This window comes from Brachyhypopomus gauderio, chromosome 2 (assembly GCF_052324685.1).
Source record: "Brachyhypopomus gauderio isolate BG-103 chromosome 2, BGAUD_0.2, whole genome shotgun sequence".
Lineage (NCBI taxonomy): Eukaryota > Metazoa > Chordata > Actinopteri > Gymnotiformes > Hypopomidae > Brachyhypopomus > Brachyhypopomus gauderio.
Window position 1 is genome coordinate 10184 of NC_135212.1, and position 72089 is coordinate 82272.

General features: G+C 38.3%; 5 long non-coding RNA genes across 5 annotated transcripts; all 5 read right to left on the reverse strand.

The window, feature by feature from the left end:
- Window positions 1–742: 742 nt before the first annotated feature.
- LOC143508703 (uncharacterized) lies at window positions 743–2802 on the reverse strand. Its single transcript, XR_013129420.1, has 3 exons — window positions 2308–2802; window positions 1592–1695; window positions 743–1213 (listed from the first exon to the last, which is right to left on the reverse strand). It is a non-coding gene; the product is annotated as an uncharacterized LOC143508703 (long non-coding RNA).
- A 17033-nt stretch (window positions 2803–19835) lies between these two features.
- Window positions 19836–20682, reverse strand: LOC143508704 (uncharacterized). The gene is made up of 3 exons (XR_013129421.1): window positions 20357–20682; window positions 20156–20281; window positions 19836–20046 (listed from the first exon to the last, which is right to left on the reverse strand). It is a non-coding gene; the product is annotated as an uncharacterized LOC143508704 (long non-coding RNA).
- Window positions 20683–34813: 14131 nt separating this feature from the next.
- LOC143508705 (uncharacterized) lies at window positions 34814–45620 on the reverse strand. Its single transcript, XR_013129422.1, has 4 exons — window positions 45464–45620; window positions 43131–43181; window positions 41937–42000; window positions 34814–35207 (listed from the first exon to the last, which is right to left on the reverse strand). It is a non-coding gene; the product is annotated as an uncharacterized LOC143508705 (long non-coding RNA).
- A 7017-nt stretch (window positions 45621–52637) lies between these two features.
- Window positions 52638–54697, reverse strand: LOC143508706 (uncharacterized). Its single transcript, XR_013129423.1, has 3 exons — window positions 54203–54697; window positions 53487–53590; window positions 52638–53108 (listed from the first exon to the last, which is right to left on the reverse strand). It is a non-coding gene; the product is annotated as an uncharacterized LOC143508706 (long non-coding RNA).
- Window positions 54698–58511: 3814 nt separating this feature from the next.
- LOC143508707 (uncharacterized) lies at window positions 58512–59358 on the reverse strand. The gene is made up of 3 exons (XR_013129424.1): window positions 59033–59358; window positions 58832–58957; window positions 58512–58722 (listed from the first exon to the last, which is right to left on the reverse strand). It is a non-coding gene; the product is annotated as an uncharacterized LOC143508707 (long non-coding RNA).
- Between the last annotated feature and the right edge of the window lie 12731 nt (window positions 59359–72089).

Sequence of the window (72089 nt, forward strand, 5' to 3'; positions counted from 1 at the left end):
TATCTTACTTTCCTTTTTATAAAACTACCTTATGACAAAGTTGGAACAAAGATTTTTATTTAAATCACATAACTTTCAATTTAACAGAAAACTTTACAAAACTACAGTATTGTTTCCATTGCCTCCCTCCAGGGCTCATCACAATGGCAAACTATATCTGAAGCACTTAAAGCCACCACCCCATACAGCAGGCCACCAGCTGCAAAAGTAGTGTCTGCTCAAAAAAAAAAAAATGTAGACCATGCTACAAGTTTTAGTTTCAATGCGGACAAGGTCACTGTAGCCTCATCCAACCATTACATGCATTTTGGCATTACTGATGGCCAACATGCAATTAAAAGTTGTCATCAATTTGGAGTACCAGTCCAGTCACATCAACATGGAGGGGGGGGGGGGGGGGGGGGGGGGTTACATTATTAAGGGGTTATGCCATTATCAAAGAAAAAAAAAAAAAAAAAGGCAGGACTTTTTTTAATTACGAAAGACACCAAAATCTTCAGGACCGCCTCAAAGTGTGACAGCAGAGATTGGAGAAAAGACCCCGGAAAACCATCTTGCCATCCTGCAGGGAACAGTGGATGCTGTAAGTTATACTCCATTGTGTTCACTTAAGGTGTGCACACACGTGTGTACTTGTTGCCAGTCACCAGTGGTGGAACAGATTATATTTCAAAATCTCTGAATAATTAGGAACATATTCAAGTTTTGGTTAATTAATGATATCTAGACTAAATAGGGAGGAAAATGCATAAGGCTGGGTAGTTTCTGGAATAATAGATCATTACATTTTACTCTATGAAGGATACATGACACATTTGCACTGCCACAAATGCTACTTAGAATAAGTACTTACATTTAAATCCATTTGTTGTTCAATTGAAATTGTTTTTTATTTTTTAATATAAACATCCAATTTTCTTGCTGCCCATCAAGACTTTTGTACAGTGTAAACTTTTGCAGACATGTACAATGCAATTACAGTGCAAATATTTGTCTTGATTTATTTTGAGGTGAGTGCACCTCGACAGGTCAAGCTTCACGAGGGGGACGTGCCCATTGTGGACCCCTCACTTGCGGATGGATACAAGAGAGTCCAAGTATCCCTTTGGCGGGAGACTGCCCTGAACGCCATCCATGTAGGCCAGCAGATAACCCTCACCGACCTCTGCTGGACAACTGATAGAACTGTGGGCTTCAAATGGAATTCCACATCCTACACAACCATAAAGGTGAAAGTTATGCAATTAATGTTTTCAAACATTTAAGCTTCAGTAAACACAAAGTATCATGCATGTATGTGACAATATACTAAAAATGGAATAAAGCCTTTAAAGAAACCAAGTGAAAGTTGGGGATTGTATACACTGCTGTTTCTTTGTAGCCAATTTAAGCAGCAACATGGTATGTTGGCCTTAATATTGTTATCCATCAATATGACTGCAAGATGTTTAGCTATAGCCTATGGTTATCAAATCATTTCAACTTACATTTTTAGTTATTCATATACTTACCAAACTAAAAAATGCTGAAAAAGTAGGCGTTATATTAATTATGCAGTAAATTACACGTTATTTCTAGCGCAACATTTTACCTGCTGTCTGTCTGAATCCAAGTCTGAAGTCGCGATACCCTTAGCTGGCTCCGTGAGCAGTTATTCTTTCGCAGTTTCCTCATTTGGGAAAGCACTGCCATTGCCTGATGTAATCACGAAAATGAACAGAACATTTAAAAAAAGCATAATATTTGAACTAATGTGAATGACGCAAGCTAGCAACCAAGTAGCTAATGCCAATATTTTTTATTTCATATTGCTTTAAAAAAAAAGCAAATCTGGCCATGACTTTAAACAAAACAGCAGGCAGCTGCTGTAGACAACTACGTTAACGCCTACGTGTTTAGCTACCTGCGATTTACTAGCTATCTAGCTTTAATTTAACATACTCTTAATAAATCTGCATGTTGTAAAGATGTGCACACCGACTAACACAATGCAACATCAAGCTTTTACACAAATGTTTGTAAAACTACATCTTTCACCGTAACTTAGCGTTCCCTTACTTGATGTTGAAGTAGCCACAAAGCTAGCTAGCTATAGCCATAACTTACCCGTTATATAGTAGTCTGCTGTGAATGAGCTCAGTTATAAACACATTAGGAGTCTGGATCAAAGGCTTCGAACCTTTTCATAATAGCAACGCTTTTGACGACGAGGTTGCACAGTAGGGCAACACACATGAGCATAAGCAGCTATCAATAATGCACCTTACAGACCAACGATATACAAAATGGGGAAAAGCGTTAACTCACCATTAATATGTGCTTCCTGTCCGTAGTTACCAGTTACTTCGTTCCCTCCACGTCACGATCAGTTTCCCAGTCAATATATACACGCACGAAGCATACACGTGACAGAGTAATGCAATTACAATGATAATATATTCATTAACATCAGAATTATTAATGAAGGCTTTTCTCTTCTCCGTACATGAATAACTGCACTCCCATCAGCAGCTCAGTTCAATTACTTTAGTTTGCAGATGACACCACCTTATAGGTGTAATTACAGTGGTGAAAAAGTTCTGAGTGGAATGAACAGTGGTCCTCAAACAGCATGTATGTCTATATATATATTCCTTGAGACAGCTCAAGAAACTGTATTGCACAATTTTACAGTTCTACAAAGCAATAATTGAAAACGAATACCTTTTTGTTTGGTTTGGCTCTTCTGTGAAAACACATGGCATCTTATGATTAGAGGTGTCAATTCCAGGTTCATAGATTAAAAGTCCTCACCGTAGCGAGGGGAGGTGTACAAGCTGAATGCGCAGCACTGTACGGCGCTACCTGTGGGGATTTAAAGTGCCCGAGTCCAATTAGTGCCAGGTGCTAATACTCGGGTGATTGGGAGTGAGGGAGTGTCCGGGAGTGAGAGGGCGTGCGCATAGTCGGAGTGGGCGTGTGTGAGTGGGAAGGAGTGTGTCTGCGCGCCCTCTGGTTGCGTCTGGGCTGACCCACCGTGACACTGATATGATCTAAAACAGCTTTTTATTATCTTCTATTCATTCTTTTTTCATCCTTTCATCCTCCCATTGGAAACCACCGATTTAACTCCATCAGATGTATAGATAGAACAACTAAATCTGCTGTAATGATTCAACTGTAAATATGATAAATATGATGTTATATGGTCTTATTGTGACGCGGGGACAGAGGCATCAGGAGGCAGATGCTGTGAGCAAAAGGCTTTATTATCCAGTTTAAACTGAAATACTCAGGCCACCAGGCAGACCAAACACAACAGTATACTCCAGGAAATGCATGTAAGTAAAGCAGCCACAGAAGCCATATGGTTTAAAACAGCCTTTTATTTTCAACTATTCATTTTTTTTCATCCCTTCATCCCTCCATTCTCCCATTGGAAACCACTGATATAACACAGATGTATAGATAGAACAACTAAATCTGCTGTACCAATTCAATTGTATATATATGCTAAACATGTTGTCATATGGTCTTATATGGTCTAAAACAGCTTTTTATTTTATTCTATTCTTTCTTTTTTCATCCCTCCATCTGATATAACTTAATCAAACTCCATCATTCCATAAGAATCCACTGATTTAAAAAAATCCCTTAATTTTCAAGATATAGAGATCAAACTTGGTGACCTGACTCAGTAGCTGGTCCCTAGCACTGCACTGAATATCATATTGAAGCCATTTGTCTATCCTCCCATTCTATCACTTCATTCATCCCTCCATCCTCTCATAGATAAACATTGATTTAATCAAATCCTTAATTTTCAAGATACAGTGATCAAACTTGGTGACATGACTCACTACCTCATCCCTAGCACTACACTGAATATCATATTGATGCCATTTGTCTATCCTCCGATTATATCATTTCAATCATCCCTCCATCCTCCCATAAGAATCAATTTATGTTAAAAATCCCTTAATTTTAAAGATACAGTGATCAAACTTGGTGAAATGACTCAATAGCTGATTCCTACCACTGCGCTGCATTTCATATCGATGCCATTTCTATCATTTCATTCATCCCTCCATCCTCCCACATGGTTCATTTGGTTTTATAACTCCAGATGTATAAATAGAACAACTAAAACTGCTGTACTCACTCAACTGTAAATATACTAAATATGGTCTTACATGGTTTTAAACAGTTTTTTCTTCTATTCATTCGTTTTCATCCCTCCATCCTCCCATAGGAAACCATTGATTTTTTAATCTGTTTCAGCTGTTAAGATAAAACAAACTATATTTGCTGTCCTTATTGAACTACTATGCTTTTCTGGGACCAACTATTATCATTTAACATACTTAACATTGCTGTTACAACAGGCTTTGTCAAGCCAACTTAAAGTTTGTTCACAAACTTTACTTTCTAGTTATTATTATTATTATTATTCCGACTCGTAAAAATTTGACACGCTATTTCGTCCACAGCTTTTAAGATAGAACCACCAAACTTTGTAGGAACCTCCGCCCTATATCAGAATAGTGTGCTTGTGCTTTATAGAAAGATACACCACCTGCCTCCACCCTTTTTATGCCTCCAACCGAGCCATTTTTCCCATAGACTTGCATGGGGCCAATTTTCAAACTGCTCTCATTTTGTCAGATTTCAAGATAAATCCACCAAACTCGATATACATGGTCCAGTGATGGAAAGAACGAAAACAACAACTTTTCACAACTCTATCACTCTTTTATCCCTTCTTTTTCATCCCTTCTTTTTCACCCATTCACTTCCATTCATTTTTCACTGCCTTGTAGCTCGTATGTTTTACATGCTATTACCACCAAAATCACTAGATATAGTACATCTGGTCTGATATCAGTAAAGATACAACTATTTTTTACCACTCATTTTGTATTCATCCTTTTTTCATCCCTCCATTCTCCCATAGAAATACATTGATTTTATAACTACATCAGCTGTATAGATAGTACAACTATATCTGCTGTACTGACTAAGCTGTATATATGCTACACATGGTGGTATATGGTCTTATATGGTCTAAAACAGCTTTTTATTTTCTTCTATTCATTCTTTTTTCATTCCTTCATCCCTCCATCCTCCCATTGGAAACAACTAATATAACTCAATCAGCTGTTTAGATAGATCAACTAAACATGCTATTCCAATTCAATCTTATATATGATAAACATAGTGTTATATGGTCTAAAACAGCTTTTTATTTTCTTCTATTCATTCTTTTTTCATTCCTTCATCCCTCCATCCTCCCATTGAAAACCACTGATAAAACTGAATCAGATGTATAGATAGAACAACTAAATCTGCTGTACTGATTCAACTGTTAATATGATAAATATGCTGTTATATGGTCTAAAACAGCTTTTTATTTTCTTCTATTCATTCTTTTTTCATTCCTTCATCCCTCCATCCTCCCATTGGAAACAACTAATATAACTCAATCAGCTGTTTAGATAGAACAACTAAAAATGCTATTCCAATTCAATTGTATATATGCTAAACATGGTGTTATATGGTCTTATATGGTCTAAAACAGTTTTTTCTTTTCTTCTATTCATTCTTTTTCATCCTTTCATCCCTCCATCCTCCCATTGGAAACCATTGATTTAATCAAATCCTTAATTTTCAAGATACAGTGATCAAACCTTGTGACATGACTCAGTCACTGATCCCTAGCACCGCACTGAATAGCATATTGATACCATTTGTCTATCCTCCCATTCTATCATTTCATTCATCCCTCCATCCTCCCATTGGAAACCATTGATTTAATCAAATCCCTAATTTTCAAGATACAGTGATCAAACCTTGTGACATGACTCAGTCACTGATCCCTAGCACCGCACTGAATAGCATATTGATACCATTTGTCTATCCTCCCATTCTATCATTTCATTCATCCCTCCATCCTCCCATTGGAAACCATTGATTTATTCAAATCCCTAATTTTCAAGATACAGTGATCAAACTTGGTGACATGACTCAGTAGCTGATCCCTAGCACCGCACTGAATAGCATATTGATGCCATTTGTCTATCCTCCCATTCTATCATTTCATTCATCCCTCCATCCTCCCATTGGAAACCATTGATTTAATCAAATCCTTAATTTTCAAGATACAGTGATCAAATTTGGTGAAATGACTCAGTAGCTGATCCCTAACACTGCCCTGAATATCATATTGATGCCATTTGTTTATCCTCCCATTCTATCATTTCATTCATCCCTCCATCCTCCCATTGGAAACCTATGATTTAATCAAATCCTTCATTTTCAAGATACAGTGATCAAATTTGGTGAAATGACTCAGTAGCTGATCCCTAACACTGCCCTGAATATCATATTGATGCCATTTGTCTATCCTCCCATTCTATCATTTCATTCATCCCTCCATCCTCCCATTGGAAACCATTGATTTATTCAAATCCTTAATTTTCAAGATACAGTGATCAAACTTGGTGACATGACTCAGTAGCTGATCCCTAACACTGCCCTGAATATCATATTGATGCCATTTGTTTATCCTCCCATTCTATCATTTCATTCATCCCTCCATCCTCCCATTGGAAACCATTGATTTATTCAATCCCTTAATTTTCAAGATACAGTGATCAAACTTGGTGAAATGACTCAGTAGCTGATCCCTAACACTGCCCTGAATATCATATTGATGCCATTTGTCTATCCTCCCATTCTATCATTTCATTCATCCCTCCATCCTCCCATTGGAAACCATTGATTTAATCAAATCCTTAATTTTCAAGATACAGTGATCAAACTTGGTGACATGACTCAGTAGCTGATCCCTAGCACCACACTGAATATCATATTGATGCCATTTGTCAATCCTCCCATTCTATCATTTCATTCATCCCTCCATCCACCCATTGGAAACCATTGATTTAATCAAATCCTTAATTTTCAAGCTACAGTGATCAAACTTGGTGAAATGACTCAGTAGCTGATCCCTAGCACCGCACTGAATAGCATATTGATGCCATTTGTCTATCCTCCCATTCTATCATTTCATTCATCCCTCCATCCTCCCATTGAAAACCATTGATTTAATCAAATCCTTAATTTTCAAGATACAGTGATCAAACCTTGTGACATGACTCAGTAGCTGATCCCTAGCACCGCACTGAATAGCATATTGATGCCATTTGTCTATCCTCCCATTCTATCATTTCATTCATCCCTCCATCCTCCCATTGGAAACCTATGATTTAATCAAATCCTTAATTTTCAAGATACAGTGATCAAATTTGGTGAAATGACTCAGTAGCTGATCCCTAACACTGCCCTGAATATCATATTGATGCCATTTGTCTATCCTCCCATTCTATCATTTCATTCATCCCTCCATCCTCCCATTGGAAACCATTGATTTATTCAAATCCTTAATTTTCAAGATACAGTGATCAAACTTGGTGACATGACTCAGTAGCTGATCCCTAGCACTACACTGAATATCATATTGATGCAATTTGTCTATCCTCCCTTTCTATCATTTCATTCATCCCTCCATACTCTCATAGTAACCCATTGATTTACTAACTGCCTTAATTTTCAAGATACAGTGATCAAACTTGGTAAAATTACTCAATAGCTGATACCAACCATTGAGCTGCATTTCATATCGATGCCATTTGTCCATCTGCCATTTCTATCATTTCATTCATCCCTCCATCCTCCCATATGATTCAATTGGTTTTATAACTCCACCAGATGTATGGATAGAACAACTAAAACTGCTGTACTTACTCAACTGTAAATATACTAAATATGGTCTTACATGGTTTTAAACAGTTTTTTCTTCTATTCATTCGTTTTCATCCCTCCATCCTCCCATAAGAAACCATTGAATTTTTAACTGTTTCAGCTGGTAAGATAAAACAACTATATTTGCTGTCCTTATTGAACTACTATGCTTTTCTGGGACCAACTATTATCATTTAACATACTTAACATTGTCTTCATGCTGTTACAACAAGCTTTGTCAAGCCAACTTAAAGTTTGTTCACAAACTTTACTTTCTAGTTATTATTATTATTATTATTATTCCGACTCGTAAAAATTTGACACGCTATTTCGTCCACAGCTTTTAAGATAGAACCACCAAACTTTGTAGGAACCTCCGCCCTATATCAGATATAGTGTGCTTGTGCTTTATAGAAAGATACACCACCTGCCTCCACCCTTTTTATGCCTCCAACCGAGCCATTTTTCCCATAGACTTGCATGGGGCCAATTTTCAAACTGCTCTCATTTTGTCAGATTTCAAGATAAATCCACCAAACTCGATATACATGGTCCAGTGATGGAAAGAACGAAAACAACAACTTTTCACAACTCTATCACTCTTTTATCCCTTCTTTTTCATCCCTTCTTTTTCACCCATTCACTTCCATTCATTTTTCACTGCCTTGTAGCTCGTATGTTTTACATGCTATTACCACCAAAATCACTAGATATAGTACATCTGGTCTGATATCAGTAAAGATACAACTATTTTTTACCACTCATTTTGTATTCATCCTTTTTTCATCCCTCCATTCTCCCATAGAAATACATTGATTTTATAACTACATCAGCTGTATAGATAGTACAACTATATCTGCTGTACTGACTAAGCTGTATATATGCTACACATGGTAGTATATGGTCTTATATGGTCTAAAACAGCTTTTTATTTTCTTCTATTCATTCTTTTTTCATTCCTTCATCCCTCCATCCTCCCATTGGAAACAACTAATATAACTCAATCAGCTGTTTAGATAGATCACCTAAACATGCTATTCCAATTCAATCTTATATATGATAAACATAGTGTTATATGGTCTTATATGGTCTAAAACAGCTTTTTATTTTCTTCTATTCATTCTTTTTTCATTCCTTCATCCCTCCATCCTCCCATTGAAAACCACTGATAAAACTGAATCAGATGTATAGATAGAACAACTAAATCTGCTGTACTGATTCAACTGTTAATATGATAAATATGCTGTTATATGGTCTAAAGCAGCTTTTTATTTTCTTCTATTCATTCTTTTTTCATTCCTTCATCCCTCCATCCTCCCATTGAAAACCACTGATAAAACTGAATCAGATGTATAGATAGAACAACTAAATCTGCTGTACTGATTCAACTGTTAATATGATAAATATGCTGTTATATGGTCTAAAACAGCTTTTTATTTTCTTCTATTCATTCTTTTTCATCCTTTCATCCCTCCATCCTCCCATTGGAAACCATTGATTTATTCAAATCCTTAATTTTCAAGATACAGTGATCAAACTTGGTGACATGACTCAGTAGCTGATCCCTAGCACCGCACTGAATATCATATTGATGCCATTTGTCTATCCTCCCATTCTATCATTTCATTCATCCCTCCATCCTCCCATTGGAAACCATTGATTTAATCAAATCCTTAATTTTCAAGATACAGTGATCAAACCTTGTGACATGACTCAGTAGCTGATCCCTAGCACCGCACTGAATAGCATATTGATGCCATTTGCCTATCCTCCCATTCTATCATTTCATTCATCCCTCCATCCACCCATTGGAAACCATTGATTTAACCAAATCCTTAATTTTCAAGATACAGTGATCAAATTTGGTGAAATGACTCAGTAGCTGATCCCTAACACTGCCCTGAATATCATATTGATGCCATTTGTCTATCCTCCCATTCTATCATTTCATTCATCCCTCCATCCTCCCATTGGAAACCATTGATTTATTCAAATCCTTAATTTTCAAGATACAGTGATCAAACTTGGTGACATGACTCAGTAGCTGATCCCTAGCACCGCACTGAATATCATATTGATGTCATTTGTCTATCCTCCCATTCTATCATTTCATTCATCCCTCCATCCTCCCATTGGAAACCATTGATTTAATCAAATCCTTAATTTTCAAGATACAGTGATCAAATTTGGTGAAATGACTCAGTAGCTGATCCCTAACACTGCCCTGAATATCATATTGATGCCATTTGTTTATCCTCCCATTCTATCATTTCATTCATCCCTCCATCCTCCCATTGGAAACCATTGATTTATTCAATCCCTTAATTTTCAAGATACAGTGATCAAACTTGGTGAAATGACTCAGTAGCTGATCCCTAACACTGCCCTGAATATCATATTGATGCCATTTGTCTATCCTCCCATTCTATCATTTCATTCATCCCTCCATCCTCCCATTGGAAACCATTGATTTAATCAAATCCTTCATTTTCAAGATACAGTGATCAAACCTTGTGACATGACTCAGTAGCTGATCCCTAGCACCGCACTGAATATCATATTGATGCCATTTGTCTATCCTCCCATTCTATCATTTCATTCATCCCTCCATCCTCCCATTGGAAACCATTGATTTAATCAAATCCTTAATTTTCAAGATACAGTGATCAAACCTTGTGACATGACTCAGTAGCTGATCCCTAGCACCGCACTGAATATCATATTGATGCTATTTGTTTATCCTCCCATTCTATCATTTCATTCATCCCTCCATCCTCCCATTGGAAACCATGGATTTAATCAAATCCTTAATTTTCAAGATACAGTGATCAAACCTTGTGACATGACTCAGTAGCTGATCCTCAGCACCGCACTGAATATCATATTGATGACATTTGTCTATCCTCCCATTCTATCATTTCATTCATCCCTCCATCCTCCCATAAGAATCCATTGATTTTATAACTCCATCAGATGTATAGATTTAACAACTAAATCTGATATAGTGACTCAACTGTAAATATACTAAATATGGTCTTACATGGTGTTAAAGTTTTTTCGTCTATTCATTCGTTTTCATCCCTCCATCCTCCCATAGGAAACCATTGATTTTTAAACTGTTTCAGCTGTTAAGATAAAACAAACTATATTTGCTGTCCTTATTGAACTACTATGCTTTTCTGGGACCAACTATTATTATTTAACATACTTAACATTGTCTTCATGCTGTTACAACAAGCTTTGTCAAGCCAACTTAAAGTTTGTTCACAAACTTTACTTTCTAGTCTTCTTATTATTAAGTTGGCTTGACAAAGCCAACTTGCTGTTCTTCTTAATCTTCTTATTATGTTGGCTTGCGAAGCAGCCAACATCTTGTTCTCCCTATTCTTATTTTTATTATTCTTCCGCATCACTTTTTGACACTTTTCACAGGTCGCAGTTTTTGAGCTAGAACCTTGAAAATTGGCAGGATCACAGATCCCATACGGGAATAGTGTGCTTGTGCTTTTGGGACATGTCGGACATACAGTGTCCGCAGGACAATGCTCCAAAAGCCCTATCCGGACGGGATTAGTTTCTCAGGGGGTCCTGGGGTAATTTTCTCTTTTACGGGGGGTCCTCTGTGATTTTAATCCCGTCCGGAACGAGCATGTCCGTGTTTTTCTCAGACGTCCTCAGAGAAAATTACAGGCGGAATTACCTACTGTTTTTCGCTGTACTCCGTGGTCGTCTGGTAATTTTAGTCCCGTCCGGATCCACATGTCTGAGTTTATACATGCAGACATCACCTCGCGTTTAATAAAACAGCTATATGTCCACTGCCACGCACCGTAGTTACACGTTGGGCGCGCGTTTTCACGGAGATCCACGTAAAGACAGCGGCGAGCGAAAATGGATTTACTGGATTTTTTAATGGATTTATTTTATTTTATTTAACGGATTTATTTAGCTATTTACATTCATTAGCGATTTTTTATAATGTGTTTTCTGTATTGGTTTAACAAAATAGCTTAACTTAAACGGAGATCTTAAATGCTGAACTGAACAGTAGTAAAGTTAAAAGTTAAAAAGGAATCATCAGAGTTGGCAGTGTGACATTATTAAACATGCTATCACGTGACAAGGCGATGTCATGTGACCGAGAAAGCCAAAAACTCGCGGGTCCTCCTGTTTTTTCAATTGCTGTCCGGATGCAAGAGTTTTATCACTGAGTACAAGGGTGAAATATTTTTCACAGACATCCCCCTGAAAAACTAATCCCGTCCGGATAGGGCTAAAGTTGACTTTTTCCCATAGAGAATGAATGGCGGAATGTTCAGAACTGAACATTCCGTAAGGGAGATCCCCACAGGCTCACACAACACACGCACGGAACCTCTTCTCTCCCTCAGTCCCTGCAGCAGTATTAACGGTATAACTGAACAACAACCCAATTTTTACTACCCCACAACCAATTACCCCTCAACAGTAATTGCCCCATAACAGTAATTGCCCCACCACAAATAAATACCCCCTCAAAAAAAAAACACAACATCTAAACAAGCTTTTACCAGGAACTACACAATAATCTTAATACCCATCAACAACAATAACCTCAACAGGTCAATAACCCCTCAATATCAACTACCCCACAGCCAATTACCCCTCAGCAGTAATTGCCCCAAACAGCTAAATCACCTCTTAACATTAACAATCCCATTAAACTAATAGCCTTCAACAATATCAAATACATCTGCATTAACTACCCCAATGGCAATTTTACTACCCCACAACTAATTGCCCCTCAACAGTAATTGCCCCACCACAGGTAAATACCCCCTCAACAAAACATTCCACATCTAAACAAGCTTTTCACAGGAACTACACAGTAATCTTAATAGCCATCAACAACAATAACCCCAACAGGTCAATAACCCCTCAATATCAACTACCCCACAGCCAATTACCCCTCAGCAGTAATTGCCCCAAACAGCTATATTACCTATTAACCGCAACAACACCATTAAACTAATAGCCTTCAACAATATCAAATACATCTGCATTAACTACCCCAATGGCAATAGCCCCTCAACAGTAATTGCCCCACCACAGGTAATTGCCCCTCAACAACAAATACAACATCTAAACAAGCTTTTAACAGGAACTACACAGTAATCCTAATATCCATCAACAACAATAACCCCAATAGGTCAATAACCCCTCAATGTTAACTACCCCACAGCCAATTACCCCTCAACAGTAATTGCCCCACCACAGGTAAATACCCCCTCAACAAAACATTCCACATCTACAAAAGCTTTTCACAGGAACTACACAGTAATCTTAATACCCATCAACATCAATAACCCCAACAGGTCAATAACCCCTCAATATCAACTACCCCACAGCCAATTACCCCTCAGCAGTAATTGCCCCAAACAGCTATATTACCTATTAACCGCAACAACACCATTAAACTAATAGCCTTCAACAATATCAAATACATCTGCATTAATTACCCCAATGGCAATAGCCCCTCAACAGTAATTGCCCCACCACAGGTAATTGCCCCTCAACAACAAATACAACATCTAAACAAGATTTTAACAGGAACTACACAGAAATCTTTAAAGCTATCAACAACAATAACCCCAACAGGTCAAAAATCCCTCAATGTCAACTACCCCACAGCCAATTGCCCCTCAACTATAATTGCCCCACCACAGGTAAATACCCCCTCAACAAAACATTCCACATCTAAACAAGCTCTTCACAGGAACCACACAGTAATCTTAATACCCATCAACAACAATAACCCCAACAGGTCAATAACCCCTCAATATCAACTACCCCACAGCCAATTACCCCTCAGCAGTAATTGCCCCAAACAGCTAAATCCCCTCTTAACATTAACAAACCCATTAAACTAATAGCCTTCAACAATATCAAATACATCTGCATTAACTACCCCAATGGCAATTTTACTACCCCACAACCAATTGCCCCTCAACAGTAATTGCCCCAAACAGCTATATTACCTATTAACCGCAACAACACCATTAAACTAATAGCCTTCAACAATAACAAATACATCTGCATTAACTACCCCAATGGCAATAGCCCCTCAACAGTAATTGCCCCACCACAGGTAATTGCCCCTCAACAATAAATACAACATCTAAACAAGCTTTTAACAGCAACTACACAGTAATCTTAATAGCCATCAACAACAATAACCCTAACAGGTCAATAACCCCTCAATGTCAACTACCCCACAGCCAATTACCCCTCAGCAGTAATTGCCCCAAACAGCTATATTACCTCTTAACTGCAACAACCCCATTAAACTAATAGCCTTCAACAATATCAAATACATCTGCATTAACTACCCCAATGGCAATTTTACTACCCCACAACTAATTGCCCCTCAACAGTAATTGCCCCACCACAGGAAAATACCCCTTCAACAAAACATTCCACATCTAAACAAGGTTTTAACAGGAACTACACAGTAATCTTAATAGCCATCAACAACAATAACCCCAACAGGTCAATAACCCCTCAATATCAACTACCCCACAGCCAATTACCCCTCAGCAGTAATTGCCCCAAACAGCTATATTACCTATTAACCGCAACAACACCATTAAACTAATAGCCTTCAACAATAACAAATACATCTGCATTAACTACCCCAATGGCAATAGCCCCTCAACAGTAATTGCCCCACCACAGGTAAATACCCCCTCAACAAAACATTCCACATCTAAACAAGCTTTTCACAGGAACTACACAGTAATCTTAATACCCATCAACAACAATAGCCCCAACAGGTCAATAACCCTTCAATATCAACTACCCCACAGCCAATTACCCCTCAGCAGTAATTACCCCAAACACCTAAACTACCCCTTAACCGCAACATAATCTAACAATGCTAACATTAAAACAACCTTTAACATTAGGTCATCAACATTCAAAACAGCGTTTCAGCTGCTTTGCAAGCCAACATAAAGTTTGTTCACAAACTTTGCCTATCTAGTTATTAAGTTGGCTTGACAAAGCCAACTTACTGTTCTTCTTATTCTTCTTCTTATTATTATTATTCCCCCTCGTAAAAAACTAGACAGCTATTTCGTCCACAGCTTTTAAGATAGAACCACCAAACTTTGTAGGAACCTCCGCCCCATATCAGAATAGTGTGCTACTGCTTTATAGAAAGATACACCACCTGCCTCCACCCTTTTTATGCCTCCAACCGAGCCATTTTTCCCATAGACTTTCATGGGGACAATTTTCAAACTGCTCTCATTTTATCAGATCTCAAGATAAATCCACCAAAATCGATAAACATGGTCCAGGGATGGATAGAAATGATTCAACCACTTTTCACAACTATATCACTCTTTTATCACTTCTTTTTCATCCCTTCTTTTTCACCCATTCACTTCCATTCATTTTTCACTGCCTTCTAGCTCTTATGTTTTATATGCTATTACAACCAAAATCACTCGATATAGTACATCTGGTCAGATGTCAAGAAAGATACAATTATTTTTCACCACTCAATCTTTATTCATCCTTTTTTCATCCCTCCATTCTCCCATTGGAATACATTGCTTTTATAACTACATCAGCTGTATAGGTAGTACAACTATATCTGCTGTACTGACTAAGCTGTATATATGCTACACATGGTGGTATATGGTCTTATATGGTCTAAAACAGCTTTTTATTTTCTTCTATTCATTCTTTTTTCATTCCTTCATCCCTCCATCCTCCCATTGGAAACAACTAATATAACTCAATCAGCTGTTTAGATAGATCAACTAAAAATGCTATTCCAATTCAATCATATATATGCTAAACATAGTGTTATATGGTCTTATATGGTCTAAAACAGATATTTATTTTCTTATATTCATTCTTTTTTCATTCCTTCATCCCTCCATCCTCCCATTGGAAACAACTAATATAACTGAATCAGCTGTTTAGATAGAACAACTAAAAATGCTATACCATTTCAACTGTATATATGCTAAACATGGTGGTATATGGTCTTATATGGTCTAAAACAGCTTTTTATTTTCTTCTATTCATTCTTTGTCATCCCTTCATCCCTCCATCCTCCCATAGGATTACATTGATTTCATAACTCCCTTAACTTTCAAGATACAGTGATCAAACTTGGTGACATGACTCAGTAGCTGATCCCTAACACTGCCCTGAATATCATATTGATGCCATTTGTTTATCATCCCATTCTATCATTTCATTCATCCCTCCATCCTCCCATAGAGAACCATTGATTTCATTAAATCCCTTAATTTTCAAGATACAGTGATCAAACTTGGTGACATGACTCAGTAGCTGATCCCTAGCACCGCACTGAATATCATATTGATGCCATTTGTCTATCCTCCCATTCTATCATTTCATTCATCCCTCCATCCTCCCATTGTAAACCATTGATTTAATCAAATCTTTAATTTTCAAGATATAGTGATCAAAACTTGTGACATGACTCAGTAGCTGATCCCTAGCACCGCACTGAATATTATATTGATGTCATTTGTCTATCCTCCCATTCTATCATTTCATTCATCCCTCCATCCTCCCATAGAGAACCATTGATTTCATTAAATCCCTTAATTTTCAAGATACAGTGATCAAACTTGGTGACATGACTCAGTAGCTGATCCCTAGCACTGCACTGAATATCATATTGATGCCATTTGTCTATCCTCCCATTCTATCATTTCATTCATCCCTCCATCCTCCCATTGTAAACCATTGATTTAATCAAATCTTTAATTTTCAAGATACAGTGATCAAAACTTGTGACATGACTCAGTAGCTGATCCCTAGCACCGCACTGAATATCATATTGATGTCATTTGTCTATCCTCCCATTCTATCATTTTATTCATCCCTCCATCCTCCCATTGGAAACCATTGATTTAATCAAATCTTTAATTTTCAAGATACAGTGATCAAAACTTGTGACATGACTCAGTAGCTGATCCCTAGCACCGCACTGAATATCATATTGATGCCATTTGTCTATCCTCCCATTCTATCACTTCATTCATCCCTCCATCCTCTCATAGATAACTTTTGATTGAATCAAATCCTTAATTTTCAAGATACAGTGATCAAACTTGGTGAAATGACTCACTACCTGATCCCTAGCCCTGCACTGAATATCATATTGATGCCATTTGCCTATCCTCCCATTCTATCATTTCATTCATCCCTCCATCCTCCCATAAGAATCCATTGATTTCATCAATCCCCCAATTTTCAAGATACAGTGATCAAACCTGGTGACATGACTCAGTACCTGATCCCTAGCACTGTACTGAATGTCATATTGATGCAATTTGTCTATCCTCCTATTCTATCATTTCATTCATCTCTCCATCCTCCCATTGGAAACCATTGATTTAATCAAATCCTTAATTTTCAAGATACAGTGATCAAACTTGGTGACATGACTCAGTAGCTGATCCCTAGCACTACACTGAATATCATATTGATGCCATTTGTCTATCCTCCCATTCTATCATTTCATTCATCCCTCCATACTCTCATAGTAACCAATTGATTTACTAACTGCCTTAATTTTCAAGATACAGTGATCAAACTTGGTGAAATTACTCAATAGCTGATGCCTGTTATTGCACTGAATATTATATTGAGGCCATTTGTCTATCCTCCTATTCTATCATTTCATTCATCCCTCTATCCTCCCATAAGAATCCATTGATTTCATAAATCGCTTAATTTTCAAGATACAGTGATCAAACTTGGTGATATGACTCAGTAGCTGATCCCTAGCACTACACTGAATATCATATTGATGCAATTTGTCTATCCTCCCTTTCTATCATTTCATTCATCCCTCCATACTACCATAGTAACCCATTGATTTACTAACTGCCTTAATTTTCAAGATACAGTGATCAAACTTGGTGAAATTACTCAATAGCTGATGCCTGTCACTGTACTGAATATCATATTGATGCCATTTGTCTATCCTTCTCTTCTATCATTTCATTCATCCCTCCATCCTCCCATTGGAAACCATTGATTTAATCAAATCCTTCATTTTCAAGATACAGTGATCAAACTTGGTGACATGACTCAGTAGCTGATCCCTAGCACCACACTGAATATCATATTGATGCCATTTGTCAATCCTCCCATTCTATCATTTCATTCATCCCTCCATCCACCCATTGGAAACCATTGATTTAATCAAATCCTTAATTTTCAAGATACAGTGATCAAACTTGGTGACATGACTCAGTAGCTGATCCCTAACACTGCCCTGAATATCATATTGATGCCATTTGTTTATCCTCCCATTCTATCATTTCATTCATCCCTCCATCCTCCCATAAGAATCCATTGATTTAATCTCTTATTTTTAAAGATACAGTGATCAAACCTTGTGACATGACTCAGTAGCTGATCCCTAGCACCGCACTGAATATCATATTGATGCCATTTGTCTATCCTCCCATTCTATCATTTCATTCATCCCTCCATCCTCTCATTGGAAACCATTGATTTAATCAAATCCTTAATTTTCAAGATACAGTGATCAAACCTTGTGACATGACTCAGTGGCTGATCCCTAGCACTGCACTGAATACCATATTGATGCCATTTGTCTATCCTCCCATTCTATCATTTCATTCATCCCTCCATCCTCCCATAAGAATCCATTGATTTAATCAATCCCTTAATTTTTAAGATACAGTGATCAAACTTGGTGAAATGGCTCAGTAGCTGGTCCCTAGCACTGCACTGAATATCATATTGATGCCATTTGTCTATCCTCCCATTCTATCATTTCATTCATCCTTCCATCCTCCCATAGGATTTTATTGATTTTATAACTCCATCAGATGTAAAGATTTAACAACTAAATCTGATATACTGTCTCAAATGTAAATATACTAAATATGGTCTTACATGATGTTAAACAGTTTTGTCTTCTATTCATTTGTTTTCATCCCTCCATCCTCCCATTGGAAACCATTGATTTAATCAATCCCTTAATTTTCAAGATGCAGTGATCAAACTTGGTGAAATGACTCAGTAGCTGATCCCTAGCCCTGCACTGAATAACATATTGATGCCATTTGACTATCCTCCCATTTCTATCATTTCATTCACCCCTCCATCCTCCCATATGATTCAATTGGTTTTATAACTCCACCAGATGTATAGATGGAACAACTTAAACTGCTGTACTCACTCAACTGTAAATATACTAAATATGGTCTTACATGGTTTTAAACAGTTTTTTCTTCTATTCATTCGTTTTCATCCCTCCATCCTCCCATAGGAAACCATTGATTTTTTAACTGTTTCAGCTGTTAAGATAAAACAACTATATTTGCTGTCCTTATCGAACTACTATGCTTTTCTGGGACCAACTATTATCATTTAACATACTTAACATTGTCTTCATGCTGTTACAACAAGCTTTGTCAAGCCAACTTAAAGTTTGTTCACAAACTTTACTTTCTAGTTAAGTTGGCTTGACAAAGCCAACTTGCTGTTCTTCTTAACACTAGGAACCCGACGGCCGCGAAAATTTTCGCAAGGCTTAGTAAGGTCCATGTAGCCCACTCCCCTGCTGTGAAGAGATTAACGCCCATTGTCTTGGTAATGCGGTGGAAGCGTCTCACCCCCAGCTCATACGCCTGCCAAAGCACAAGCGGCTCACCTCCAAGCTCATACAAGGCACCAAACGTGATACTTCACGAAAAACTTGGTTACAAACAAGCAGACTGTATATGTTACCGATCCTACAACAAACAGCGGAAATTTTGTAGACTCGTGTTTCAAAAGATACAATTCAAGCGCACGTAGAGAGTTTCTCAAATGAGTCCCGTCAAACAATAAAAATAAATAAAATTGTCTGAACCTCTTTGTATATTGTTTGAAGCTCTTTGTATATTTACTACACTATATAATATTTGTTACACTTTCTGTTTCCGCGTTTGAATTCGCGTTTGAAAAGCTAAGAAATTATATGGCGCAATTATATATATGGCTGATAAATGTTGTGATCTAAACAGCAGACTGGAAAAGGAGAGGAAAAGACAGGAAGAACAAATTCATGTGCTGTAAAACAACTTTATTTTGATCAAACATGGATGTCTATTCCGGGTTTCTTGAAGTGGAATGTCAAGAAAGTTGAGGGTGTCTTGAAGTTGAGGGTGTACTCGCCAGATGCACTTGCCGCATGCAACACACGCGTTGATGCTGTGGAGAACAATTCAAGGTACACCTTACATTTTGAATAAAATCTTTCAGAAGACAAAAATACGTAACATATGTGGTGTTACGTATGTAGGCCTACTTATCAACGTACCTTCATGTAGTTGTAGCCAACAGTTGCTACACAGCCAGGGTGTACTCGCTGCATGCAACGGGCCACCGGCGTGTTCCTGCGTGCACTGTGTATGCACGCACCTTCATGATGTCTGTCAACGGCGCACTGCAAAGAACAAAGTACATGTTATATTTTGAACGAATTTATTCATGTGTACCAGCCAGGGACCCTCTTTCTTACATTTGCGGCAGGTTCATCGTTCATCGCTGCCAAGGTCAACGGGCCACCGGCGTGTTCCTGCGCGCACTGTGTATGCACGCACAGAAGTACATGTTATATTTAGAACGAATTCATTCATGTATAAATTGATTCTGTGAAAATGTCACAGGCATGGGTCATAACAGAACGGGAATCCAATTCCAGCAACCATGAGAAAAATAACCAGCAACCACGACGAGAAATAAACAGAGGACTAACACGGAAACAGACATGAAATGGCAGGAGATGCGGGGCAGACCGTGACACCGGGTTTCATGATGTGCGACTGTGGAACAGAAAGAGAAGAGATTTTTGGTTATGTTCAAATAATAGTGTGTGTGTATATATATGTGTGTGTGATTGGTTGTCTGTATATATATATAATATATTTATATATATATATATATATATATAAATATACTTATCGACGTACCTTCATGTAGTTTTAGGTACACAGTTGCCACACAGCCAGGGACACTCTGCCCTACACTTGCGACAGGTGTACTTGCCGCATGCAGCGCACGGGGTTATGCTGTGGTTCCGGTTGCAGTTTGTCTGCACCTGACACGTAGTCTTCTTTCCAGGAGCAGGCGAAGGACGTGGCGTTCTCTTCAACTCCTTTTCCTGTAGGAAACGAAGACGGAGTTCCTCAGCAAGAGTACACATAAAAACTCTCCTACTCTCTGTGGACCCCGTACATGCCGTGTACAAAACATGCGCGTTCATCGCTGCCAGGTCAAGTATGTTATAAAACACTGCAACGGGCCACCGGCGTGTTCCTGCGCGCACTGTGTATGCACGCGCCTTCTGGTCCATGATGTCAACGGCGCACTGCAAAGAACAAATACAAAGAAGTACATGTTATATTTTGAATAAATTCATTCATGTATGATAAATTGATTTATCAATGCCAACACATGCATACCTTCGTCCGGTTGTAGTCCGTCACAGTGTTTGGCTTCTTTTTGCGGTCGTCTGCAATCTCCACGTGCGTGTGCATAGTGCTCAGAACGCAAACTGTTTTGTTGGGCTTGGAGGCATACACCGTCAGAAGCGCATCATCGGATCTGTACACCTCCGTTGACAACTTCTCACGTCCCTTGGCGTTTTTGGCTTCCAAAGGAACTTCTCGGCGAATCTTGTTCATTGTCCCAAGCAGAGTCGTGTTGCATTCCAGCAGCTTCTTAGCCAGGGAAAGAGATGTGAAAAAATTGTCTGTGGCTACAGTTCTGCCCTTGCCCAGGTATGGCTTCATAAGCTTCATCACCACATTCTCGGACACTCTTTCCCCCTTGGGACGATCGGGGTCCTTTCCAAGGTATGGAATGGCGTTGCACATGTACTTTGTGTTCAACTCAGAAGCAACCCAAAACTTTATTCCAAACTTGTCCGGCTTTGAGGCAATGTACTGGGTGAATGGACAGCGAACCTTGGTCGGAAACAGCTGCTCGTCGACTGTCAGTTCCTTGCCTGGGGTATAGCACAAAATGCAGTTGTTCACAAATCGCTGCCAGATGTCCGAAATCGCAGCAAATCTGTCGCTCTTTGCACGCTCCGCACGGGTGTCCTTATTATCAAAGCGCAAGTACCGCATGATTTCTTGGTAGCGGTCCCGTGCCATTGTCTCCTGGATCGAAGGCACAGCGAACATTGCCGACCAACAGTCCGACATCGCTCCAACTGGACAGAGGACTGCTCGTAGAAATAGGATTGCTACGAATGCCATAAACTCGCTGACCGACAAACTCCAGCTGCTGTCTGTTCTGCGGGTCAAAAAACAGGAGGGTCCTTCTCCCGCATCGGACTCACAGCAGTCCTCGTTGGTCAGCAAAGCCGCAACTTCTTGACCGGTGAACGTCCTCTGTCTTGCCATGGTGTTTTGCGTCGTCTCCACACAGGATAGTAGTGAAAATGTAAGTCGCCTGCCTTTGGGTTTCAGCTTTTATCATGACTCTGAAGAACACACCCACAACAGCGCATACTAATTATACTTTATTATAATAGGTGGCGCTTCACACATAACGCCGAAACCGAAACCGGGCTAATCCCCTGCATACACGGGAACAATAAAAGTTGTTCCCCGTGATAATGGTTCACGGCAATCCGTGAATATCAGTCAAACACAAGCATAAACACTGCAAAAAATATTATATTACTATGCTGTATGAGTAAAAATAAATAAATGACGCTAAGTTATTTACACAAACGAAATATCTTATTTACACAAACGAAATATCAGTCAAACACAAGCATAAACACTGCAAAAAATATTATATTACTATGCTGTATGAGTAAAAATAAATAAATGACGCTAAGTTATTTACATGAACGAAATATCTTATTTACACGAACGAAATATCAGTCAAACACAAGAAAACACAAAAAATATTATATTACTATGCTGTATGAGTAAAAATAAATAAATGACGCTAAGTTATTTACACAAACGAAATATCTTATTTACACGAACGAAATATCAGTCAAACACAAGCATAAACACTGCAAAAAATATTATATTACTATGCTGTATGAGTAAAAATAAATAAATGACGCTAAGTTATTTACATGAACGAAATATCTTATTTACACAAACGAAATATCAGTCAAACACAAGCATAAACACTGCAAAAAAATATTATGTTACTATGCTGTATGAGTAAAAATAAGTAAATGTACAAATAAATATTACTTTACTATACCTTTATTACTTTGTTGCTGCTATTGAAGTGCATACACAAGAAAATCTGGGACGCTTGCTTCATACATAACGCCAATACCACGCTAATGATAATGTGTTTCACGGGAACAATATGAACCCGTGATAATGGTTGGTTCAGCCATGTAAATGTGTGGCGCTATTGAAGTGCATACACAAGAAAATCTGGGACGTTTGCTTCATACATAACGCCAATACCACGCTAATGATAATGTGTTTCACGGGAACAATATGGACCCGTGATAATGGTTGGTTCAGCCATGTAAATGTGTGGCGCTATTGAAGTGCATGCACAAGAAAATCTGAGACGCTTGCTTCATACATAACGCCAATACCACGCTAATGATAATGGTTCACCGCTCTAAATAATACTTATGTCAATATGTAGCGCTTCACACATAACGCCGAAACAGGGCTAAACTTTATTTATTTATTTTAGACTACAAACTAGACCTGGTGCACACAGACTGCACACAGACTAGACCTGGTGCACCACAGAGCTCCTGCCACAGAGCTCCTGCCTGTCTTTCTGCTCCTGTCTTGCTCTGAAATTAACATATGTATGGTCCTGCTAATTGGGCAGGAGAAGGAGGGGTGATGTCCTCAGAACCTTGAAATCTCAGGAGTTCCAGTGTTAATCTTCTTATTATTATTATTATTATTCCGACTCGTAAAAATTTGACACGCTATTTCGTCCACAGCTTTTAAGATAGAACCACCAAACTTTGTAGGAACCTCCGCCCTATATCAGAATAGTTTGCTTGTGCTTTATAGAAAGATACACCACCTGCCTCCACCCTTTTTATGCCTCCAACCGAGCCATTTTTCCCATAGACTTGCATGGGGCCAATTTTCAAACTGCTCTCATTTTGTCAGATTTCAAGATAAATCCACCAAACTCGATATACATGGTCCAGTGATGGAAAGAACGAAAACAACAACTTTTCACAACTCTATCACTCTTTTATCCCTTCTTTTTCATCCCTTCTTTTTCACCCATTCACTTCCATTCATTTTTCACTGCCTTGTAGCTCGTATGTTTTACATGCTATTACCACCAAAATCACTAGATATAGTACATCTGGTCTGATATCAGTAAAGATACAACTATTTTTTACCACTCATTTTGTATTCATCCTTTTTTCATCCCTCCATTCTCCCATAGAAATACATTGATTTTATAACTACATCAGCTGTATAGATAGTACAACTATATCTGCTGTACTGACTAAGCTGTATATATGCTACACATGGTGGTATATGGTCTTATATGGTCTAAAACAGCTTTTTATTTTCTTCTATTCATTCTTTTTTCATTCCTTCATCCCTCCATCCTCCCATTGGAAACAACTAATATAACTCAATCAGCTGTTTAGATAGATCAACTAAACATGCTATTCCAATTCAATCTTATATATGATAAACATAGTGTTATATGGTCTTATATGGTCTAAAACAGCTTTTTATTTTCTTCTATTCATTCTTTTTTCATTCCTTCATCCCTCCATCCTCCCATTGAAAACCACTGATAAAACTGAATCAGATGTATAGATAGAACAACTAAATCTGCTGTACTGATTCAACTGTTAATATGATAAATATGCTGTTATATGGTCTAAAACAGCTTTTTATTTTCTTCTATTCATTCTTTTTTCATTCCTTCATCCCTCCATCCTCCCATTGGAAACAACTAATATAACTCAATCAGCTGTTTAGATAGAACAACTAAAAATGCTATTCCAATTCAATTGTATATATGCTAAACATGGTGTTATATGGTCTTATATGGTCTAAAACAGTTTTTTCTTTTCTTCTATTCATTCTTTTTCATCCTTTCATCCCTCCATCCTCCCATTGGAAACCATTGATTTAATCAAATCCTTAATTTTCAAGATACAGTGATCAAACCTTGTGACATGACTCAGTAGCTGATCCCTAGCACCGCACTGAATAGCATATTGATGCCATTTGTCTATCCTCCCATTCTATCACTTCATTCATCCCTCCATCCTCTCATAGACAACCATTGATTTAATCAAATCCTTAATTTTCAAGATACAGTGATCAAACCTTGTGACATGACTCAGTCACTGATCCCTAGCACCGCACTGAATAGCATATTGATACCATTTGTCTATCCTCCCATTCTATCATTTCATTCATCCCTCCATCCTCCCATTGGAAACCATTGATTTAATCAAATCCCTAATTTTCAAGATACAGTGATCAAACTTGGTGACATGACTCAGTAGCTGATCCCTAGCACCGCACTGAATAGCATATTGATGCCATTTGTCTATCCTCCCATTCTATCATTTCATTCATCCCTCCATCCTCCCATTGGAAACCATTGATTTAATCAAATCCTTAATTTTCAAAATACAGTGACTAACCTTGTGACATGACACAGTAGCTGATCCCTAGCACCGCACTGAATAGCATATTGATGCCATTTGTCTATCCTCCCATTCTATCATTTCATTCATCCCTCCATCCTCCCATTGGAAACCTATGATTTAATCAAATCCTTAATTTTCAAGATACAGTGATCAAATTTGGTGAAATGACTCAGTAGCTGATCCCTAACACTGCCCTGAATATCATATTGATGCCATTTGTTTATCCTCCCATTCTATCATTTCATTCATCCCTCCATCCTCCCATTGGAAACCATTGATTTATTCAATCCCTTAATTTTCAAGATACAGTGATCAAACTTGGTGAAATGACTCAGTAGCTGATCCCTAACACTGCCCTGAATATCATATTGATGCCATTTGTCTATCCTCCCATTCTATCATTTCATTCATCCCTCCATCCTCCCATTGGAAACCATTGATTTAATCAAATCCTTCATTTTCAAGATACAGTGATCAAACCTTGTGACATGACTCAGTAGCTGATCCCTAGCACCGCACTGAATATCATATTGATGCCATTTGTCTATCCTCCCATTCTATCATTTCATTCATCCCTCCATCCTCCCATTGGAAACCATTGATTTAATCAAATCCTTAATTTTCAAGATACAGTGATCAAACCTTGTGACATAACTCAGTAGCTGATCCCTAGCACCGCACTGAATATCATATTGATGCCATTTGTTTATCCTCCCGTTCTATCATTTCATTCATCCCTCCATCCTCCCATTGGAAACCATGGATTTAATCAAATCCTTAATTTTCAAGATACAGTGATCAAACCTTGTGACATGACTCAGTAGCTGATCCCTAGCACCGCACTGAATAGCATATTGATGCCATTTGTCTATCCTCCCATTCTATCATTTCATTCATCCCTTCATTCTCCCATTGGAAACCATTGATTTAATCAAATCCTTAATTTTTAAGATACAGTGATCAAACCTTGTGACATGACTCAGTAGCTGATCCCTAGCACCGCACTGAATATCATATTGATGCCATTTGTCTATCCTCCCATTCTATCATTTCATTCATCCCTCCATCCACCCATTGGAAACCATTGATTTAATCAAATCCTTAATTTTCAAGATACAGTGATCAAACTTGGTGACATGACTCAGTAGCTGATCCCTAACACTGCCCTGAATATCATATTGATGCCATTTGTTTATCCTCCCATTCTATCATTTCATTCATCCCTCCATCCTCCCATAAGAATCCATTGATTTAATCTCTTATTTTTAAAGATACAGTGATCAAACCTTGTGACATGACTCAGTAGCTGATCCCTAGCACCGCACTGAATATCATATTGATGCCATTTGTCTATCCTCCCATTCTATCATTTCATTCATCCCTCCATCCTCTCATTGGAAACCATTGATTTAATCAAATCCTTAATTTTCAAGATACAGTGATCAAACCTTGTGACATGACTCAGTGGCTGATCCCTAGCACTGCACTGAATACCATATTGATGCCATTTGTCTATCCTCCCATTCTATCATTTCATTCATCCCTCCATCCTCCCATAAGAATCCATTGATTTAATCAATCCCTTAATTTTTAAGATACAGTGATCAAACTTGGTGAAATGGCTCAGTAGCTGGTCCCTAGCACTGCACTGAATATCATATTGATGCCATTTGTCTATCCTCCCATTCTATCATTTCATTCATCCTTCCATCCTCCCATAGGATTTTATTGATTTTATAACTCCATCAGATGTAAAGATTTAACAACTAAATCTGATATACTGTCTCAAATGTAAATATACTAAATATGGTCTTACATGATGTTAAACAGTTTTGTCTTCTATTCATTTGTTTTCATCCCTCCATCCTCCCATTGGAAACCATTGATTTAATCAATCCCTTAATTTTCAAGATGCAGTGATCAAACTTGGTGAAATGACTCAGTAGCTGATCCCTAGCCCTGCACTGAATAACATATTGATGCCATTTGACTATCCTCCCATTTCTATCATTTCATTCACCCCTCCATCCTCCCATATGATTCAATTGGTTTTATAACTCCACCAGATGTATAGATGGAACAACTTAAACTGCTGTACTCACTCAACTGTAAATATACTAAATATGGTCTTACATGGTTTTAAACAGTTTTTTCTTCTATTCATTCGTTTTCATCCCTCCATCCTCCCATAGGAAACCATTGATTTTTTAACTGTTTCAGCTGTTAAGATAAAACAACTATATTTGCTGTCCTTATCGAACTACTATGCTTTTCTGGGACCAACTATTATCATTTAACATACTTAACATTGTCTTCATGCTGTTACAACAAGCTTTGTCAAGCCAACTTAAAGTTTGTTCACAAACTTTACTTTCTAGTTAAGTTGGCTTGACAAAGCCAACTTGCTGTTCTTCTTAATCTTCTTATTATTATTATTATTATTCCGACTCGTAAAAATTTGACACGCTATTTCGTCCACAGCTTTTAAGATAGAACCACCAAACTTTGTAGGAACCTCCGCCCTATAGATCAGAATAGTGTGCTTGTGCTTTATAGAAAGATACACCACCTGCCTCCACCCTTTTTATGCCTCCAACCGAGCCATTTTTCCCATAGACTTGCATGGGGCCAATTTTCAAACTGCTCTCATTTTGTCAGATTTCAAGATAAATCCACCAAACTCGATATACATGGTCCAGTGATGGAAAGAACGAAAACAACAACTTTTCACAACTCTATCACTCTTTTATCCCTTCTTTTTCATCCCTTCTTTTTCACCCATTCACTTCCATTCATTTTTCACTGCCTTGTAGCTCGTATGTTTTACATGCTATTACCACCAAAATCACTAGATATAGTACATCTGGTCTGATATCAGTAAAGATACAACTATTTTTTACCACTCATTTTGTATTCATCCTTTTTTCATCCCTCCATTCTCCCATAGAAATACATTGATTTTATAACTACATCAGCTGTATAGATAGTACAACTATATCTGCTGTACTGACTAAGCTGTATATATGCTACACATGGTGGTATATGGTCTTATATGGTCTAAAACAGCTTTTTATTTTCTTCTATTCATTCTTTTTTCATTCCTTCATCCCTCCATCCTCCCATTGGAAACAACTAATATAACTCAATCAGCTGTTTAGATAGATCAACTAAACATGCTATTCCAATTCAATCTTATATATGATAAACATAGTGTTATATGGTCTTATATGGTCTAAAACAGCTTTTTATTTTCTTCTATTCATTCTTTTTTCATTCCTTCATCCCTCCATCCTCCCATTGAAAACCACTGATAAAACTGAATCAGATGTATAGATAGAACAACTAAATCTGCTGTACTGATTCAACTGTTAATATGATAAATATGCTGTTATATGGTCTAAAACAGCTTTTTATTTTCTTCTATTCATTCTTTTTTCATTCCTTCATCCCCCCATCCTCCCATTGGAAACAACTAATATAACTCAATCAGCTGTTTAGATAGAACAACTAAAAATGCTATTCCAATTCAATTGTATATATGCTAAACATGGTGTTATATGGTCTTATATGGTCTAAAACAGTTTTTTCTTTTCTTCTATTCATTCTTTTTCATCCTTTCATCCCTCCATCCTCCCATTGGAAACCATTGATTTAATCAAATCCTTAATTTTCAAGATACAGTGATCAAACCTTGTGACATGACTCAGTAGCTGATCCCTAGCACCGCACTGAATAGCATATTGATGCCATTTGTCTATCCTCCCATTCTATCACTTCATTCATCCCTCCATCCTCTCATAGACAACCATTGATTTAATCAAATCCTTAATTTTCAAGATACAGTGATCAAACCTTGTGACATGACTCAGTCACTGATCCCTAGCACCGCACTGAATAGCATATTGATACCATTTGTCTATCCTCCCATTCTATCATTTCATTCATCCCTCCATCCTCCCATTGGAAACCATTGATTTAATCAAATCCCTAATTTTCAAGATACAGTGATCAAACTTGGTGACATGACTCAGTAGCTGATCCCTAGCACCGCACTGAATAGCATATTGATGCCATTTGTCTATCCTCCCATTCTATCATTTCATTCATCCCTCCATCCTCCCATTGGAAACCATTGATTTAATCAAATCCTTAATTTTCAAAATACAGTGACTAACCTTGTGACATGACACAGTAGCTGATCCCTAGCACCGCACTGAATAGCATATTGATGCCATTTGTCTATCCTCCCATTCTATCATTTCATTCATCCCTCCATCCTCCCATTGGAAACCTATGATTTAATCAAATCCTTAATTTTCAAGATACAGTGATCAAATTTGGTGAAATGACTCAGTAGCTGATCCCTAACACTGCCCTGAATATCATATTGATGCCATTTGTTTATCCTCCCATTCTATCATTTCATTCATCCCTCCATCCTCCCATTGGAAACCATTGATTTATTCAATCCCTTAATTTTCAAGATACAGTGATCAAACTTGGTGAAATGACTCAGTAGCTGATCCCTAACACTGCCCTGAATATCATATTGATGCCATTTGTCTATCCTCCCATTCTATCATTTCATTCATCCCTCCATCCTCCCATTGGAAACCATTGATTTAATCAAATCCTTCATTTTCAAGATACAGTGATCAAACCTTGTGACATGACTCAGTAGCTGATCCCTAGCACCGCACTGAATATCATATTGATGCCATTTGTCTATCCTCCCATTCTATCATTTCATTCATCCCTCCATCCTCCCATTGGAAACCATTGATTTAATCAAATCCTTAATTTTCAAGATACAGTGATCAAACCTTGTGACATAACTCAGTAGCTGATCCCTAGCACCGCACTGAATATCATATTGATGCCATTTGTTTATCCTCCCATTCTATCATTTCATTCATCCCTCCATCCTCCCATTGGAAACCATGGATTTAATCAAATCCTTAATTTTCAAGATACAGTGATCAAACCTTGTGACATGACTCAGTAGCTGATCCCTAGCACCGCACTGAATATCATATTGATGCCATTTGTCTATCCTCCCATTCTATCATTTCATTCATCCCTCCATCCTCCCATTGGAAACCATTGATTTAATCAAATCCTTAATTTTCAAGATACAGTGATCAAACCTTGTGACATAACTCAGTAGCTGATCCCTAGCACCGCACTGAATATCATATTGATGCCATTTGTCTATCCTCCCATTCTATCATTTCATTCATCCCTCCATCCACCCATTGGAAACCATTGATTTAATCAAATCCTTAATTTTCAAGATACAGTGATCAAACTTGGTGACATGACTCAGTAGCTGATCCCTAACACTGCCCTGAATATCATATTGATGCCATTTGTTTATCCTCCCATTCTATCATTTCATTCATCCCTCCATCCTCCCATAAGAATCCATTGATTTAATCAATCTCTTATTTTTAAAGATACAGTGATCAAACCTTGTGACATGACTCAGTAGCTGATCCCTAGCACCGCACTGAATATCATATTGATGCCATTTGTCTATCCTCCCATTCTATCATTTCATTCATCCCTCCATCCTCTCATTGGAAACCATTGATTTAATCAAATCCTTAATTTTCAAGATACAGTGATCAAACCTTGTGACATGACTCAGTGGCTGATCCCTAGCACTGCACTGAATATCATATTGATGACATTTGTCTATCCTCACCTTCTATCATTTCATTCATCCCTCCATCCTCCCATAGAAGACCACTGATTTAATCAAATCCTTAATTTTTTAGATATAGTGATCAAACTTTGTGACATGACTCAGTAGTTAATCCATAGCACTGCATTGAATATCATATTGATGCCATATGTCTATCGTCCACTTTTATCATTTCATTCATCCCTTCATCCTCCAATTGGAAACCACTGAAATAACTCCATCAGATGTATAGATAGAACTAAAAATACTATACCAATTCAACTATATATATGTTAAACATGGTGTTATATGGTCTAAAACAGCTTTTCATTTTCTTCTATTCATTCTTTTTTCATCCATCTATCCTCCCATTGGAAACCACTGATATAACTCAGACGTATAGAAAGAATAACTAAAAATCCTATACCAATTCAATTGTATATATGCGAAACATCGTGTCATATGGTCTAAAACAGCTTTTTATGTTCTTCTATTCATTCTTTTTTCATCCTGTCATCCCTCCATCCTCCCATTGGAAACCACTGATATAACTCTATCAGATGTATTAATAGAACAACTAAAATTCTATACCAATTCAACTGTATATATGCTAAAAACGGTGTTATATGATTGTATATCATCTAAAACAGCTTTTTATTTTCTTCTATTCATTCTTTTTTCATCCCTTCATCCCGCCATTGAAAACCACTAACTCAATCAAATATAGATAGATCAACTAAAATGCTATACCAATTCAACTGTATTTATGCTAAACATGATGTTTTATGGTCTAAAACAGCCTTTTCTTTTTTCATCCCTTCATCCCTCCATCCTCCCAGAGGAATGCATTGCTTTTACAAATCTCTTAAATTTCAAGATACAGTGATCAAACCTGGTGAAATGACTGAATAGCAGCCCTGCACTGAATATCATATTGATGCCATTTGTCTATCCTCCCCTTCTATCATTTCATTCATCTCTCCATCCTCTTATGGGAATCCATTGATTTTATCTATCCCTTAATTTTCAAGATACAGTGATCAAACCTGGTGAAAAGACTGAATAGCTGATCTGCAGCCCTGCACTGAATATCATATTGATGCCATTTGTCTATCCTCTTCTTCTATCATTTAATTCATCCCTCCATACTCCCATAGTGAACCATTGATTTAATCAAATCCTTACTTTTTCAGATATAGTGATCAAACTTTGTGACATGACTCAATAGCAGATCCCTAGCACTGCGCTGAATATCATATTGATGTTATGTGTCATTCCTCCTCTTCTATCATTTCATTCATCCCACCATCCTCCCGTAGAAACACTTTGATTTTATAAATCCCTTAATTTTCAAGGTGCAGTGATCAAACTTGGAAAATGACTCACTAGCTGATCCATAACATTACAGTCCATCATATTGATTCAGTTTGTCCATCCTGCCCTTCCATCATTTCATTCATCCCACCTTCCTCCCATTTTCACGTTACAATAATCAATCTTGGTGACATGACTCAATATTTTATCTCTATCACTAGAATTCTATTCCCCTTTTATCCTTTTCATCCCTCCATCCCCTCGTATGAAACCACTGATTTATAATTCACTTTATTGTCAAGTTATTTCCATCATAAGTTACATCCAGAAAATGTAGATGTTGAGCACAAAATTGAATTTCATTGTGATGGCTTTTTAATCAAATCAATAAAATGTATTTATGTAGTACTCTTTACAACAGTTGTTGTCACAAAGTAGCTTTACAAGTGTCCGAGTCCAAGCCCCCAGTGAGCAAGCCAAGGGCAACAGTGGCAAGGAAAAACTCCCTAAGGGCATGAGGAAGAAACCTTGAGAGGAACCAAGACTCAGGGGGGGAACCCATCCTCTTCTGGCTGACGCCGGTCACCATGACAACAATAATTGGACAGATACATAAACAAATAAGTTATGCGTCTCTAAACAATTCTTATTCTTAAGAGTCCTAGATTTCTTGATTGTCAGTAATAGTAGTCCAGGGCTGTGGAAATAGTCATAGCAGGGGAAAATTCATGGTGGTGAGAGGGGCCAGGGCAGTACGTTGATGCTTCATCCATAGCTGGTTAGGCAGAAGGTGGCTGGCCCAGGGTGGATAGCAGCAAAAGCTCGTCTCTCCTCATCGCAGGAATTTCTCAGGTAGGGGGGCAGCCATTTGGACAGAGAAAATAGGCACAATTAGTTCTGTATGTGATTGTATGTGGGACAGAGATAATGTAAACATTTTTGGAGTGTGGCAGAAACTCCAGCATTAAATTATTACAACCTAACTAAAGGGGCGGAACCTGAAGGTAACACAGACTTGGGAGCATCCTGAGACATTGGCATCTTATCCACTACACTGTCAACAAACATGAGTGATCACGTGCAGTGACAGGATGACAGCACCTATTCAATATTACATTGTGTATTACAAAATTAGTAGCTACACTTTTTGTGTTTTCTGTCAGGATGCAGTCCTGGTAATGTGTCGAAGTTGTTGCCACCAGCTGAAACTGGATAAAGTCTTAGACACCTAATACTTTGTTCACAGCTGCACAAACAAATGCATACACAAACACACAAAAAAAAAAACACTTACATATTCTTGTGGCACTGTGCGTAGTGGCAACTTGGGATGTACTGCTGGAATAGCAGCTTCCTCTTGAATCCAAGCCCCATCCTGTGAGGAGTTTGCACATGTTCCCTGACAGAAACTGCATATAATTGAGACATTTACATCTGGACACTCCAGTTTCATCCCAAATTGCAAAGGTGTGCATGGTTTGGCATATCGAAATGTTCCAAAGTACAAATTTCCAAAGTTTCTGCTCATAATTTACTGTATATGATTTACAGCCGTTTCTCACAAAACCTTTGAATTTTATAACTTGAGTATTAAAATATTCATATTACATATTGACTAAGGTTTAAAGGATATCACAATACAACATGCATATTTAGAATTTCTTCATGTTTTTTTGGCCCACCTCCACCCCCCCCGTCTTTGGAGGACAACTTTGTTTTTATTTAAATATCAAATTAAAACAATTCAGTATAATACAGTAAAATAGTGATGAAAATACAATGCTTTGATAGCTTCTATGTTAGAGTCTGTGTCCAAGTGCACCTGTGTTTATGTAGTGTGTGAGTGTGTGTGTGTGTGTGTGTGTGTGTGAGTGTGTGAGAGAGAGTGTGTGAGAGAGTGTGTGAGAGTGTGTGTGTCTTGGTTATGTTCTTTTTTTATCATAATGCTAGACTTGACAGGCCAAAGAGAATCTGTAAAAAAGAGAGGAGAGACAAGAGGGGGAGACAAAGTAAAAAGGGAAAAGACAGAAGGGCAAAAAGAACATGGCACAAATGACCACTGTGATGGTTCACCAACTGCTGCTGGTGAAAGAAGAATTTTCATCTGTAATATGACAGCATTTCATTAATCCTGAAATCATTTATCTGTTCAATTATGATGTTTTTTTAAGTCGTTATTCATTAAAAAACATTACGAATTAAAACACAAATGACCACTGTGATGGTTCACCAACTGCTGCTGGTGAAAGAAGATTTTTCATCTGTAATATGACAGCATTTCATTAATCCTGAAATCATTTATCTGTTCAATTATGATGTTTTTTTTAAGTCGTTATTCATTAAAAAACGTTACGCATTAAAACACAAATGACCACTGTGATGGTTCACCAACTGCTGCTGGTGAAAGAAGATTTTTCATCTGTAATATGACAGCATTTCATTAATCCTGAAATCATTTATCTGTTCAATTATGATGTTTTTTTAAAAAGTCGTTATTCATTAAAAAACGTTACGCATTAAAACAACACAGAAATATTACGTGATTTACTGATAAATCTGTTGATTCTAAAAAACACAATAAACAGGATTATGGTAGCTGTAATATGTTTGTAACACCCCGGCTGCAGCACTTGTATGGGAGCTGGAAAAGAACACAGGATCCAAAAGCGTTTTCTTTTCTGTTGTAGCTCTGTTGATTAGTTGAGTGTATCCTTTTTCCTGAAACAAATTAAAAATGGGTTTGTTTGCATTTGAGAGTTGATTTTCGTTTAAATCCCCACACACTACAACAGGTTGGTAACTCATGATGTTTAAGGAGTTCAAAAGAGCATTAAGGTTTGGCAAAAACTCTGTCAAATTGTAATTTGGGGGTCTGTAAACGACTGCTATTAATGCTTGTTTGGGTGCCTCTACTTTTAAGACTAAACATTCCAGATCTGTTACATTCTGAATGTACTGCACAGGATGAGCCTGGACATCATTTTTAACATACATGGCAACACCACCACCACCACTGTTGTTCAAATGAATGTAGGTTGAGTAAGACACATGTCTGTTGCGCTTGTAAATTTGGTATCCATTCAGCTGAAGACTATCAGCAACAACTGAACCAGACATGTGAGTTTCAGTGAGGCATAGAATGTCAGCAAGGAGAAGCTCATGATGGCTCCTAATATCTTCAATGTGACTTTGTAGGCCCTCTGTATTGTGATGCACCACCTTTAGTAATGAATTCAGATTTGATTCTCTTACAATGTGCAAAAGTGGCTGGATATGATGGAGGTCAGCGTTTAGCATGTTGTCTAGTGAATCACTTATTTCAGGATCACAAAAAATCTTATTTTCATCAAAATCAATAATGTGCAATCCACTGAGTGAAGTGGTTCTGCTAAGTGCAACATATGCCATGCCAGGTTCAAATATTTTTTTTAGAGACACAACTGCACAGTGAGTTGTCATTCCTTGAACTTTATGAACAGTGCATGCAAAAGCCAACTTTAGAGGAAACTGTCTTCGCACTGCTCCCTTTTTTTTAAGTGGTTCCTCTGTTCTCTCAATATAAACAATATCATTGGGGGCACCAGGCACTTTGTTGCGGTGTTTCTGTCCTGCATCAACATTATCCAGTTTAAGACCAATCATATCAACAAATGGAACAGTTTCACGTGACTGCATGATTACCTTCACCACTTTGCCAAATGAACCATTGACCAGTCCATCTTCAACATCAATGTTTCTGATCAACATCACTCGAGCACCAATTGCAACTTGCAATGTATCATTAAGATCACACTTGTCTCCTTTTAATGTGGTACTTTGCCTTTGCATCTTACCAGATCTAGGATCTTTTTTATAATCGTCTGCATCTATGTTTATAATATCAGAAAAGCGTGAGAGTAAAGTTGCTGAGTTATGATTATCAACTTCTTTATTTGTTGCAAATATATGAAGTGCATCAGGGGGGCACTCTTCAGGTGATTTAACAACCTGTTCCAGCATACACCGGTCAGCATTAGACAGTGTTTCATGCTTGTTTTTCACTCTCAGCCTATTAAGCAGCTCAGCAAATGCAAGATCATCTTTTTGACGCATTATTTCGGTCAGTGTTATAATCTTAAAATGATCTCTCCAGAAATCAATGACATGTTCTTCATATACACACAGCGGTTTGGCCCTTCCTAATGGAGGCAACTGCTGAAAGTCTCCGACTGTAATCACTGAAACATTGCCAAAAGGTTTGGTGTTTCCTTTAATCTGTTGCAGTCTCCAGTTCACATAGGCAAAGAGTGGTTTTGAAACCATTGATATTTCATCAATTATCATGATTTGCACATTATAAAAGTTTGCTCTCATTTCATCTAGACTATTTCCAAGTCCTTGATATGGGGGCTTCAAGCTTCTTGGAAGTTTAAACAGGGAATGCAGTGTTTTTCCATTAATATTATAACTTGCACAACCTGTAAATGCCGTTAGTAGCACTGTGGGTTTTGATATGTCTGTCTCTTCACTTAGGCAGGGCAGCTTACGTAATAATTGTGTTGCTTCTGCATAAATTGATTTAATAAGGTGACTCTTTCCTGTACCTGCTGTTCCTGAGACATAGAAAAGAAACTGAGGTGGATTTTCACCAAAAACACATCTTTTGCACCAATCACGAACAGCATAGAATACAGCCGCCTGTGTTTCATTTAAACTCTGGTACATTTTTCTAATACGTAAAGGATTCATCTGTGGCTCTTCCATCAATGGCATAGCTGTGCTGTTACCACAAGCAGATGTGGAATATTCAGGAACATCATCTTGTTCACTTATAACATTCGGATCTGTGGGTTCACGCTCCAAAATAGTGTCCAAACGGATCTGTTCATTTGCTGGTGCCAGTGAAGTCCAGGCATCTTCAATTGGACCATTTTGTTCAAAATCGTCAATTGCTTGGTCAATAGCCTCACTGTTCTTTTCATACTTTGCTCTGTTCTCATTTACAATGGTGTAAACACGGTGAAGTGTATCTGAGCCCTTCAGTTTTACAGAGGCAAAGCCATAAAAGGATTCATAATTCTGGTATCGTGTTGACTTAAGTTGTGTGATTTTTCGGTATGGTAAGTATAACTTCAGCAATGTTCCATAGAACTTTTCTGGATGTTTTTGCTGGGAGAATCGAGCAAATCGAATGATGGCAGGTTTTCCCCTAGTACGTTTTTGTATGTGCCCCATGTTGTTCTGTAATGACAAAACATTTTTGCCTTTTTTCTGCCCTCCATAAACAATTCTATATTCACTAGCAAATTCTGCCATGCACATGTTTTCAAATTCAAGAGTGTTTGGCCTGGACATGTACTTGTCAGTCAGTCCAACCATCCACACATCCTCATCATCAGGGTCTTTGTTTTGCAGATATCTCAGTGGTAAACTCATCCGTACAGCATTGTCATCAGTTGGTATGAAAACAACAGCACGAGATGATGATTTGAGTTTCAAACTGCAAGTTCGTGCAACTGCCTCCTGGGCACTGACCTCTCGGTTTTTGGCGTAGGCATGCATGATCTGTTTCATGGTTTCACTTTCAGATGTGCTGTTACATGCATCTGTCATCACTCGCTTTAGATAATCACTCAATTCATGTTCAGCTTTTGAAATGTATGACAGTATGTACATTATACAGCTATATGGATTCAGTATGAATTGAATGTCCATGTTGGCATTCCAGGCTTTTAACAACAGAGGATTGTAGCCATTTACCCAGCAGTCTTTTGGTGCTCGTTCCATTATGATCAGACTGGATGTAGAAAGAGATTCAACACTTCTCTTATAGTCCTGGTAAGACATATTTACCTTTTCAAGCAGTTCTGTGATGCTTTCAAACTGTTGATTTGTGTCATTCAACAGATCCCACACATTCTGTAGATTAGGTTTAGCCTGTGCTTGTTCATTTATTTCTGTATTTTCCTCATCAGAATCTGTGTCAAGGGATGGTGGTCTGGGACGTGTAATCATTGTTCTTGCCATAGGTGGTTTAGGAAATCCAAACCTGCAGTGCTTGTTATTTTTTTTGCATGATTTAGAGTGATTTCGACTGTGTGTTTGTACTTCAGTTACTATTCTGTTCAGCTCTTGGTCTGTGTTTGGGTCTGGCAACTTGCATGATATGTATTTGTCAATGAAATCACATACAACTTGATCTGGATCATCTTCAAATTCTGGTGCATCTTTCACCCAAAACAGACAGTGAATATGTGGAGAACCTCGCTGTTGAAATTCTACACGGTAAAAATAGTCAACCACTTCACCAATGGGCTGTGAAGAAGACATAATGAGGTTCATGAGTGCTTCTACACGTTTCTCAAACATTCTCATGGCAGTAACTGGATTGCTACGTAATATTTCACACTTCTCTGACCAGTCCAATGCTGGAAAGTCCACAGTTTCACATTGTTGTGCTTTAATTGCTGTTATTACCTCTGGCCATCTCATCTCAGCAGCACTGAATGTACAAAAGAATGTGGGAGTTCCCAGTTGTCTGAGCATAGCAAACAGATCTCTGAGTGTTTTTTGCCAGTAAGCAGGTGTACCTCTCAGAGGCTGCATGAATCTGGTCCCTTCATTGTTTTGTATAAGTTTATCTAATTCAGTTTTGTTCTGTAAAAGTGAACTGTTGATTCTACGTCCATCACGTGTCATAGTTTTTGATTTTCTCAGTTGAATGGACATGCTTGAACAGGCTAAATGCATTTCAGTCACAAACTGGGCAAAGAAAATGTAGTTTGTATCTCTGGCAAAACGATTATCAACAGCAAACAGTCTTGCATTAAAATACCTGCTGGGTGATAGAGCAGTTTGCCTGTGAAGTTCATCAAATGTGTTATTACCATCAGGAAATTGTACTGGAAATGCCATAGCTTCCAACCTAGGAACTTTGAATATGCTTGTAGGACTGTTTCTTTCTGCTGGAGCAATACAGAATATTCCATCATTGAATGACAGGAGCTGTTGACCAAGATCTGGTGGTTGAAGGCATGTGTCTAAAGCTAAACCAATGTGCTGCTCTGAAGTATTTTGTGTGGCCTCATGGTCATTCAACTGCACATTTTCAGGCTGTTGTGCGTCATTGTCGTTTTCGGTCTCCATCTCATCATCATTTGAACAGTTTGCAAAAGAATTAATTGTTTCCTCAGAATTTAGAACAATGTTTCTGTATTCAGAATGAATTTCTCTTAATTTAATTAAAGCAGACATAACTTTATGCATATTGATAGTTTGAAACTGGTAGTGACCCTGAAAACACAGTCGTCTTTTCAGTTTTACTGTGAGTAACTGTGATTCATCTCTTGGCCTGGGCAAAACATTTACTGTGGTTTCAACATCTGAAGCAACTGATACAACAGCACCCTTTATAGCTTTCTGTTGACCTTTTGGAAGGGTTATAATTTTTGCAAAAGGTATGTATTTTGCTATAATATGCCTTTCTAAGATATTCAAATCACACAGTTCTGGTGGGATGGGAGTAAGCTTTAGTTTATTAGCTACAGCAATGGCAGGCATTTTTCCTTTCATCAAATTTTCATGGCAACTATGGCAGATCCACTCATGTCTCCTCTCCTCATTCACACAATCATCAAGACAATCTGCAGAGCACGTGTGAATGTATGTTCCTGTTAAACAGGCTGAAACCACTGCAGGGTCTTTTTGATAACGTCCACGATCACATAGCCGAACTTGATCAGAAAACAAAGCCCTGTGACAAACTGTGCAAACAAATGTTGGTCCCCTTTTGGTCATAGCAGCAAAATTGGACAGTGCATTCACAACTTGAGGATTCTGTTGTTCAATGGAATGTTGATTCTGACTTTGTAATCTCCACATCCGAAACTGATTAATGTGTCTGTACTTCTGCAGAATGTGTTGCACACATCGTGTCCTCTGAAAAATCTTCATTTTAGAACTTTTATTTTTAGAGCGAACTGAACAGCTTTCATTGTGACGGGATCTGAAACTAGGGTCACTATAATATAATCTCTTCATTTTTTGTTTAATTTGTTCATAATAATTCACATCATTTTTGCACTTATTTGTAAAGTAGCATTTTTGTCTTTGTCTGAACACTGGATCTTTCCAATATCTATTAGTAATGTAATGTTTATGCCATTCTCTGTACATTTCATTGCTCTTGTAGTTATGGACCACATACTTTTTCTGCTTGTCTCTGTATGCTTCACTGTTCTTGTAGTTTCTGACCACATACTTTTTCTGCTTGTCTCTGTATGCTTCACTGTTCTTGTAGTTTCTGACCACATACTTTTTCTGCTTGTCTCTGTATGCTTCACTGTTTATGTAATTACTCACAATGTGTTGTTTCTTTTTTTCTCTGTAGTTTATATTTATACAGTATTTACGTCTGTGTTGTTGATTTTTCATTTTTCTAATCTCAGAATCATCTGTACTTTTAAGTGACCTTCTCGGTTGTGCATTTTGTTTAGATGTTTTACTTTTTGTTTGTGAAATATTCTTGTTTTCTTTACAGTTAGATTTAGTTTGGAAATAGATTCTTCTATATGCTTTCCTTTTTCGCTCTCTGTTAATTTTTCCCAACCTGGATTGAACTACCTGGTCAACATTTGAAACTGGCTCATTCTTTTGAGTTACACTGTAATCAGTATTATATAAGGCTTCACTATTGACACTGTTTTCACAAGAGATAGATGGAATTTCAGGTATCTCAGGCTCTGTTGTCTCTGGTGCACTGTTGACTTTGTCAGAATGCTGATCATGATTGTTAATGGGTATTTCTGCAGTCAGAAAAGAGACAGGAAGAAGTTCGTACTGCTCCTGATCACTGCTGCCTTCATACAGTTGTAGCAGTATTTGTGTCAAGTCCTCTAATGTGTAAAATGTCGACATTATAGCTGTACCCGTGCCACACCTAGGTCGTAGGACTTCAGGTGTTCTGCCATGGGAATCAAAAAATCCAAATCTCCCAGCACGGTCTCTAAATACAGCAATGCATTCTGCATTAACAATCAGTAGTGCATCAGTTACATCTCCACTAAGACAATGAAGCATAGTCTCCAGATTACTGTATTCCTCCATTCCTGGTAAGGGATTATCTCTCAAAAACCCGACCTTTGGTTCATGTTTAATGACGTTGTAGCAGCATGAGTCTGTCTCAATAATAGTTGGTAGCTCCTCAAAAGTCAGAAAGTCACTTACAAATCTGCCTTCATTCAGTAATGCAAGTTTGACTGCAGTGTATAGAAGATCACCCTTCATTAAAACGTTATCAAGATCCTGGCTGTTTAAGGCATTATGTTCATTATGTACAGCTAGGAATGTAAGGGCATTACAAGTACACTGTTTTCCAACAGAGAATTCTGAATAACGTACATCACCTTGAGAGTGGGACGCTTGAACAACTGTAACACGCGGGATTGTAGTAATCATTTGGGTACTTACAGAGAGGTCTTGACTTGCCTTTTTCACTTCACGCTGCTTGGCTGCTTGAGATTTCTTGCTTTTTCTTCCCATTGTATACAGACAGAGAAATTCAACAAAATGTATCAATGTGACAGATAATTGTATCAGTATAAAATATAATAATAGGGAGTGATAGGCCAACAGACAGCACACCAATGTGTTACTCAGACTGGTTGTTCAACAACAGGTTCTTTTCAGGTTGGTCTGCAATGATTCACTTGGTCAGGTGAGAAACAGGGCCTCTTTGGGCAGCTCACAAACAGGGCCTCTTTGGGCAGCTCACAAACAGGGCCTCTTGGCAGTAACAGGGAGTATCACACAATCAGGGCACTTCAGGAGTGCAGTTACGGGACACTCTGGGAGTGCAGTTACGGGGCACTCTGGGAGTGCAGATACGGGGCACTCTGGGAGCGCAGATACGGGGCACTCTGGGAGCGCAGATACGGGGCACTCTGGGAGCGCAGTTACGAGGCACTCTGGGAGCGCAGTTACGGGGCACTCTGGGAGCGCAGTTACGGGGCACTCTGGGAGCGCAGATACGGGGCACTCTGGGAGCGCAGATACGGGGCACTCTGGGAGCGCAGATACGGGGCACTCTGGGAGCGCAGATACGGGGCACTCTGGGAGCGCAGTTACGGGGCACTCTGGGAGCGCAGTTACGGGGCACTCTGGGAGCGCAGTTACGGGGCACTCTGGGAGCGCAGTTACGGGGCACTCTGGGAGCGCAGGGACGGGGCACTCTGGGAGCGCAGGGACGGGGCACTCTGGGAGCGCAGGGACGGGGCACTCTGGGAGCGCAGGGACGGGGCACTCTGGGAGCGCAGTTACGGGGCACTCTGGGAGCGCAGTTACGGGGCACTCTGGGAGCGCAGTTACGGGGCACTCTGGGAGCGCAGTTACGGGGCACTCTGGGAGCGCAGTTACGGGGCACTCTGGGAGCGCAGTTACGGGGCACTCTGGGAGTGCAGGGACGGAGCACTCTGGGAGCGCTGTAACACGGTACTGCAGGAGTGCTGTGATGCGGCACTGCAGCACTTATAGTGTGCGGTAACTGAGCACTTCAGGGAGAGCAGTAACACATGCAATGTATCTTGTGGGGACAGAAAAAAATATATGAGATTATTATTACTGTATATTTCTTTATATTAGCTTTTTTACTTGAATGTTACTCACCGTATTACTCTCTAGAAGATTAAGCCACAAATGATATTTCATTGACTGATTCTGTATGCAAAACAAACATGCACTCATATCTACACCTCATACATGCAGACGCAAATAACCCTAACATTTTTGAAGTTTAAATGTAATTTCACGTAATGAAGAACGAATAAAAATAAAATTGATTGTAAAACTTTTTTGCCTAAAACATTTTTGTAAAGGGTCTGCGATGACGTAATTCCATGGTCAAATTTAGGTGTAAAACCAGGTCACGTTAACGTTTGCCGTTTTAGACATCTTTATCGATACAAGTAGCGGATGTGTGTGAAAAGTAAACTGAAGCATAACTATTAACCCTCTGACGCATAGTGGTCACTACAGTGGACAGCTGTTTAAATGTCATTTTCTCCTATGGTGAAAGGTTTCTATGTGAAATTGCATATCAGCATTTAGAATGCTCTCTGCTGCCACCCTCCATTTAGGTGTATTCAGTGGTTAGTTGTTGTAACTCCAAGTAAACCTCCTCTGAATCCAAGATGGCCAACAGACAGCCACACTTGTTGAACACTGCTGGAATATCTTGTCAATCTTTCTATTCTAGGAGAACCATAGAGGTAAAAAAAATATGGTGACATACAGGAGTATCTAAGTAACAATACTATTCTTTCTTTTAGTTTTGAAAAAAATATTTCAAATAAGTAGGAATTTATGATTAACCATGTGTCTAACCATTTGTCATTTATAGACCACAAGTGCAGCAAAGAATAGGGAAAGCTATAGAATAGTGCAGGAAGTTTCATTTGACTCCAGTGATGATGAGTATAGTGACAACAGCAATGATGAGTGAGTGGCTGCCACAGAACAACAGAGATGAGGATGCTGACAATCAAGATGATGAGGGGCGGGATGATGGGAGACAGGATGATGAGGGGGGCAGGATGATGATGAGGGACAGGAGGATGAGGGGCAGGATGATGAGGGGCAGGATGATGAGGGGCAGGATGATGAGGGGCAGGAGGATGAGGGGCAGGATGATGATGAGGGGTAGGATGATGGGGGGGACAGGATGATGATGAGGGGCAGGATGATGATGGGGACAGGATGATGATGATGAGGGGCAGGATGATGATGGGGACAGGATGATGATGGGGACAGGATGATGATGATGAGGGGCAGGATGATGATGGGGACAGGATGATGATGGGGACAGGATGATGATGGGGACAGGATGATGATGAGGGGCAGAATGATGATGATGAGGGGCAGGATGATGATGATGAGGGGCAGGATGATGATGATGAGGGGCAGGATGATGATGGGGACAGGATGATGATGGGGACAGGATGATGATGAGGGGCAGGATAATGATGAGGGGCAGGATGATGGGGGGACAGGATGATGGGGGGACAGGATGATGATGCATAACAATGAAATGAATGCTCATGGATTTATGATAAAATTTAATTACATTCATTCTTCCATTAAGTTTATACAGTTTTATTTGAGTGCTTAAGCACATGTAGTCCACTGTGGTGGACATGTCTGTAACTTTCTGAAAAAATGAAGATTTTGGGAAAAAAGTTTATATTTGTTTTTGCATGCCCTATAAAGTGTAAAAACAGATTAGAATGACTCAGTATTTCATAATTCATGCATCAGAGGGTCAATGTATACAAAATGTAATTTATCTATGATTCTTTCAAAAGGTTTTACTTTCTGCGCAGCTACCAAAACATTAGCCAGACAATAAGTAATGCGACATTGCTCAACTATTTGCGTCCAAGTTTAGCCAACAGGCAGCTGCTTGAAGGAAGCATATTAGCCAGCTAACGCTCCTAACTAGCTAGTTAGGTTTTAGCTTAAACTTTTTTTAAACGCTGATATAGCTAGTTGTGTGTATACATATCGAATAACGTTTTAAATCTTTAAAACGCCGTTGCGCGACAGCGAATTTTTACCTCAGGCAACGTTAGCACAAAGCTAACCTAGCTGGGTAAATAAGCTAACTTTAGTGTATTACGAAGGTATATGTATACTGATACTTTGTTTTACAATATTCACAATTACATTAACTTACAGGAATAAATGACAATCCTCCGAACGCTCCTAACTAGCTAGTTAGGTTTTAGCTTAAACGTTTTAAAGCTGATATAGCTAGTTGTGTGTATACATATCGAATAACGTTTTAAATCTTTAAAACGCCGTTGCGCGACAGCGAATTTTTACCTCAGGTAACGTTAGCACAAAGCTAACCTAGCTGGGTAAATAAGCTAACTTTGGTGTATTACGAAGGTATATGTATATTGATACTTTGTTTTACAATATTCACAATTACATTAACTTACATGAATAGATGACAATTCTCCAAACGCTGACCGACTGAACCAACAATAAACTCCACTTCTCTCTCTCGTCGCATAAGCACAAAGACAGTTTGACTTCTCTCTCTCCTCGCCCAAGCAAACAGAAGACAGCTAAACGCTAAGAACTCGAGTTTGGGTTGTTGCGATGGATGACATCATTCGCCCAACAACGGACTACAAAATCGGCCAATCAGCACACTGTACATTCTCCCTTCTCTACCAATCTTAGCGAGGAAGCGAGACTCGTTAGACACCGCAGTCTGCAGAAGCGACGCAGTGACAGTAGTACATTAAACATCTAACAGTACCTTGATAATAAACTGACCACTGATAGACTCAGTCTAACTTTAATTAAAGAAATGTTACAATTGTGACTGACGGACAGATTTTCACAGTTATAGTATTAAAAATGGCTAAACTGAATATAGTGTCTGTTATTATAAATGTCAGATATAATGGGATAAACGGGTTAAACTGAAAATAATTTGGAAATACATGTCTGATTTTGGAACAACAGATTATATTTGTAGGCTATTTGGCCATGGGGTATCTGACTGTTAAACATAGTCTGGGTTACTTTATACAGCTCCAAATTAGTGTTTCTTCATGGAGTCAGATCATGAATCAGCTTAGCAAGACGTTTCAGAATTTTTAAAGCAACTATTCATACTGGATGCCTGTTTTATTATGTCTTTACTGTCGTAGTGTCATGAAGTCAGAAGTGGAATTTGCTTAGCAACACCTATCGGATTTTCTGTTTTCATAAAGCAACTATTACCATAGGATGTCACAGTTTTATTATGTCTCATTCAGAAATAAACAGCTTTATCTTCGATCACTCTCACTAATCTTTACCATTTCGAGATCAGAAGCCAACGTCAAGAAATAACTGAATAGAAAAGGTAAATTCTCATATTTCTGTTTTCTTTTTTATGTTGAAGGTTTATACTGGCTAAAAATATAAATGTATGTAGTATCACAAAACATAACTAACTATATTTCTTTAACTGATAGTAAATTATTTGGAAAATTTTAATTGACTTTAATTAAACTTATTAGCCTAGTAATGTGATGACAACGTGTCTCATTTTGTTCGTTAATTATGAAAGTGATCTTAGCTGAAAGAATTTTGTTAGAATTTTTTTTCGTTGTTCAGGTTGTTAATATAATCTGTGTGTAGGCCTCCCGGGTCCTGAATATTACCTCAGAATAGAGGATAACAGTTTAACGCAGATGAATAATTTCCCGTGTAACTGAGTATGACCAGAAACAATAGCCCAAAGTGCGCAGTAGTGTCTTTATAACGTCGAGTTTAAAACATTTTGAGTGACATTGATAGGCTAATACATTAATCAATGGATGTAAAATGTGTTTTTTATGTTGTTGCGATCAAAATGATTATATCTATGCTGTGTTCGTCACAACTGGACTCAAACTTCGAGAAAGCCTTTGTACTCAAATAGACAGACCGATATTTCAGTAGCATTAAGTAAAACCCGTCGAATACATAAAATAGGGGTATAGTAAAAACCTAATTAATTTCCCCTTATAGCCTAAATAAGGTCTGGTAAGGATTTTGGTGTTTGGCCATATCAGAACCACAAGATCTATTTGAACAAGCTCCGGCAACAATATAGAAGTTAAATCATATTGTTCTTTTCGATTCATTAGCCTATCCGATGTAGCAAGTGTCATAGCTAGAGGTTGATTACAGCATCAGCGCTCATCTTACTCGTTCCGCCAGCATTTTCCGCAGCGACGAAATGTAACTTATTAATGCGGTAGTCTTGAGGTTTCGTCTCTCAAACACAGTGGTGTCTAAGAGCCGGTAGCTCACTGAAGTAGCTACACTTCTGGATAAATACACTACTGGATAAACCGGCAAAATTAAAACAATGACATTGTGCTTCCATTTGTCTTACATTTCTGCACTTATGAATGTAGCCGTTTACTTTAGGCAATTATTGAACTGTTTAGCCTCCGAATTCGATTAAAACGGCATCGATGAGCTCGCAAAGTAGGCTATAGTATGTCTATTTTTTTATGTCAATAGGCGGTATTCGTTTGGTCGTCAGATTTCCATTACTTATTTTAGATAAATAAGATAGTGGTAGTGATTGGTATCGACTGAATAAAACAAGGGACCTGGTGACTTGAAGTCTGGGGATTCGACCTTTTATGAGCACAGCGGCAAGGCAATTACTGCATTTCGAATAAAGTAAAGCTCAGCACACAGTTATATAAATATCTTACTTTCCTTTTTATAAAACGACTACCTTATGACAAGAAGTTGGAACAATAACGTCTTTATTTAAATCACATAACTTTCATTTGAACAGAAAACTTGCATTTCCTTTCTACAAAACTACAGTATTGTTTCTCTTTCCTCCCCAGCAGGGCTCATCACAATGGCAACTGTATCTGAAGCACTAAGCAAAAGCACCACCCCATACAGTAGACCACCAGCTGTAAAAGTCAAGTGCGTTTTTAAAAAAAGTGTAGACCGTGCTACAGGTTTTAGTTTCAACGCGGACCAAGTGACTGTAGCTTCATCCAAACATTATATTCATTTTGGCGCTACTGATGGCCAACAGGCAATTAAAGTGGTCATCAATTTGGACTACCAGTCCAATCACATCAACATGGAGGAGGGGGGGGGTTTATATTATTAAAGGTTATGCAGTTATTAAAGAAAAGAAAACAGGGCAGGACTTTTTTTTAATCACCAAAGACACCAAAATCTTCAGAACCGGCATTTTTGATGTGTCCATGGAGGCAGAACAAAGGGCGATCCGGGTCGTCGAGCCTCTAAGTGTGCCAACGGAAATAGGAGAAAAGACTCCAGAAAACCATCTTGCTACCCTGAAGGGAACAGTGGACACTGTAAGTTATACTACATTGTGTTCACTTAAACAGTTGTGCACGCGTGTGTACTTGTTGCCAAACAATCACCAGTGGTGTAACAGAATGTATTTCAAAATCTCTGGATAATTATGAACAAGTTCAGGTGTGGGTTAATTAGTGATATCTAAGCTACAAGGAGGAAAATGCATAAGGCTGGGTAGTTTCTGGAACAATAAATTACATTTTACTCTATGAAGGATACAGGAGTCATTTGCACTGCCAAAAATGCTACTTGGAATAAGTACTTAAAATGTAATCAATTTGTTATTCAATTGAATTTGATTTTACTATAAAATTGGTCTTTTTTAACACCCAATTTTCTTGCTGCCTATTAAGATACATTTTTGTACAGTGTATACTTTTGCAGACATGTACAGTGCAAATTTGTCTTGATTTATTGTCAGGTGAGTGCACCTCGACGAGTCAAACTTCACGAGGGGGATGTGCCCATTGTAGACCTCTCCCTTGCGGATGGGTACAGGAGAGTGCAAGTGTCCCTTTGGAGGGAGACTGCCCTGAATGCCATTCATGAAGGCCAGCAGATAACAATCACCCACCTCCGCTGGACAACTGATAAATCTGTGGGCTACAAATGGAACTCTACATCCTACACAACCATAAAGGTGAAAAAAAAGTTATGCGATTATTATTTTCAAACATTTAATATATTTTACATGACAGCTTCAGTAAATACACTCAAGTATTAAAATGTATGTGACAATATAATAAAAATGCAATAATGCCTATAAAGAAACCTGCAAACTAAGTGAAAGTTAGGATTGTTTACACTGCATTTTCTTGTTAGTCAATTTAAGCAGCAACATTGTATATAGGCCTAATATTGTTATCCATTAATGTAATTGTAAGATGTTTACCTATATGGTGATCAAACCATTTCAACATAAATACACATCTTGTTATTCGCATACTTACCAAACAAAAAAAAATCAATGCCTAAAATAATAGGCCAACTTTATATTAACATTATGTTTATAATAATTAACATATTATATTAATTATGTGGGAAATTTCACGATATTTCTCATGCAACATTTTACTTGCTGTCTGTCTGAATCCAAGTCTGAAGTCGCGATACCCTTAGCTGGCTCCGTGAGCAGTTATTCTTTCGCAGTTTCCTCATTTGGGAAAGCACTGTCATTGCCTGATGTAATCACGAAAATGAACAGAACATTAAAAATGCATTCGAACCAATGTGAATGACACAAGCTAGCAGCAAAGTAGCTAATGCTAATGTTATTTCAAATTGCTTAAAAAAAACAAGAAATCTGGCCATGACTTTAAATAAAACAGCAGGCAGCTGCTGTAGACAGCTACGTTAATGGCTACGTGTTTTAGCTACCTGCGCTTTACTATGCGTAATGGGTGAGGATTTTTTGTCATTGGAAAATATCCCCCAATTTCTTTTGAGTTTGTATGTTAAAAGTTAATCGATATGCTGTATCTCCACTCACATGTTCGTCTCTGCCCATAAACAAATGCGGGGATCCGATCACGTGACTCGCGAAGCAGCGGAGCCGAATCTTTAGCACTAAGCGTTCGCTTGTTGAAAATAGCGAAGACAAAAATAACGGATTTTTCACAGCCTACATCTCTGTGGGATCATAATAGGCCACACTCCTTTATAACTGTACATAGTTTAAAGTTATTTTTAATGGGATCAAAAGTCACTCATATGCATTCATTGAGACGACTCAAGTAACTGCACAATTTTACAGTTCTACAACGCAATAACTGAAAGTATTGATACCTTTTTTGTTTGGTTTCATTTACATTTTACATTTACGGCATTTTGCAGATGCCCTTATCCAGAGCGACTTACATTTTTATCTCATTTTTATTGAGGGTTTAGGCCTCAGTCATGGCCTCAGGCCTGGAAATCAAACCCACAACCCTCCGGTCACAAGATCAGTTCCCTAACCACCAGGCCACGACTGCCTTTCACTCTTCTGTGTGAACACATGACATCCTAAGATACATTCATCTATCTTTATAGCAGTGCACATAGTTGAAAAATCCTTGTTCTAACTGGTATTTTTCTTGTAACTCTTTTCTATTACAGGAAAGTGAAGAGGGCCCAAAAACAGAACGTGTCAAAATAATAGGATTAGTGGAAAAAGACCAGCACGTTCTGCTGATGACAGAAAAAGAGGAGGAACTGGTCATTGAATGGGAAGTAATAAAAAATGCATTCAATGACATTTCACTACATGAATTTGTATACATGCTCCCTGTAGAGTGCCAAGCTAAAATTAAACAAAACAAAATAATTGAAATACTATGAAAAGTTTATAAGAAACATGTTCTTGTTTAAATAATTCAGTTTTAAATATTGTAAGTTGTTCAATGTGTTTGTTATGTAGTCCTATAGTTTTTTAATATGAACTCCCTTTCTTGTTCAAAACATGATTTGAAATTTTAAATAGATATAAAAAATATATGATACAACAGATATTTTCAGTTTATATTGATATAATATTGTCTTTTCATAATTAATATTAATTAAACAATTTGTGTGCTGATATTCTAGTAAAAAGGTTTACATGCTGTTACAACAATCCACTTTTTTATCTCTTCTTTTTCATCCTGTGCTGTTCACCCATTGTCTTCGATTCATTTTTCACTACCTTAATTTTTCTCTGCATTCAATGCCTTTTCTGATATTACCCTCAATATCACTATATGGAAAATCTGGTTTGATATCAATAAAGGTCCAATTATTTTTCACCACTCATGCAATATTCATCCTTTTTTCATTCCTTCATCTTTCCATAGGAACAATATAGATTGAACAACTAAATCTGCTGAACTGATTCAACTGTTTATATGCTAAACATGGTGTTATATGGTCTTTATATATGGAACCGATATTTCAGTAGCATTAAGTAACACCCGTCGAATACATAAAATAAGGGTACTGTAAAAACCTAATTTCCCCATATAGCCTAAATAAGGTTTGGTAAGGATTTTGGTGTTTGGCCATATAAGAACCACAAGATCTATTTGAACAAGCTCCGGTAACAATATAGAAGTTAAATCACCATGGTGTCTAAGAGCCGGTACCAGACTGAAGTAGCTACACTACTGCATAAACCGGCAAAATTAAAACAATGACATTATGCTTAAATTTGTCTTACATTTCTGCACTTATGTAGCCGTTTACTTTAGGCAAATTATTGAACTGTTTAGCCTCCGAATTCGATTCTAGTGGCATTGATGAGCTCGCAAAGTAGGCTATAGCCTTTGTCTATTTTTATGTCAACAGGCGGTACTCGTTTGGCCATCAGACTTCCATCATTCATTTTAGATAAATAATAAGATAGTGGTAGTGATTGGTATCAACTGAATACACCAAGGGACCTGGTGACTTCGACCTTTTATGAGCATAGTGGCAGGGCAATTACTGCATTTCGAATAAAGTAAAGTAAAGCTCAGCACAGTTATATAAATATCTTACTTTCCTTTTTATAAAACTACCTTATGACAAAGTTGGAACAAAGATTTTTATTTAAATCACATAACTTTCAATTTAACAGAAAACTTTACAAAACTACAGTATTGTTTCCATTGCCTCCCTCCAGGGCTCATCACAATGGCAAACTATATCTGAAGCACTTAAAGCCACCACCCCATACAGCAGGCCACCAGCTGCAAAAGTAGTGTCTGCTCAAAAAAAAAAAAATGTAGACCATGCTACAAGTTTTAGTTTCAATGCGGACAAGGTCACTGTAGCCTCATCCAACCATTACATGCATTTTGGCATTACTGATGGCCAACATGCAATTAAAAGTTGTCATCAATTTGGAGTACCAGTCCAGTCACATCAACATGGAGGGGGGGGGGGGGGTTACATTATTAAGGGGTTATGCCATTATCAAAGAAAAAAAAAAAAAAAAAGGCAGGACTTTTTTTAATTACGAAAGACACCAAAATCTTCAGGACCGGGATTTTTGAGGTGTCCATGGAGGCAGAAGAAATGGCAATCCGGGTCATCGAGCCTCAAAGTGTGACAGCAGAGATTGGAGAAAAGACCCCGGAAAACCATCTTGCCATCCTGCAGGGAACAGTGGATGCTGTAAGTTATACTCCATTGTGTTCACTTAAGGTGTGCACACACGTGTGTACTTGTTGCCAGTCACCAGTGGTGGAACAGATTATATTTCAAAATCTCTGAATAATTAGGAACATATTCAAGTTTTGGTTAATTAATGATATCTAGACTAAATAGGGAGGAAAATGCATAAGGCTGGGTAGTTTCTGGAATAATAGATCATTACATTTTACTCTATGAAGGATACATGACACATTTGCACTGCCACAAATGCTACTTAGAATAAGTACTTACATTTAAATCCATTTGTTGTTCAATTGAAATTGTTTTTTATTTTTTAATATAAACATCCAATTTTCTTGCTGCCCATCAAGACTTTTGTACAGTGTAAACTTTTGCAGACATGTACAATGCAATTACAGTGCAAATATTTGTCTTGATTTATTTTGAGGTGAGTGCACCTCGACAGGTCAAGCTTCACGAGGGGGACGTGCCCATTGTGGACCCCTCACTTGCGGATGGATACAAGAGAGTCCAAGTATCCCTTTGGCGGGAGACTGCCCTGAACGCCATCCATGTAGGCCAGCAGATAACCCTCACCGACCTCTGCTGGACAACTGATAGAACTGTGGGCTTCAAATGGAATTCCACATCCTACACAACCATAAAGGTGAAAGTTATGCAATTAATGTTTTCAAACATTTAAGCTTCAGTAAACACAAAGTATCATGCATGTATGTGACAATATACTAAAAATGGAATAAAGCCTTTAAAGAAACCAAGTGAAAGTTGGGGATTGTATACACTGCTGTTTCTTTGTAGCCAATTTAAGCAGCAACATGGTATGTTGGCCTTAATATTGTTATCCATCAATATGACTGCAAGATGTTTAGCTATAGCCTATGGTTATCAAATCATTTCAACTTACATTTTTAGTTATTCATATACTTACCAAACTAAAAAATGCTGAAAAAGTAGGCGTTATATTAATTATGCAGTAAATTACACGTTATTTCTAGCGCAACATTTTACCTGCTGTCTGTCTGAATCCAAGTCTGAAGTCGCGATACCCTTAGCTGGCTCCGTGAGCAGTTATTCTTTCGCAGTTTCCTCATTTGGGAAAGCACTGCCATTGCCTGATGTAATCACGAAAATGAACAGAACATTTAAAAAAAGCATAATATTTGAACTAATGTGAATGACGCAAGCTAGCAACCAAGTAGCTAATGCCAATATTTTTTATTTCATATTGCTTTAAAAAAAAAGCAAATCTGGCCATGACTTTAAACAAAACAGCAGGCAGCTGCTGTAGACAACTACGTTAACGCCTACGTGTTTAGCTACCTGCGATTTACTAGCTATCTAGCTTTAATTTAACATACTCTTAATAAATCTGCATGTTGTAAAGATGTGCACACCGACTAACACAATGCAACATCAAGCTTTTACACAAATGTTTGTAAAACTACATCTTTCACCGTAACTTAGCGTTCCCTTACTTGATGTTGAAGTAGCCACAAAGCTAGCTAGCTATAGCCATAACTTACCCGTTATATAGTAGTCTGCTGTGAATGAGCTCAGTTATAAACACATTAGGAGTCTGGATCAAAGGCTTCGAACCTTTTCATAATAGCAACGCTTTTGACGACGAGGTTGCACAGTAGGGCAACACACATGAGCATAAGCAGCTATCAATAATGCACCTTACAGACCAACGATATACAAAATGGGGAAAAGCGTTAACTCACCATTAATATGTGCTTCCTGTCCGTAGTTACCAGTTACTTCGTTCCCTCCACGTCACGATCAGTTTCCCAGTCAATATATACACGCACGAAGCATACACGTGACAGAGTAATGCAATTACAATGATAATATATTCATTAACATCAGAATTATTAATGAAGGCTTTTCTCTTCTCCGTACATGAATAACTGCACTCCCATCAGCAGCTCAGTTCAATTACTTTAGTTTGCAGATGACACCACCTTATAGGTGTAATTACAGTGGTGAAAAAGTTCTGAGTGGAATGAACAGTGGTCCTCAAACAGCATGTATGTCTATATATATATTCCTTGAGACAGCTCAAGAAACTGTATTGCACAATTTTACAGTTCTACAAAGCAATAATTGAAAACGAATACCTTTTTGTTTGGTTTGGCTCTTCTGTGAAAACACATGGCATCTTATGATTAGAGGTGTCAATTCCAGGTTCATAGATTAAAAGTCCTCACCGTAGCGAGGGGAGGTGTACAAGCTGAATGCGCAGCACTGTACGGCGCTACCTGTGGGGATTTAAAGTGCCCGAGTCCAATTAGTGCCAGGTGCTAATACTCGGGTGATTGGGAGTGAGGGAGTGTCCGGGAGTGAGAGGGCGTGCGCATAGTCGGAGTGGGCGTGTGTGAGTGGGAAGGAGTGTGTCTGCGCGCCCTCTGGTTGCGTCTGGGCTGACCCACCGTGACACTGATATGATCTAAAACAGCTTTTTATTATCTTCTATTCATTCTTTTTTCATCCTTTCATCCTCCCATTGGAAACCACCGATTTAACTCCATCAGATGTATAGATAGAACAACTAAATCTGCTGTAATGATTCAACTGTAAATATGATAAATATGATGTTATATGGTCTTATTGTGACGCGGGGACAGAGGCATCAGGAGGCAGATGCTGTGAGCAAAAGGCTTTATTATCCAGTTTAAACTGAAATACTCAGGCCACCAGGCAGACCAAACACAACAGTATACTCCAGGAAATGCATGTAAGTAAAGCAGCCACAGAAGCCATATGGTTTAAAACAGCCTTTTATTTTCAACTATTCATTTTTTTTCATCCCTTCATCCCTCCATTCTCCCATTGGAAACCACTGATATAACACAGATGTATAGATAGAACAACTAAATCTGCTGTACCAATTCAATTGTATATATATGCTAAACATGTTGTCATATGGTCTTATATGGTCTAAAACAGCTTTTTATTTTATTCTATTCTTTCTTTTTTCATCCCTCCATCTGATATAACTTAATCAAACTCCATCATTCCATAAGAATCCACTGATTTAAAAAAATCCCTTAATTTTCAAGATATAGAGATCAAACTTGGTGACCTGACTCAGTAGCTGGTCCCTAGCACTGCACTGAATATCATATTGAAGCCATTTGTCTATCCTCCCATTCTATCACTTCATTCATCCCTCCATCCTCTCATAGATAAACATTGATTTAATCAAATCCTTAATTTTCAAGATACAGTGATCAAACTTGGTGACATGACTCACTACCTCATCCCTAGCACTACACTGAATATCATATTGATGCCATTTGTCTATCCTCCGATTATATCATTTCAATCATCCCTCCATCCTCCCATAAGAATCAATTTATGTTAAAAATCCCTTAATTTTAAAGATACAGTGATCAAACTTGGTGAAATGACTCAATAGCTGATTCCTACCACTGCGCTGCATTTCATATCGATGCCATTTCTATCATTTCATTCATCCCTCCATCCTCCCACATGGTTCATTTGGTTTTATAACTCCAGATGTATAAATAGAACAACTAAAACTGCTGTACTCACTCAACTGTAAATATACTAAATATGGTCTTACATGGTTTTAAACAGTTTTTTCTTCTATTCATTCGTTTTCATCCCTCCATCCTCCCATAGGAAACCATTGATTTTTTAATCTGTTTCAGCTGTTAAGATAAAACAAACTATATTTGCTGTCCTTATTGAACTACTATGCTTTTCTGGGACCAACTATTATCATTTAACATACTTAACATTGCTGTTACAACAGGCTTTGTCAAGCCAACTTAAAGTTTGTTCACAAACTTTACTTTCTAGTTATTATTATTATTATTATTCCGACTCGTAAAAATTTGACACGCTATTTCGTCCACAGCTTTTAAGATAGAACCACCAAACTTTGTAGAAACCTCCGCCCTATATCAGAATAGTGTGCTTGTGCTTTATAGAAAGATACACCACCTGCCTCCACCCTTTTTATGCCTCCAACCGAGCCATTTTTCCCATAGACTTGCATGGGGCCAATTTTCAAACTGCTCTCATTTTGTCAGATTTCAAGATAAATCCACCAAACTCGATATACATGGTCCAGTGATGGAAAGAACGAAAACAACAACTTTTCACAACTCTATCACTCTTTTATCCCTTCTTTTTCATCCCTTCTTTTTCACCCATTCACTTCCATTCATTTTTCACTGCCTTGTAGCTCGTATGTTTTACATGCTATTACCACCAAAATCACTAGATATAGTACATCTGGTCTGATATCAGTAAAGATACAACTATTTTTTACCACTCATTTTGTATTCATCCTTTTTTCATCCCTCCATTCTCCCATAGAAATACATTGATTTTATAACTACATCAGCTGTATAGATAGTACAACTATATCTGCTGTACTGACTAAGCTGTATATATGCTACACATGGTGGTATATGGTCTTATATGGTCTAAAACAGCTTTTTATTTTCTTCTATTCATTCTTTTTTCATTCCTTCATCCCTCCATCCTCCCATTGGAAACAACTAATATAACTCAATCAGCTGTTTAGATAGATCAACTAAACATGCTATTCCAATTCAATCTTATATATGATAAACATAGTGTTATATGGTCTTATATGGTCTAAAACAGCTTTTTATTTTCTTCTATTCATTCTTTTTTCATTCCTTCATCCCTCCATCCTCCCATTGAAAACCACTGATAAAACTGAATCAGATGTATAGATAGAACAACTAAATCTGCTGTACTGATTCAACTGTTAATATGATAAATATGCTGTTATATGGTCTAAAACAGCTTTTTATTTTCTTCTATTCATTCTTTTTTCATTCCTTCATCCCTCCATCCTCCCATTGGAAACAACTAATATAACTCAATCAGCTGTTTAGATAGAACAACTAAAAATGCTATTCCAATTCAATTGTATATATGCTAAACATGGTGTTATATGGTCTTATATGGTCTAAAACAGTTTTTTCTTTTCTTCTATTCATTCTTTTTCATCCTTTCATCCCTCCATCCTCCCATTGGAAACCATTGATTTAATCAAATCCTTAATTTTCAAGATACAGTGATCAAACCTTGTGACATGACTCAGTCACTGATCCCTAGCACCGCACTGAATAGCATATTGATACCATTTGTCTATCCTCCCATTCTATCATTTCATTCATCCCTCCATCCTCCCATTGGAAACCATTGATTTAATCAAATCCCTAATTTTCAAGATACAGTGATCAAACCTTGTGACATGACTCAGTCACTGATCCCTAGCACCGCACTGAATAGCATATTGATACCATTTGTCTATCCTCCCATTCTATCATTTCATTCATCCCTCCATCCTCCCATTGGAAACCATTGATTTATTCAAATCCCTAATTTTCAAGATACAGTGATCAAACTTGGTGACATGACTCAGTAGCTGATCCCTAGCACCGCACTGAATAGCATATTGATGCCATTTGTCTATCCTCCCATTCTATCATTTCATTCATCCCTCCATCCTCCCATTGGAAACCATTGATTTAACACTAGGAACCCGACGGTCGCGAAAATTTTCGCAAGGCTTAGTAAGGTCCATGTAGCCCACTCCCCTGCTGTGAAGAGATTAACGCCCATTGTCTTGGTAATGCGGTGGAAGCGTCTCACCCCCAGCTCATACGCCTGCCAAAGCACAAGCGGCTCACCTCCAAGCTCATACAAGGCACCAAACGTGATACTTCACGAAAAACTTGGTTACAAACAAGCAGACTGTATATGTTACCGATCCTACAACAAACAGCGGAAATTTTGTAGACTCGTGTTTCAAAAGATACAATTCAAGCGCACGTAGAGAGTTTCTCAAATGAGTCCCGTCAAACAATAAAAATAAATAAAATTGTCTGAACCTCTTTGTATATTGTTTGAAGCTCTTTGTATATTTACTACACTATATAATATTTGTTACACTTTCTGTTTCCGCGTTTGAATTCGCGTTTGAAAAGCTAAGAAATTATATGGCGCAATTATATATATGGCTGATAAATGTTGTGATCTAAACAGCAGACTGGAAAAGGAGAGGAAAAGACAGGAAGAACAAATTCATGTGCTGTAAAACAACTTTATTTTGATCAAACATGGATGTCTATTCCGGGTTTCTTGAAGTGGAATGTCAAGAAAGTTGAGGGTGTCTTGAAGTTGAGGGTGTACTCGCCAGATGCACTTGCCGCATGCAACACACGCGTTGATGCTGTGGAGAACAATTCAAGGTACACCTTACATTTTGAATAAAATCTTTCAGAAGACAAAAATACGTAACATATGTGGTGTTACGTATGTAGGCCTACTTATCAACGTACCTTCATGTAGTTGTAGCCAACAGTTGCTACACAGCCAGGGTGTACTCGCTGCATGCAACGGGCCACCGGCGTGTTCCTGCGTGCACTGTGTATGCACGCACCTTCATGATGTCTGTCAACGGCGCACTGCAAAGAACAAAGTACATGTTATATTTTGAACGAATTTATTCATGTGTACCAGCCAGGGACCCTCTTTCTTACATTTGCGGCAGGTTCATCGTTCATCGCTGCCAAGGTCAACGGGCCACCGGCGTGTTCCTGCGCGCACTGTGTATGCACGCACAGAAGTACATGTTATATTTAGAACGAATTCATTCATGTATAAATTGATTCTGTGAAAATGTCACAGGCATGGGTCATAACAGAACGGGAATCCAATTCCAGCAACCATGAGAAAAATAACCAGCAACCACGACGAGAAATAAACAGAGGACTAACACGGAAACAGACATGAAATGGCAGGAGATGCGGGGCAGACCGTGACACCGGGTTTCATGATGTGCGACTGTGGAACAGAAAGAGAAGAGATTTTTGGTTATGTTCAAATAATAGTGTGTGTGTATATATATGTGTGTGTGATTGGTTGTCTGTATATATATAATATATTTATATATATATATATATATAAATATACTTATCGACGTACCTTCATGTAGTTTTAGGTACACAGTTGCCACACAGCCAGGGACACTCTGCCCTACACTTGCGACAGGTGTACTTGCCGCATGCAGCGCACTGGGTTATGCTGTGGTTCCGGTTGCAGTTTGTCTGCACCTGACACGTAGTCTTCTTTCCAGGAGCAGGCGAAGGACGTGGCGTTCTCTTCAACTCCTTTTCCTGTAGGAAACGAAGACGGAGTTCCTCAGCAAGAGTACACATAAAAACTCTCCTACTCTCTGTGGACCCCGTACATGCCGTGTACAAAACATGCGCGTTCATCGCTGCCAGGTCAAGTATGTTATAAAACACTGCAACGGGCCACCGGCGTGTTCCTGCGCGCACTGTGTATGCACGCGCCTTCTGGTCCATGATGTCAACGGCGCACTGCAAAGAACAAATACAAAGAAGTACATGTTATATTTTGAATAAATTCATTCATGTATGATAAATTGATTTATCAATGCCAACACATGCATACCTTCGTCCGGTTGTAGTCCGTCACAGTGTTTGGCTTCTTTTTGCGGTCGTCTGCAATCTCCACGTGCGTGTGCATAGTGCTCAGAACGCAAACTGTTTTGTTGGGCTTGGAGGCATACACCGTCAGAAGCGCATCATCGGATCTGTACACCTCCGTTGACAACTTCTCACGTCCCTTGGCGTTTTTGGCTTCCAAAGGAACTTCTCGGCGAATCTTGTTCATTGTCCCAAGCAGAGTCGTGTTGCATTCCAGCAGCTTCTTAGCCAGGGAAAGAGATGTGAAAAAATTGTCTGTGGCTACAGTTCTGCCCTTGCCCAGGTATGGCTTCATAAGCTTCATCACCACATTCTCGGACACTCTTTCCCCCTTGGGACGATCGGGGTCCTTTCCAAGGTATGGAATGGCGTTGCACATGTACTTTGTGTTCAACTCAGAAGCAACCCAAAACTTTATTCCAAACTTGTCCGGCTTTGAGGCAATGTACTGGGTGAATGGACAGCGAACCTTGGTCGGAAACAGCTGCTCGTCGACTGTCAGTTCCTTGCCTGGGGTATAGCACAAAATGCAGTTGTTCACAAATCGCTGCCAGATGTCCGAAATCGCAGCAAATCTGTCGCTCTTTGCACGCTCCGCACGGGTGTCCTTATTATCAAAGCGCAAGTACCGCATGATTTCTTGGTAGCGGTCCCGTGCCATTGTCTCCTGGATCGAAGGCACAGCGAACATTGCCGACCAACAGTCCGACATCGCTCCAACTGGACAGAGGACTGCTCGTAGAAATAGGATTGCTACGAATGCCATAAACTCGCTGACCGACAAACTCCAGCTGCTGTCTGTTCTGCGGGCTTCATGGACAGTGCAGTCTGTGATGATTCGCAGCATCTCCATGTCGAGCAAACACAGAAAACTCTGCAGTCTGCCTGTGATCCTACGCTGTATTAGTAAAAGTAAACAAATGACGCTAGGTAAATTACACGTACTAAATATCATTCAAACACAAGCAGAAACACTGGAAAGAAATATGAAGTTACTATACCTTTGCATGCTCTGTAGGCCCGGACGGCTCAACAAATGTTGAATTAGGCGAACAGCTGCTGACACGAGAGCGTGCGATGCCAACCTTCTCCCAAACAGTTCCATCTTTTGCCCGTACGGTTGGTGCAGGTGTGGTGTCAGCCTGTGTCCGTCTCTTCCTTGGAGGGCTCTGTTGTACCTCATCCGATGTACTGCTTCTTTCTTCATCGGATGAATCGCTGGTCAAAAAACAGGAGGGTCCTTCTCCCGCATCGGACTCACAGCAGTCCTCGTTGGTCAGCAAAGCCGCAACTTCTTGACCGGTGAACGTCCTCTGTCTTGCCATGGTGTTTTGCGTCGTCTCCACACAGGATAGTAGTGAAAATGTAAGTCGCCTGCCTTTGGGTTTCAGCTTTTATCATGACTCTGAAGAACACACCCACAACAGCGCATACTAATTATACTTTATTATAATAGGTGGCGCTTCACACATAACGCCGAAACCGAAACCGGGCTAATCCCCTGCATACACGGGAACAATAAAAGTTGATTGGACCCGTGATAATGGTTCACGGCAATCCGTGAATATCAGTCAAACACAAGCATAAACACTGCAAAAAATATTATATTACTATGCTGTATGAGTAAAAATAAATAAATGACGCTAAGTTATTTACACAAACGAAATATCTTATTTACACGAACGAAATATCAGTCAAACACAAGCATAAACACTGCAAAAAATATTATATTACTATGCTGTATGAGTAAAAATAAATAAATGACGCTAAGTTATTTACATGAACGAAATATCTTATTTACACGAACGAAATATCAGTCAAACACAAGAAAACACAAAAAATATTATATTACTATGCTGTATGAGTAAAAATAAATAAATGACGCTAAGTTATTTACACAAACGAAATATCTTATTTACACGAACGAAATATCAGTCAAACACAAGCATAAACACTGCAAAAAATATTATATTACTATGCTGTATGAGTAAAAATAAATAAATGACGCTAAGTTATTTACATGAACGAAATATCTTATTTACACAAACGAAATATCAGTCAAACACAAGCATAAACACTGCAAAAAAATATTATGTTACTATGCTGTATGAGTAAAAATAAGTAAATGTACAAATAAATATTACTTTACTATACCTTTATTACTTTGTTGCTGCTATTGAAGTGCATACACAAGAAAATCTGGGACGCTTGCTTCATACATAACGCCAATACCACGCTAATGATAATGTGTTTCACGGGAACAATATGAACCCGTGATAATGGTTGGTTCAGCCATGTAAATGTGTGGCGCTATTGAAGTGCATACACAAGAAAATCTGGGACGTTTGCTTCATACATAACGCCAATACCACGCTAATGATAATGTGTTTCACGGGAACAATATGGACCCGTGATAATGGTTGGTTCAGCCATGTAAATGTGTGGCGCTATTGAAGTGCATGCACAAGAAAATCTGAGACGCTTGCTTCATACATAACGCCAATACCACGCTAATGATAATGGTTCACCGCTCTAAATAATACTTATGTCAATATGTAGCGCTTCACACATAACGCCGAAACAGGGCTAAACTTTATTTATTTATTTTAGACTACAAACTAGACCTGGTGCACACAGACTGCACACAGACTAGACCTGGTGCACCACAGAGCTCCTGCCACAGAGCTCCTGCCTGTCTTTCTGCTCCTGTCTTGCTCTGAAATTAACATATGTATGGTCCTGCTAATTGGGCAGGAGAAGGAGGGGTGATGTCCTCAGAACCTTGAAATCTCAGGAGTTCCAGTGTTAATCAAATCCTTAATTTTCAAGATACAGTGATCAAATTTGGTGAAATGACTCAGTAGCTGATCCCTAACACTGCCCTGAATATCATATTGATGCCATTTGTTTATCCTCCCATTCTATCATTTCATTCATCCCTCCATCCTCCCATTGGAAACCTATGATTTAATCAAATCCTTCATTTTCAAGATACAGTGATCAAATTTGGTGAAATGACTCAGTAGCTGATCCCTAACACTGCCCTGAATATCATATTGATGCCATTTGTCTATCCTCCCATTCTATCATTTCATTCATCCCTCCATCCTCCCATTGGAAACCATTGATTTATTCAAATCCTTAATTTTCAAGATACAGTGATCAAACTTGGTGACATGACTCAGTAGCTGATCCCTAACACTGCCCTGAATATCATATTGATGCCATTTGTTTATCCTCCCATTCTATCATTTCATTCATCCCTCCATCCTCCCATTGGAAACCATTGATTTATTCAATCCCTTAATTTTCAAGATACAGTGATCAAACTTGGTGAAATGACTCAGTAGCTGATCCCTAACACTGCCCTGAATATCATATTGATGCCATTTGTCTATCCTCCCATTCTATCATTTCATTCATCCCTCCATCCTCCCATTGGAAACCATTGATTTAATCAAATCCTTAATTTTCAAGATACAGTGATCAAACTTGGTGACATGACTCAGTAGCTGATCCCTAGCACCACACTGAATATCATATTGATGCCATTTGTCAATCCTCCCATTCTATCATTTCATTCATCCCTCCATCCACCCATTGGAAACCATTGATTTAATCAAATCCTTAATTTTCAAGATACAGTGATCAAACCTTGTGACATGACTCAGTAGCTGATCCCTAGCACCGCACTGAATAGCATATTGATGCCATTTGTCTATCCTCCCATTCTATCATTTCATTCATCCCTCCATCCTCCCATAAGAATCCATTGATTTCATCAATCCCTTAATTTTCAAGATACAGTGATCAAACCTGGTGACATGACTCAGTAGCTGATCCCTAGCACCGCACTGAATATCATATTGATGCCATTTGTCTATCCTCCCATTCTATCACTTCATTCATCCCTCCATCCTCTCATAGATAACTATTGATTGAATCAAATCCTTAATTTTCAAGATACAGTGATCAAACTTGGTGAAATGACTCAGTACCTGATCCCTAGCACTATACTGAATGTCATATTGATGCCATTTGTCTATCCTCCTATTCTATCATTTCATTCATCCCTCCATCCTCCCATTGGAAACCATTGATTTAATTAAATCCTTAATTTTCAAGATACAGTGATCAAACTTGGTGAAATGACTCAGTAGCTGATCCCTAGCACTACACTGAATAGCATATTGATGCCATTTGTCTATCCTCCCATTCTATCATTTCATTCATCCCTCCATCCTCCCATTGGAAACCATTGATTTAATCAAATCCTTAATTTTCAAGATACGGTGATCAAACCTTGTGACATGACTCAGTAGCTGATCCCTAGCACCGCACTGAATAGCATATTGATGCCATTTGTCTATCCTCCCATTCTATCATTTCATTCATCCCTCCATCCTCTCATAGATAACCATTGATTTAATCAAATCCTTAATTTTCAAGATACAGTGATCAAACCTTGTGACATGACTCAGTAGCTGATCCCTAACACTGCACTGAATAACATATTGATGCCAATTGGCTATCCTCCCTTTCTATCATTTCATTCATCCCTCCATCCTCCCATAAGAATCCATTGATTTCATAAATCCCTTAATTTTCAAGATACAGTGATCAAACTTGGTGAAATGACTCAGTAGCAGATCCCTAGCACTACACTGAATGTCATATTGATGCAATTTGTCTATCCTCCCTTTCTATCATTTCATTCATCCCTCCATCCTCCCATATGATTCAATTGGTTTTATAACTCAACCAGATGTATAGATAGAACAACTAAAACTGCTGCACTCACTCAACTGTGAATATACTAAATATGGTCTTACATGGTTTTAAACAATTTTTTCTTCTATTCATTCGTTTTCATCCCTCCATCCTCCCATAGGAAACCATTGATTTTTTTAACTGTTTCAGGTGTTAAGATAAATCAACTAAATTTGCTGTCCTTATTGAACTACTATGCTTTTCTGGGACCAACTATTATCATTTAACATACTTAACATTGTCTTCATGCTGTTACAACAAGCTTTGTCAAGCCAACTTAAAGTTTGTTCACAAACTTTACTTTCTAGTATTATATTGTACTTCTTCCATTCAGATTTTCGGTCATTTTCACAGGTCACAGTTTTTGAGCTAGAACCTTGAAAATTTGCAGGTTCGCAGATCTCATTGGTAAGAAGTGTGCTTGTGCTTTTGGGACATGTGGGACATACGGTGTCCTCAGGACAAGTCCTCAAAGTGGACATTACCCCCATAGGGAGTGAATGGCGGCCTGTTCAGAAATGTCCCCAGTTAGAATGTGCTGTCATGAAAAATCATCAAAAATCTCCTGGATAAACTGCTGTAAAATCCTGAAACGTTCACCTAGAAGCTCCATTTAAATTTTAAATGGGAGAGAAACTTGTCCTCTCTGGCACGCCGAGATATCTAATCATTTGATGAATTAGTTTTAGAGTTATGAGCATTTGTTTGGCACCAGACACAGAAAACTGCCCCATTGGCCCCCATATAAATGTATGAGAATCAGAATCAGCTTTGTTGAGATTTTTGTGTGTTTTTAACTTGCCATAAATCAGTCATTTTAGGGTCAAACCACACCAAAATATATCAAAATCATCAGCAAGGGGTCCTCTCTCACACAATCTCTTCGGTGAAGCGATAAGTTAAATGGGTCCCGAACTACGACCGTTTGTTCGGAGGGTGCAAATCACATAAAACAAGGCTTCCCCACACAGAGTGGCAGTTATTTTTGAATGTCTCTCCCCCTCCCCCACACACGCACGCGCACACACCTGCATCTCTCTCATACCCACTCCACACAGTCAAACACATATACACCACACAGACACACACACATACATACATGCAGATGGGGCAGATGGAGTAGAGGGGGCAGATGGAGTAGAGGGGGCAGATGGAGCAGAGGGGGCAGATGGAGCAGAGGGGCAGATGAGGGTGAGGGGCAAATGGGGCAGATAGAGCAGATGGAGCAGAGGGGGAGATGGAGCAGAGGGGCGAAGGGGCAGATGGAGCAGAGGGGCAGATGGAGCAGAGGGGCAGATGGAGCAGAGGGGCTGATGGGGCAAAGGGGCAGATGGAGCAGAGGGGCAGAAGGAGCTGAGGGGGAGATGGAGCAGAGGGGCGAAGGGGCAGATGGAGCAGAGGGGCAGATGGGGCAGAGGGGCGAAGGGGCAGATGGAGCAGAGGGGCAGATGGGGCAGGGGGGCAGATGGAGCAGAGGGGCAAATGAAGCAGAGGGGCAGATGGGCAGCAGTGATAACATTTAAACAACCTTTAACATTATTTAACAGGTTTATCAACATTTAAACAACCTTTAACATTCTTTAGCAAGTTATCAACATTAAAACAACCTTTAACATCATTTAGCAGGTTATCAACATTTAAACAGCCTTCATCATCATTTAGCAAGATGTCAACATTAAAACAACCTTTAACATTATTTAGCAGGTTATCAACATTTAAACAACCTTTAACATCATTTTAACATTAATAACAAAACAACCTTTAACATTAGGTCATCAACATTCAAAACAGCCTTTTTAGCTGCTTTGTCAAGCCAACATAAAGTTTGTTCACGAACTTTGCCTTTCTAGTTATTATTATTATTCCGACTCGTAAAAATTTGACACGCTATTTCGTCCACAGCTTTTAAGATAGAACCACCAAACTTTGTAGGAACCTCCGCCCTATATCAGAATAGTGTGCTTGTGCTTTATAGAAAGATACACCACCTGCCTCCACCCTTTTTATGCCTCCAACCGAGCCATTTTTCCCATAGACTTGCATGGGACCAATTTTCAAACTGCTCTCATTTTGTCAGATTTCAAGATAAATCCACCAAACTCGATATACATGGTCCAGTGATGGAAAGAACGAAAACAACAACTTTTCACAACTCTATCACTCTTTTATCCCTTCTTTTTCATCCCTTCTTTTTCACCCATTCACTTCCATTCATTTTTCACTGCCTTGTAGCTCGTATGTTTTACATGCTATTACCACCAAAATCACTAGATATAGTACATCTGGTCTGATATCAGTAAAGATACAACTATTTTTTACCACTCATTTTGTATTCATCCTTTTTTCATCCCTCCATTCTCCCATAGAAATACATTGATTTTATAACTACATCAGCTGTATAGATAGTACAACTATATCTGCTGTACTGACTAAGCTGTATATATGCTACACATGGTGGTATATGGTCTTATATGGTCTAAAACAGCTTTTTATTTTCTTCTATTCATTCTTTTTTCATTCCTTCATCCCTCCATCCTCCCATTGGAAACAACTAATATAACTCAATCAGCTGTTTAGATAGATCAACTAAACATGCTATTCCAATTCAATCTTATATATGATAAACATAGTGTTATATGGTCTTATATGGTCTAAAACAGCTTTTTTATTTTCTTCTATTCATTCTTTTTTCATTCCTTCATCCCTCCATCCTCCCATTGAAAACCACTGATAAAACTGAATCAGATGTATAGATAGAACAACTAAATCTGCTGTACTGATTCAACTGTTAATATGATAAATATGCTGTTATATGGTCTAAAACAGCTTTTTATTTTCTTCTATTCATTCTTTTTTCATTCCTTCATCCCTCCATCCTCCCATTGGAAACAACTAATATAACTCAATCAGCTGTTTAGATAGATCAACTAAACATGCTATTCCAATTCAATCTTATATATGATAAACATAGTGTTATATGGTCTTATATGGTCTAAAACAGCTTTTTATTTTCTTCTATTCATTCTTTTTTCATTCCTTCATCCCTCCATCCTCCCATTGAAAACCACTGATAAAACTGAATCAGATGTATAGATAGAACAACTAAATCTGCTGTACTGATTCAACTGTTAATATGATAAATATGCTGTTATATGGTCTAAAACAGCTTTTTATTTTCTTCTATTCATTCTTTTTTCATTCCTTCATCCCTCCATCCTCCCATTGGAAACAACTAATATAACTCAATCAGCTGTTTAGATAGAACAACTAAAAATGCTATTCCAATTCAATTGTATATATGCTAAACATGATGTTATATGGTCTTATATGGTCTAAAACAGTTTTTTCTTTTCTTCTATTCATTCTTTTTCATCCTTTCATCCCTCCATCCTCCCATTGGAAACCATTGATTTAATCAAATCCTTAATTTTCAAGATACAGTGATCAAACCTTGTGACATGACTCAGTAGCTGATCCCTAGCACCGCACTGAATAGCATATTGATGCCATTTGTCTATCCTCCCATTCTATCACTTCATTCATCCCTCCATCCTCTCATAGACAACCATTGATTTAATCAAATCCTTAATTTTCAAGATACAGTGATCAAACCTTGTGACATGACTCAGTCACTGATCCCTAGCACCGCACTGAATAGCATATTGATACCATTTGTCTATCCTCCCATTCTATCATTTCATTCATCCCTCCATCCTCCCATTGGAAACCATTGATTTAGTCAAATCCCTAATTTTCAAGATACAGTGATCAAACTTGGTGACATGACTCAGTAGCTGATCCCTAGCACCGCACTGAATAGCATATTGATGCCATTTGTCTATCCTCCCATTCTATCATTTCATTCATCCCTCCATCCTCCCATTGGAAACCATTGATTTAATCAAATCCTTAATTTTCAAAATACAGTGACTAACCTTGTGACATGACACAGTAGCTGATCCCTAGCACCGCACTGAATAGCATATTGATGCCATTTGTCTATCCTCCCATTCTATCATTTCATTCATCCCTCCATCCTCCCATTGGAAACCTATGATTTAATCAAAACCTTAATTTTCAAGATACAGTGATCAAATTTGGTGAAATGACTCAGTAGCTGATCCCTAACACTGCCCTGAATATCATATTGATGCCATTTGTTTATCCTCCCATTCTATCATTTCATTCATCCCTCCATCCTCCCATTGGAAACCATTGATTTATTCAATCCCTTAATTTTCAAGATACAGTGATCAAACTTGGTGAAATGACTCAGTAGCTGATCCCTAACACTGCCCTGAATATCATATTGATGCCATTTGTCTATCCTCCCATTCTATCATTTCATTCATCCCTCCATCCTCCCATTGGAAACCATTGATTTAATCAAATCCTTAATTTTCAAGATACAGTGATCAAATTTGGTGAAATGACTCAGTAGCTGATCCCTAACACTGCCCTGAATATCATATTGATGCCATTTGTTTATCCTCCCATTCTATCATTTCATTCATCCCTCCATCCTCCCATTGGAAACCATTGATTTATTCAATCCCTTAATTTTCAAGATACAGTGATCAAACTTGGTGAAATGACTCAGTAGCTGATCCCTAACACTGCCCTGAATATCATATTGATGCCATTTGTCTATCCTCCCATTCTATCATTTCATTCATCCCTCCATCCTGCCATTGGAAACCATTGATTTAATCAAATCCTTCATTTTCAAGATACAGTGATCAAACCTTGTGACATGACTCAGTAGCTGATCCCTAGCACCGCACTGAATATCATATTGATGCCATTTGTCTATCCTCCCATTCTATCATTTCATTCATCCCTCCATCCTCCCATTGGAAACCATTGATTTAATCAAATCCTTAATTTTCAAGATACAGTGATCAAATTTGGTGAAATGACTCAGTAGCTGATCCCTAACACTGCCCTGAATATCATATTGATGCCATTTGTTTATCCTCCCATTCTATCATTTCATTCATCCCTCCATCCTCCCATTGGAAACCATTGATTTATTCAATCCCTTAATTTTCAAGATACAGTGATCAAACTTGGTGAAATGACTCAGTAGCTGATCCCTAACACTGCCCTGAATATCATATTGATGCCATTTGTCTATCCTCCCATTCTATCATTTCATTCATCCCTCCATCCTCCCATTGGAAACCATTGATTTAATCAAATCCTTCATTTTCAAGATACAGTGATCAAACCTTGTGACATGACTCAGTAGCTGATCCCTAGCACCGCACTGAATATCATATTGATGCCATTTGTCTATCCTCCCATTCTATCATTTCATTCATCCCTCCATCCTCCCATTGGAAACCATGGATTTAATCAAATCCTTAATTTTCAAGATACAGTGATCAAACCTTGTGACATGACTCAGTAGCTGATCCTCAGCACCGCACTGAATATCATATTGATGACATTTGTCTGTCCTCCCATTCTATCATTTCATTCATCCCTCCATCCTCCCATAAGAATCCATTGATTTTATAACTCCATCAGATGTATAGATTTAACAACTAAATCTGATATAGTGACTCAACTGTAAATATACTAAATATGGTCTTACATGGTGTTAAACAGTTTTTTCGTCTATTCATTCGTTTTCATCCCTCCATCCTCCCATAGGAAACAATTGATTTTTAAACTGTTTCAGCTGTTAAGATAAAACAAACTATATTTGCTGTCCTTATTGAACTACTATGCTTTTCTGGGACCAACTATTATTATTTAACATACTTAACATTGTCTTCATGCTGTTACAACAAGCTTTGTCAAGCCAACTTAAAGTTTGTTCACAAACTTTACTTTCTAGTTAAGTTGGCTTGACAAAGCCAACTTACTGTTCTTCTTATTCTTCTTAATATTATTATTATTATTCTTCCGCTGAAAAATTTAGAACGCTATTTCGTCCACAGCTTTTAAGATAGAACCACCAAACTTTGTAGGAACCTCCGCCCCATATCAGAATAGTGTGCTACTGCTTTATAGAAAGATACACCACCTGCCTCCACCTTTTTTATGCCTCCAACCGAGCCATTTTTCCCATAGACTTTCATGGGGACAATTTTCAAACTGCTCTCATTTTGTCAGATTTCAAGATAAAACCACAAAACTCGATATACATGGTCCAGTGATGGAAAGAACGAAAACAACAACTTTTCACAACTCTATCACTCTTTTATCCCTTCTTTTTCATCCCTTCTTTTTCACCCATTCACTTCCATTCATTTTTCACTGCCTTCTAGCTCGTATGTTTTATATGCTATTACCACCAAAATCACTAGATATAGTACATCTGGTCTGATATCAATAAAGATACAATTATTTTTCACCACTCATTCTTTATTCATCCTTTTTTCATCCCTCCATCTTCTCATAGGAATACATTGATTTTACAACTACATCAGCTGTATAGATAGTACAACTAAATCTGCTGTACTGACTCAGCTGTATATATGCTAAACATGATGTTACATGGTCTTATATGGTCTAAAACAGCTTTTTATTTTCTTCTATTCATTATTTTATCATCCCTTCATCCCTCCATCCTCCCATTGAAAACCACTGATATAACTGAATCAGATGTATAAGTAGAACAACTAAATCTGTTGTACTGATTCAACTGTTAATATGATAAATATGCTGTTATATGGTCTAAAACAGCATTTTGTTTTCTTCTGTTCTTTCTTTTTACATCACTTCATCCCTCCATCCTCCCATTAGAAACCACTGATATAACTCAATCATATGTAAAGACTGAACAACTAAAATTGCTATACCAATTCAACTGTATATATGCTAAACATGGTCTTATATGGTCTTATATGGTCTAAAACAGCTTTTTATTTTCTTCTATTCATTCTTTTTTCATCCCTTCATCCCTCCATCCTCCCATAGGATTACATTGGTTTCATAACTCCCTTAACTTTCAAGATACAGTGATCAAACTTGGTGAAATGACTCACTACCTGATCCCTAGCACTGCACTGAATAACATATTGATGCCATGTGTCTATCCTCCCCTTCTATCATTTCATTCATCCCTCCATCCTCCCATAAGAATCCATTGATTTAATCAAATCCTTAATTTTCAAGATATAGTGATCAAACTTGGTGACATGACTCATTACCTCATCCCTAGCACTGCATTGAATATCATATTGATGCCATTTGTTTATCCTCCCATTCTATCATTTCATTCATCCCTCCATCCTCCCATTGGAAACCATTGATTTAATCAAATCCTTAATTTTCAAGATACAGTGATCAAACTTGGTGACAT